The following is a 72,089-nucleotide window of genomic DNA, read 5'->3' on the forward strand; positions in this document are numbered from 1 at the left end:
GGTTCAAAAACTCATCATGCGTGCATTTTAATATTGGAAAAGATCACTGACACCACTGGGACTTATTCCATGTAAAAGGACAGGTGATTTGCCAAAATAAATAAATACATTTGGAAACGTAATATTAGGCACTAACAACTCTGGTAGCAGAATTTGGGAAGTAAGAGTAATATTTTATTTTTATTTATTTTTGTACGTACCTACAATGGAAGTCTATGAGGCCAGACATTGCAAGGCTTTTGAAAAGGCTGCATTTATTTGATTAAATAAAAAATAAAAACCAATATTGTGTGAGTATTAAAATGTAAAATAACTGTTTTTGGTTTAAATGTAAAGTACGTAAAAATGTAATTTATTCCTGTGATGTAAATCTATATTTTCAGCATCATTACTCCGGTCTTCAGTGTCACATGATCTTCAGAAATCATTATAATATATATTATCAGTTGAAAACAGTTGTGCTGTTTCAGATTTTTGTGGAAACTATATGATAAATATTTTTTTTCAGGATGCTTTGATGAATAGAAAGTTCAAAAGAACAGTATTTATTTGAAACAGATTTTTTTTTTAAAGTGTAAAGGAAAAGTCATTACTGTCACTTGATTACTTTATTGCATTCTTGCTGAATAAAACCATTCTCAAAAATATAAAATAAGAAACAAAATACAAACTTCAAAATCAGTTCAATCTATTGATTGTGCATGTAAATGTGACTTGTTACAAATTATTCTCTAAGGTAAAAATAAAAATAAAAATCAGTTACAGTTTGATTAAACCGTATTACCTATTATATATTTGAAATAAAAAATACATTAAATATTTCTGTGTGAGGTAATGTTACAACATCAATAGAGCTTGGATACATATATAGCAAGGGAAACATAAACATTGTAGTAAACAATAGTATTTTTATTATTATTATTATTATTAATATTATCATTTTCTTAGAAATGATTCCGCGAATGGACTTGAAAAGAGATGCCTAATTGGTGAATCTGTATGAAACAGTTAATTGACGTAAACTGTCCGAACGAACCGATTCTGTAAAATGATTCAGTTAAATCACATGACCGCTGCACAGCCCGCCATCACGTGACTCCTAGACTAGAGTATTCAAACAAGATTCAAACAACAGGGGTATGAAACAAAAAGAGCTCATAACGTTACATCACATGTAGATTTGTCTCCGAATCATGCACAGTTCAAAGCTTAGAGAATAAATCTGCATATGTGATATCGGCATATCTAATCTTTTGAATCAAACATGGGTTTGCTGATACTGTCCATTTTACTGCTTAATAAGACTCCCCTGTAATTACGTGATCTACCCGATTATGATCTTTAAACATGAATTAATTGATTCCTTCTTTTAAGAATTTCAATTTAGTTTTAATTTGATCTTCCTCCCTAAGTGTCCTCAAGTGAACAGTGCTGCGCACGTTAAACGCAGCATGTGGCTTCTAAAGATGAAGAACCCGAACAGCGCTGGCAAGTCTACAGCTTCCTCGAGAATATAAATAATACCGCATACATAAATACATTCATTTATTAGATGTGCTTTACTGTAGCTACTACTAACAAAGAGCGCGAGTAGATTTTGCGCATTTTAGTAGCAATGTTGATGATAATGACGCACCTTCGCGCCGCCTTCTTCCGTGCAGCTTCCCAAGCGATTTCATTGGACTAGACCTCACCATTTGTGGGAGCCGATTGGTTGCCTCAGGCGTGACGTCACCTCGCGTCAGCGTCCGTCACTTTTCATGTGTGCCATGCCGTGTGTCCGAACGAAGTGTGTTTAATGTCTTTTGCGATCTCAGGCAGCCTGTTACTTTTAGACAGTCACTTGTGGTCAGGTCACGATGTCTTTCATAAGAGTTATTTTAAAAACGGTGGTGGTTCTTGGTTTTCTGGTGTTGTCTGTTCAGTTTATAAGATACTGGATGGCAAATAAACAGTATGTCTTTACAAAAGAAGACGTTGCCAGGTTAGCCAAACAGTATGCAGGTGAGGAAACACACATATACCCTGTTTCTATTCTGAAGTAACATCTGCTGCTAAGATATTGCGATAACTGGTCTCTATAGAAATTATTTACAAGTATTTACAATTTGAAGCAACGAAGAGCTTCAAAGTCATGGTCTTATTGTCTATATAAAAGAGTTGTTTAAAATGTTTTGAGCAGATACCACAGTGGTAACATAATGACTCATATAATAGCTTGTCACTCGTCTGATAAATAAAGCTGGATGGATGTTTTTGTTTGTGTGTTTGTGTGTGTGTGTGTGTGTGTGTGTGTGTGTGTGTGTGTGTGTGTGTGTGTGTGTGTGCGCCTCAGGCCAGGACCACGAGCAAGCCTTCTCTAAGGTGGTGCTGGAGCTGAGGAAGAGGTACCCGGGTCACATCCTGCCCGATGAGGACCTGCAGTGGGTGTTTGTGAACGCGGGCGGCTGGATGGGCTCCATGTGTCTGCTGCACGCCTCTCTCACGGAGTATGTGCTGCTGTTTGGGACAGCCGTGGACACAGGCGGACACTCAGGTGGGTCAAGAACATCCCCAGGCCCTATTTGTCCTCTAAAAGTGAAGAAAGACATAAAAAGATATATTTTGCTTCCAGAACATGAAGGGTACTGTAAGATCATTATGATTTATATTTATATATTTATTTTGCACTGTGAGGTTATTACTTTAAATTAAGCACTACAATCTGTAAACATACAAAAAAGTTGTATGGCAATATTTTTTTCTTTATTACCATAAAAATACTGTATTACTATATTGATAATCTAATGGGAATCACCATTAACAGTAACTGAAACTAAAATAAAATAAATTGAAGTATTACAATTAATAAAACTACAGAAAAACTGAAAAATAAAATAAATATTTTTGTAATATTGTTTTATTATTACTATATATATATATATATATATATATATATATATATATATATATATATATATATATATATATAATTGATAATTAAATCAAAATCTTAATAAATACTATAATGGTATATAAATTATACTAAAATAGCACTGTTTATATATATATATATATATATATATATATATATATATATATATATATATATAACAGTGCTGTTTTAGTATAATAAATACAGTATATATATAGACACACTTTATATATATACTTATTTATTTATTCATGCTTCTACAGTAAATGCAACATTGACTCCAAATACGAGTGTTTCTGTTTATTTTTTTTCCCGTATTAGGATTTCTTATATTTTTACATTGCTTTCATATTTTAATCTCCTTTAGGTCGCTACTGGGCAGAAATATCCGACACTATAATTTCTGGGACGTTCAGGCAGTGGAAAGAAGGAAGCACTAAAAGTGAGACTTACTATCCAGGTACTACAGCCATACCTCACACACACACACAGTTCAGTCTAACAGTGCTTTGAGATCTGAGGCTTGAAGCTTGTCTGTGTTTGTGGTGGCAGGAGACACGATCGTGCACGCGGCGGGAGAAGCCACGTCAGTGCAGTGGAGCGCCGGGACCTGGATGGTGGAGTACGGCCGAGGATTCATCCCCTCCACGCTGGGCTTCGCTCTGGCCGACACCGTCTTCAGCACACAGGACTTTCTCACTCTGTTTTATACTGTACGTGTTTATGTGAAGGGTATGATCCTGGAGGCTAGCACTTTCCTCACTGAGACCGGTGTCCTCTGAAACACACGCGCTATTCTGATAATTGATCACAACATCAGGTGTTCGTTTGCTAATGGAGAAATGCTGAATTGTCCGTATAGAAAGCACTTAATGTAATTACTTTTCCAATGATTAAAGTTTTATTTTCCATACTGTACAAAGAGTTTATCAAATGTCTTTTCTAAAAGTGAAACATATTTGTCGGTCAACAAACAGTTTGTGATCCAGTGTCTGTGTCTGAACATGGCAAGATGTTTCAGCAGCTCAATATTGTCCAGAAACGGTTAATACGAGGTATAGATAAAAATCAGAAGATAGTTTTCCGTATTTCCAGATCAGACTCTTCAGTAGACATTGAATGTTAATTGTTGCTTAATTTTTTATGAAATACAATTACTGTTCAAAACTGATGTGTCTTTGTTCAGACAGAATAAAACCATTAATCAGTATTGTTGAATAAGTTTTCTATTGTATTTTTTCGGTTATTAAAGTATTTGCTCAATTATTTAGAAATTAATTTATTTTGTGTTCTGTTATGTATCCGCAAAAGTATATATATATATATATATATTCTATAATGTACAAAGAGTTTATTTTTTAAAACCAAAAAAACTTTTTTGAAAATGTTGAAAACAAGTTTTTGCTGCTTATGTTTTTGTGAAAACTGATGCATTACAATACCACTCAAAAGTTCTGGATGAGTAAAAAGAGAGAGAAGAAAAATAATGTAGAGGCTAAGGATCATGTGACACTGAAGACTGGAGTAATGATGCTGAAACTGCAGCTTTGATCACAGAAATAAACAGTATATTCACATAGAAAACAGTTATTCTAAATTGTACAAATATTTCAAAATATTACTAATTTTAAAGGATTTAAAGTTATTTTTATCTCATATATATGATATATATACATAATGCATATGTAGTCTTTTCTGCTGGGGATCAGTGGCAGTGCCGGTGTCCTATTTTATCCTACCCGTCAGATTTTCCTACCAATGTTTACTGCGCATGCGCACATCAATATTTCTCATGCTAAACAACGATATTTAATGTATCACTGCAATTCCCTTACTGTAATATTTGGCGCCATCTACCAGCGGAGATTATTTGAAAGAAAAAAAAAATTAAGTAGATTCCCAAAGATTCCCTACAAAATACCGCGGATCCTTCAAGTAGATTTACCATAGGAAAGCCTTGACACATTTAGTCGTTGATGTAATTTTAAATAAATATATTGAACTGAGAAAAGAAACGCAGAAATTTGCTGGTTTTGGTGTAATTATTACAGTGATACAGTACAGAAAATCAATCTGTATTGTCCAAAGTACTGCTTGAAACTTACTTACTGTCCACACACTGAATTCAAAGTACAATTTCTAGTAGAAAATAAATTATATACACACACATTTGCAAAATTAACAAAGTAGTCAATTTTAAAAACTGCACTTTGCAAATGTAAAAAAATAAATAAAAATAGTTATATATTTAATATAAATTGGATTGATAAATCATATTTTAAAATTACTGCTTGAATCTGAATTACTGCTTACATACTGAATAAAGATTCAGAGTAAAGTAGAAAATAAATTGTATAAAATAATGTCACAATGCAAAATATCTTAAAAAAGCTTTATCTTCATACATTTGATTTTGATGTTTCACCAATATATACCATATTTTACATGCAAAGATAAAAATAGGACAATCAGATATATTTCTAATAAAAAATATATATTTTGCGTAATTCCAACATTGATTCAACACTAGAGAGCAGCATACAGTCTGTTTTATAATATAGTGTGACACATCCCAATATCATTGTGTGTGTGTGTGTGTGTGTGTGTGTGTGTGTGTGTGTGTGTGCAGATACATTCAGAAGGTGAAACATGTATTAGTGAAGTGCTCTATTTCCTTTTTCTCTCCTGTCTCTCCATAAAGGATATCTATTTACACAACCCCATCGTGCGCTGGGACGACATTATAGTCCTGGAGGCTGCCAAGCGATTAGTCAAAGAAGCTGTCGTCTACCCATTAAGGTGCTCGGCCGCTAAACACTTTGGTATTTCTCAAGCTGCCGCCTGCCTTCGATTCTGAATACATCTCCACTAAAGGCTAGAGGAAAGCCGGGCTCTGGGTTATTTCTTAAGATGACATGAAATCTATACCTGAATACCATCCAATCTGACCGCTCACATCTCGGCCTCATCTCTGGCCTCTCTGCTGATGTCTACAAATCCACAGCACGCTCCCGACAAACAGGAAATACAAACATTATTTGTCTTCCCCGACTCAATCATGTGGGGAAGGAGTTTGTTGTCGCACAGAAGTATCTGGACATTCTGCTTGCACGGCTTATTTCTGCTTGTAGCACATAAAAGTAAGAATTGTATGAAGAACACGATTCACATTATACTGAAAGACATTTTGAGGCTCAGTTGTGTCAATACTTGAACCTTTTCATTGGATGAAGTGGAGCCTGACAGTTAATTGGTCGATGAAAATATTAGATTTTGTTATTCACCTTAGTGTGAACTCAATAAACACTATTGATTTTGGTTGTTTTAGTGATGTCTGGTAAGGCATCTTCCAGAAACGTGGTGTGTGCATGATCACATTATCATCATCACTGGCTGCCTCCGGTTAGTAACACAGGTGGGGTGAAGCTACGATTGGAGCTGAACTATGACTCGCTGGCACAGGTGAAAGAAACCATGTGACTGGGGTACATCCACTAGATCAGGACTCTCCAAACTAGGTCTTGGAGGACCGGTGTCCAGCAGAGTTTAGCTCCAACCATTAAGGTCTTCCTAGGCATGCTAGAAGCATCTAGGCAGGTGTGTTGAGGCAAGTTAGAGCTAAACTCTGCAGGACACCGGGCCTCCAGGAATGAATTTGGATACCTCTGCACTAGATAGATAGATAGACAGACAGACAGACACAGACTGACTGTACTACTGAGACAATTATACAAATATGTTTACAGGTGCTGGTCATATAATTATAATATCATCAAAAAGTTGATTTATTTCACTAATTCCATTCATAGAGTGAAACTTGTATGTTATATTCATTGATTACACACAGACTGATATATTTAAAATGTTTTTTTTTTTTTTTTTTTGATGTTTATAACTGACAACTAAGGAAAATCCCAAATTCAGTATCTCAGAAAATTAGAATATAACTTAAGACCAATGCAAAGAAAGGATTTTAAGAAATCTTGTCCAACTGTAAAGTATAAAAATGAAAAGTATGAGCATGCACAGCACTCAATACTTAGTTGTGGCTCCTTTTGCCTGAATTACTGCAGCATGCGGCGTGTCATGGAGTCGATCAGTCTGTGGCACTGCTCAGGTATTATGAGAGCCCAGGTTGCTCTGATAGTGGCCTTCAGCTCTTCTGCATTCTTGGGTCTGTCATATCGCATCTTCCTCTTCACAATACCCCACAGATTTTCTATGGGGTTAAGGTCAGGCGAGTTTGCTGGCCAATTAAGAACAGGGATACCATGGTGCTTAAACCAGGTACTGGTAGCTTTGGCACTGTGTGCTGGGGCCAAGTCCTGTTGGAAAATGAAATCTGCACCAGGAAGCATGAAGTGCTCTAAAACGTCCTGGTATACGGCTGTGTTGACCTTTGACCTCAGAAAACACAGTGGACCAACACCAGCAGATGACATGGCACCACAAACCATCAAAAAAAAATGATGATGCCCTTGAAAATCACATTGAAGGTAAGAAATATGCCACGTCCTGCTCTGAACGACATTAAACTGCTGTTTCATCACGAAATCCTGTTTTGCCCACAACTCACAGTCTCCATTACACCATGCATTTTCACAGGTCAGTCCAATATGACGGTTACTGAACTAGAAACTGTGACCACAGCAGATTTCCTGTAGGTGATTGCTCACACCAAACCGTCAGCCAGATGTCTGATGGACAGATACTCAGTCTGGGAGAAAGAGTATGAGTCTGTCTGACACATGATCTCAGCATAACATATGGTCTGCTATTACAGCAACCAACAAATATTTTTATGGCACTACTACATGCTGTGTTTTATTAGCAGTCTCACTATAAAAACATTTTAAAGGAAATAAGACTGTAATCGACTGAAGGCGATATGGTTTCATCGCTCACTTTTTGATTTTGTTTTATTTATTGCTCATGAGCTAGACTGATTGATAGGATATGTACATGAGAATAAATGCATATGGAGTGCAGCAATGTTACAATGGACATTTAAACAATAATTAAACTAAACCGTACCAATATTGCTTTTTTTCCTTTTTTATTTAGATCCTAAGAGATGTTGAAGTATATGATTAAAAAAAAAAAAACTATCACACGTCAGGTGAGGAGACGGGTTAATTTTACCCTCATTACCAGGTCTGTATTTGCCTGCAAAAAATGTCAATATGATTACTATTATGCAGCAAAAAAAAAAAAAAAAAAAACATTATGGAAACACAATTAATTGTGTTTTAATTAATTGCATATTAAGAATGACTGCACTCTGTGCTCCACCGACATCATCTCTGGCATCCTGTGCAATAACAGTTTGATCTGTGTTTTGTTTGTTTGTTTGTTTGTTTCTTAGCAGGTTAAAATGATAAACTAATTCAGTCATACATTCCATCTTGAATTTCATAAATATTTAAACAATAATAAACAATAAAAAACAAACAAACATTGCATTTCATGATGATTAAGAAAAGATCCCAACAGAAATTATCATTGTCGCAATGCATCTGGGTCATGCTTAATTGTCTATAATAATAAATAACTAATTGTCATAAATAATAAAATATCTTAAAATATGCCTAATTTTTATTGTGCAAAATTTTTTTATTTTATTTTTTACTTTATTTTACGGTGAAATATGACCCAGAGCTTAGTAAAAGCAAATCTTAAAAGATTATATCATGATGTATATGGATCCTTAACTCTTTCCCAGCCAGCGTTTTTTTTTTTTTTTTTTTTTTTTTTTAGTTGCCAGCTACCACCAGTGATTTTGATGGTTTTCACTACAATTTGATGGCCTACAGTATAATTTGCTTTATGAATATAAAAATACACCAAAATAAAGATTAAAGCCTCTTTTTTTTTTTTTTTTTTTTATTCTAACTTAATGCATTATTTTTTAATCAAAACTAGAATATAGGTAGGTTTCATAAAAATGTTTGAGCAAATAAAATTGTTATCAAATACTACATCTGGACAATATTCAGTATGATTAAAAAAGAAAAGTATAAATCCAGTAAATCGCTTTTATCAACACATCAAAGGTGCTGGATCATCATTTTCAACATTATGCAGTTTTCATGCAGTTTTTTTATGCAGTTGGGCTGAATGGCAAAAATAAATTAAAATAAATCCATGCAGATAAACCTGACTGACGATTTAGTATTTTGCGTATCATACTGTGCGTTTCCGAGTGTGCAATAAATGCTCTTAATCACATGAACTCTGGATTAAACACAATGACTTGCCTTCAGAACAACACACAATCTCATCATCTGTGTTTGACATAATTTTAAGGATTTGGAAACCCTACATTTATTTAAAACGAGCTGCCAAACAACGAGAGCTTTGGATAAGGTAAAGAAGATTGCCTCAAATCATTCAGTAATACAGAGAGCATGTAAATAGAGGATTGTGTGTGAGGGCAGTGCTGAGAGATTTGAGTTTAGGTTTTTAATAACATTTAAACTAATACAAGAGGATGAAACAACGACTGTTAAAGCATAAAACACATTTGACCAACATAAGTTATTGTACACATTTCTATGAACTACATTCCTGCGAGGGTCCTTCTCTGGTGCAGTCTCACATTTAGTAGTCTTGAGTAATGCCTGTCGAAAATGCATTTAATTGTTTTCTATTGAGTTTAGTATTTTATATAAACTTCTAACATATTATGTGTAGCTGTATTTCATTGTTTATGTATTTACTTGTCTAAAGCACACTGGCTTTTCTCCACCCTGGCAGTTTATAATCATTTAAGAGGGTTGTATATGGCAGATTATTCACTCAATGAATAAAAAAACATACGCTGGATATTTTAATAGCAGATTAAAAAGCACTGAGAACATCATATCTTTCTTATACAGATATTGGAAATGTGTTGCTGTTGTTGTTTTACTATTCATGATTAATGCACAAAAATAAGTCATAAACACACACACAAATACGTTTACCTTAATATATAAGCTATAACTTTGCTGCAAAAATATTTTTCTCTGCGATAATATAAATCCTGGGATTGGAGAAGTATAAAGACACATCATCTTTGGTAATAACTATTAAGCATAGATTATAAAAGGGTCAGGCTTTAATCGCTGCTCTGAACATATGGTTGTAATTCAGCGTTTTATCCTGTGGTCTGGGCTACTGTTAATAAAAAGGTAGTTTAATCCTAATGGACTAATCTAGTGTTGTTAATGGACTCCATATGCTTCTAATCACATAACCTACTCAAAAAAATAACATTAAACCATCTGATTTAATACATGCTGACTGATCCTCGGCAGCAAAATTATTAGAAGTGTAATGCACTTATTCTAAAACAAAAAAGGCACAACATTGACACATTAATAACAGATGGAAAGACACAATCACTCCATCAAAACCTGAAATGTGTAATGACTGGCTCTTAAAGCTAGAGGCTACTTTGGTCAAACATTTCAGACACGTCTGACCAAAGATGTTGTATTTTAAATCCTTAGAAACACTACATCTCAGTATAGTGAGCACATCTTTATTAAAATTCAGACTTTATCAATAGGCCTTTAAATATATTAAACACAACATTTATTTTCCAAGCTGTCTTTGAAATGGAAGATTAGTTATGGAGAACTTAACATTCATATATATATATATATATATATATATATATATATATATATATATATATATAAGAAGAAAAAAAAAAAATCAGGTGCCAGAAACAATCTGAATGGCTTCGGCAGACCCATCTGACTGATTTCATTGTTGCTTGTTCTAAGAAACACATGAATGCCTGAGGAATCGACACTTTACCGCACCTTAAATGTTACAAAAACAGCATGTACAGACACAGGAGCTTCTGTAAAGTTACAAAATTAAAAAAAGGAAAAATGTTTACTGGTATTTGTTTCGTAAAAAACTACCAGAGTACTGACATCAAATCATTCTGGGTACAGACATAGGAGAGCAACATTGAGAACCACGGATACAAAAACGGTCCATTTTCCTTTGCCAGATTGACTGTGTTCCACAACAGATCCTGATCCACCGCAATCCATCGGTTCTTTCTTCATCCAAACAGTAATAATAAGACGATACACACTGCATTTACTGCTATCAGAGGAACTGCAAGAGGAGAAGAGAAACCATGTTAATATTAAATGATTTCTGGAACACATGGACATAAAAACACAGAAACAACTTATGGACCCAATTTTCCCTAGAACATGATTAAGATTAATGCAAATCTAAAAACTATTACAGGTCATTTAGTATCTCTATAAATTATTCTTGCTAGTAATAGATTAACCATGATCTAAACATGATGGGAATTAGTAAACATCAGTATTGACACTATACAAATGACCAAACCTCTCATCACAGTCCTGACGGAGCGAATAAGGTTCAGAAGTTGTGCTTTAATGCCGGGTTCATCTCCAAAACCTCCAATACTCTGCTCTGCTCCCCAGCCGACTGGAAAATGATGCATTTGTTAATTACAGAGCATTCTTATCATGCTATAATTACTATATGCATGCATATAAAGATGTATATCTTATCTTTATCATCAAGGGCTGAAGGATTATATAGTTTTTTGGCTGTATGCTATTATTCACTTGAAAAAGAGAATAGTTAATCCCTAAAAATATTTAATCTCTAACAAAATAACAGAAGTACAAATGAAGATCATGCATAATATCTATCCAACTAGCTTGCAAAATGCTATTTTTGCTTATATTCCCAGTTGATCTGTATTCTGTAAGCTTTGCTTCACTTATTTTATCAATGTCTTCAGATGTATTCGCAAGATTTTATTTACAAGAACAAGTTTCATTTAAATATGTATAAGTCTTTCTTGCTGTTCTTATTCTCTTTACTGTAAAATCTCTTAAACTTATAAATGATAACACATTTCTTATATGATTGTATTGTTCCTGCTGATTTCCTTCGTACACATTTGCATGCATGTATATTGCTTTCATGTTATTTTATTTTAAAGTAAATGTTTAGACCCACTGTAATCATTAATATTTGTAAACAGTAATGTCATTGGCGTTATTAAATAACATGTAGAATTATGTAGTGATAAAAAAAAAACTAAGTTGTACTTTCACGAGGGGCTGATCAATTTCAAAACATTTTTTTTCCGTATATTACTGTTTCCTATGTCAGCACATTTACAGTTTATGATACTGGTGAACGGATGCAGACTAGCCAGCTAAAACAACATCAATTCGTTCTTAAATTAATAACTATTAGATCCATTCAGGCGATGTCAAAAACTAACATGGTAATTAAAAAAGCATGTTATAATCGCTTGTGTAAACATTTACCATTCTCATGTTTACATCATTTCCTGTACATTTCGTAGACGTAAACTTGAGGCTAGCAAACCAGGTGGCAATACACACACACCTCAACACGACAAAGCAAACCTATCATCATACTGAAGGATAAAATCCATTCATAAGCACTTACTTTTACTGAGAAACCTCTCTTCGTGGAGCACCGCAATGGCATTAGTTAATAATATCGCTGTTTGAATCAGCGCGTACAGAGTGAACGCCATGCTGGCACTTCTGCGCTGACGCAAACGCGCTAGCGTGCGTCGCGCGGGATTACGTCACAGACGCGCCGCCAGAGAGTCACAAAAGCATTAAACATCATGTTGCTTCTGTGTTTTTAGATTTTTTTTCTTCAGATGTTGGTATATTATGATTTCAAGCATTTCATAAGTGTCAAAGGCTTTTATTGACTATTACATTAAGTTCATGCAAAGAGTCAGTATTGGCAGTGTTGATCCTTATTTTTCAAGACCTCTGCAAGCCACCCTGGGCGTCCTGTCAATCAACTTCTGGGCCACATCCGGACTGATGGAAGTCCATTCTTGCATAATCAATGCTTGATGTTTGTCAGAATTTGTGTTTTTTTTTTTTTTTTTTTTTGTATCAATCTGCCTTTTAAGGATTGAGCACAAATTCTCAATAGGATTAAGATCTGGGGAGTTTCCTGGCCAATGATTTAATATACCCAGAGCCACTTATCACTTTAGCCTCGAGGCAAGGTGCTCCAGCATGCTGGAAAATACATTGTTCACCACCAAACTGTTCTTGGATAATTGAGAGAAGTTGCTCTCCAAGGATGTTTTTGTACCATTATTTATTCATGGATGTGTTCTTAGGCAAAATTGTAAGTGAGCCCACTCCATTGGCTGAGAAGCAACCCCACACATGAATGGTTTCAGGATGCTTTACTGTTGGCATGACACAGGACTGCAGGACTGATGGTAGCGCTCAACTTTTCTTCTCCAGACAAGCTTTATTCCAGATGCTCCCAACAATCAGAAAGGAGATTCATTGGAGAAAATGACTTTACCCCTGTCCTAAGCAGTCCAATCCTTTGCAGAATGTCAGTTTTATCTTGGAGAGAAATGGCTTCTTTGCTGCCCTTCTTGACACCCGATTCTGGCATTCTTCACAGCAACTTAACCTCTCTCTTAGAACTTCTTGATGATCCAATAAATGGTTCATTTAGATGCAACATTAATCCTTGCCTGTCAATCCCATTTTGTGCAAAGCAATGATAACGGCACCTGTTTCCTTGTAAACCATGGTTAACAGAGAATAATGATTTCAAGCACGACCCTTCTTTAAAGCTTCCAGTTTGGTCCTCGTCAACACTCTCACCCGAGACACTGACATGATGTCAGCTGGTCCTTTTGTGGCAGGGCTGAATTGCAGTGGAAATGTTTTTTGGAGTGTTAGTACATTTTTTTATCTTTGCAATTAATTGCAATTAATCTGATCACTCTTCATAACATTCTGGAGTGTATCAAATTGCTTTCACAAAAACTGAGGCAGCAGACTTTGTGAAAATTAACATTTGTGTCATTCTGAAAACTTTTGGCCACGGCTGTACACTACTTTAACCGCTAAATAGTATTTTCCGAATTTAGACATGTACTGATCGCACCAAACAGATGAATCACATGCTCACTGTATTTGTACTCATTATACTCACTGAATCATATGAAGACACATATTTTCATACCTTATTTTTGAACCTTATTTTTAACCCATTTTATTTATTCATTTATTTATTTTTGCTGTTTTACAACAAAATTATTCTCTTTATTATTGCAGCATTTAAGTATATTATGTAGAAAATAATTCGTAAAATGGATGCAGTTATTAATGTAAACCCTAGAAATGCACACAAATATTGTTTTACAGCCTATTTTCGTACTATCACTCATTTTCTTTGTGTCAAGTGCCACTAGTAAAAACAAATAAATCAATAAAATAAAATAAAACATTGAAATGAGTGGTCTTTTTCATATGATAGACTTTTAATTATCCACATAAATAGTAGAGAAACTACAAGAACATATTTAAATACATTTGCATCAACGGTTAATAATAACAGTTTTAAACTTGTGTTTATGTCAATGTTGTATTTAAACAGGCAAAACAAGAAAGGTTTACACACTTTCAGATCGCTCATCAGCCACAGTACAGAGCAACCCGTTCCCTCCACAGCCTCCTTTTGTACATTTACAAGCTATAGCTAATATCATTGTACAGATTGCTGTTATCAATAAACAAGTGAATGCATGGGTAATAAATAAACTTAAATAAGTTCATAAATAATCAAAGTGGGGCTACTGTACAGGAAAATGTCAAATGAACTCTAAATCATTGGTAGATGCATTTAATGGTACTGTGTGTCAGTCAGTCCACGGATGCCTTTTGGTTTGATTGGAGAGATGGTCTGTCAAAGGCAGCGTTCAACATTTTGATCTGGACAAGAGGTTGCTTTCGTTGTGTTGAGATGTTTCAAACAAACTGACCTACAACATATAACAAGTGATACAGTCACAAAGACTTCTCAAAATAATCAAGAACATCAAAAACGTGATGATATATTTGTGATATTTACTATGGCCAATTAGTTATAACTACCAAATATTGCTACAAGTGTGATTGCATCTTATAATAATTGCTGTTAATAGTGTTCATCGTCTGGTTGACTATGTCTTGTATTCATTTTTCTGAAAGTTTCTGTCATGTGCACATAAACTGACAGTCAGCACTGATAAGCTACTACTAAATATTGTAGAAATTTAATTTTCTGTAAAGTTGCTTTGCAATGATTTGTATCGTAAAAAGTGCTATACAAATAAATGTAAACATGTGTTTACATTACTTTAACTCATCAAAATAAGTGAAGCAATTTTCAACTTGACAAATAAGGAAGTCTGTATTAAATAGAAATAGATTTGAGTGAATGCACACATCTATTTTTTTTTTTTTTTTGATGAAATGACTTTGATACTTACCATTTAGCTTTTGTTTAGATGTGTCCCGACCTTTTCTTTTCTAATGATGTTTGCATAGGGAATCTACGAAAAAACAAAACAAAAAAACACTATGGAATCAGTTAATACTTGGACTGCCCATCAACAATACAATATTTCTCTTATCTGCTTTTTTAGTGGCTATATTATCTATCTACAGAAGGGATGGCACAAAAAAAATTAATTAATGTTTTTAATGTGCTTAAATTTGACTGTTATAAAATCTGAGCTCAATATTTTTTTAGTCTCTTCTGCTCACAAAAGCTACATTTATTTGAAAAAAAAAAATACAGTAAAAACAGAAAAATTCTTAAATAGTTTTATAATTCAAAAGAACTGGTTTCTATTTCAATATATGCAAAAATGTAATTTATTCCTGTGATGTAAAGCTGAATTTTCAGCATCATTTCTCCAGTCTCCATGATGCTTCTAATATGCCGACCTGCTGCTCAGGTAACATTTCTAATTATATATGTTGAAAACAGTTTTTGCTGATTTGTATTTTGTATGGAAATTGTTAAACATTTTTTTTCTCATGATTCTCTGATGAACAGAGAGTTCAAAAGAACAGCATTTATTTGAAACATACATCTTCTGTAACATTATAAATGTCTTTACTTTCACTTTTATGAATATAATGCATTCTTACTGAATAAAAGTATTACTTTCAAAAAACACAAGCGCAATAGGTCACTTAAAGCTGCGGTAGATAACTTTTGACGCTCTAGTGGTTAATAAACAGAACTGCTTGCGTCTTGCGGAAGAACATCGTAGCCGGAACTACTTCTCTCTGTTTATGTCTATGAAGAATCACAAAGGTACTGGGTTACTCCGCCGCGGTACCCCTGAAGCAATCTAAAATAGTCCGAATATAAACACTTATTATAGGTGCACCCTAGTGATTCAGGACAAGCTAAAAACACAGTTTGGAAAATGGATTCATGGTGTACTCGCTTATTATATACATTTTTCTACATTTTGAACACAAACAAAGTTAGGGACCGCATCTCTGATTGGTTGTTTCTTACCGGGAGCGGTCTGCAACTGCAAATGGCAATAGGACACTGGGAGGAGCCAGAGGAGCTTGATTTTTTCACAGATTATCTGTCTCATATTCTACTGTCAGGACATAATGGCAGGTTTAACAAATATGTAAAAAAAAAAATATATATACAAAAGTTACCTACTGCAGCTTTAAAGCCGTTCTGTCTTTAAATGAAAAATACCCTTTCGCCGTGTGACTACATTTGCATATTCCCTTATATGTGCTGATGCAACACTAAAAGGAAGCTTCCATCTTCCAAACTTCATAATGCATTCATCTCTATAGTTTTGTGCGATACAGAAGTTCAGCTTTCAATGTGTCTTGCTGTAATCTCTCATATCTGCTCTCCCCTGGCTTGACGGATGATGTTGAACTGAGAGAACACACAGTGGCAGTCTGCCAGCATCATCCATGTGTTAAAACACAGATGCCCCAGTGATTGATGCCGCAGCGCTGTGCAATGTTGAACCAGCTCTAGACAACAAAAGATTGCCAGACACCAGACACTGCTGCTTGTCTTATATTTCTTCTTTAACATAGATTTAGCCTGCTTCAGCAGATTACTAATATAACAGAGCTGTATGTGGGATATTTATATGATTCAAAAGCTAATTAATCTTATGGGAAATTATGAACTTAGTGTCCAAGAAAACTCCTTACCATCTGTAACTGCTGCACCATTTCTTCCCTGTAAGCCAGTTCTCTCTTCATTTGGTCCTGAAAGTTATCTGTAGGATGGCCAAATATGGAATTAAACACAGTGGCATCTTATGGTGACCTGTATTCATATATAATCCCCTTTAAAATTATGTAATGGTCTAAAAGTGCTTTTTAAAAATTTTTTGAACGTTTTTGAATGTTTTTGGGCTTATTTTAGAAGTCGGTCATTATAGAGCTATACTTTGATTGACCAGAATTTTACATGCTAAATCGTGATGATAAAACTTGTGAAGTCAGGACACTTACGGAAAACTGGAAATGGAGAGCTGCCTTTCAGCGCGTGAAACTCCTGCTCCAGTCTCCTCCGTAAATCTATCTGTTCAAGGAGAACTTTCTGGAGTTCCTCTGAAGGACAGAATACACCATAAATCAAACGTTGGGTTCAGTAGGAGTTTTCAAAAGAAGTCTCTTCTGCTCACCAAGGCTTCATTTATTAGTATAAAAATACAATAAAATCAGTTAAATTGTGAAATATTATTACTATTTATAATACCTATTTCCTTTTTTAATATTTTGCAAAAAACAATTTATTCCTGTGATCAAAGCTGAATTTTCAGCATTATTACTCCAGTCAAATGATCATCAAATATACATTGCATACATTTCTTTTTATCATCAATGTTGAAAACAGTTGCACTGCTTTGATTACTACAAGGTTCAAAAGAAAAACATTTATTTAAACTCAAAAGCATTAATTCCCTTCAAATAAAAACCTTACTGACCTCAAACTTATCAATAGTCAAGTCTTTGCTTGCAATCTCACCTTTTTCCATGTTCTCAACATCCTTCTTGAGCGATACGGGGGAGTTCGAGTCTTGACTTTGGTCTGCTGAGCAGAAATAAGATGATTTTCAATATAAAACGCATTGCAGGCATCCACTCACGTCAGTTTCTATATTAAAGAATATAGAAGTTAGTCTGTTAGTTCATATTACAGACTGACACACATCATGCAGTTCTAACAGCGACCAGCAGATGTCACTCTAACAACAGGATATTTCAGACAAACATATTTGACTTACAAAGAATACAATGCTATTTTTCTGGGGTGAGGAAATGGCATTCATACATCATGAATATGGCATGGCTGCATATTTACTGTAAAGACATTATGCAATGAAAAAATATAATATATATCTGACTCCTCTAACAAAATATCTGATTAGTGCATTCAAATGCATTCATTGGAAAAGCCCTTACAATATTCCAATATCCTGAAATTGTGAAAACAGCTGAATTCATTAATGTTACTGCGCTACTGAATCAGGAAATTATTCGAAACAGTTTTGAATCGGTACGTCTGCACGGCATGTCCACCGCCGCCTGTGTTTTTGTGTCTAAATTGCAAATGGCTCAAATGAAGTGATCCAACACGTTGGTATAATCTTCCCTTCATTCTCCTCTCTCTCTCTCTCTCTCTCTCTCTCTCTCTCTCTCTCTCTCTCTCTCTCTCTCTCATTCCCCGTCTTGCCTCTTTAAGCCGAACCAGGCGTTCCTCATTTGGAAAGCGGTCTTGTTCTCGCTCTCCTCCTCTCTCTGTCTCATTTGACAAGCAAATTTGCAGACAGTGCCTGAGGATAACAACCTCGTTTGACAGTCAATTAACCGTGAATAGTCAAAGCCAAGGCAGTTTGCATTATATAAATGGAAAATTAGATTATTTTCCTCCCTCCCTCCCAAGAAACAGAACTATCTTTAAGACACTGCCGTTAGACTCTTCGGGAAAATCAGAAGTTTCTAATCACGTTTCCCAGCAGCCCCTCGGAGACGTTTAGCAATCAGGCAAAGGTGGTTTCATTTAATTTGTTTCATGTAATTTTTTTCAAATATATTGTATGAGGAGATCATTATCGGCTAGATGATATAAATGTTGCTATAGATGTCATAAAACACTTTTAATGTCTTTCTGACAGATAAAAGGCAATAAGCTATGATCTTTCTAATGGAAGATTTTTCCAAGCAAAAGGCAATTATTTCCGTCTGATATTGTTCAAATGGTGATTGTCACCTTCCTGGCGTTGAGCTGATTGTCTTGCTGAACTGTTATGGCTCCCTACAGAACACATTTTCCCAATGACATTCTGGAGAGAGCTGCTCCATTTTAAGAGTGAGGCGAGAGTATATTCCATCCCCTATCTTTTATATTTAGATTAATCCTAATATCCTTGCAGGGGTGGGCTGGCTGTGCTGCGCAAATGATTTCACTGCCCTCTTGCTGTAAGTGGTGGATGTAAAGCTGAGATAAAGTGGCGTGCGTTCTTACTTGGATTCTCACGCCAGTATTCAGGTGCCAATGTCTCCGTCTCTGGGACGAAAAAGCTGCTCTGCTCTTTGTTGTCATCTGAAAAAAAAAATAATAATTCAAATGTGAATGCATGTACACAAATGAGTTGTAAAGGTGTACAATTTTATTATTTTTTGTGAATTATCATTATTTTAAGAATTTATTTTCATTTAATTATTTAGTTAAAATATGTTTTAATGTGCATTTACTTTTACAATAATTATTGGTTTTAATATATATATATATATATATATATATATATATATATATATATATATACATACATACATATATATATATATATATATATACATACATATATATATATATATATATATATATATATATATATATATATATATATATATGTATATATATATATATATATATATATAGTAAACATTGTAAAAATAACTTCTATATAAAATCAAGTAATGCATGTAATTTTACAATAATAATTAGCTTCCATTGTCCTCATTTGTAAATCGCTTTGGATAAAAGCGTCTGCTAAATGACTAAATTTAAATGTAAATATATATATTGAAAACTAAATTAGTGCAAAAAACCTAAACAAAAGAAAATAATGCATGGAATAATCGAATTACAGTTTCCACATCTGCAAAGTTGCAACAGCATTAACTACATTCCTTTCTCACCTGAGATGGTGCTTTTGTTTTTGCTTGCGTATGCTGGCAGCCCATCGTCTCTGCTCTTGTGAGCCTGTGAGCATAAAACACCAGAGATGTCTGATTAGCACTGATTCATAACATCAGGCCAAAGGCTGAACATAGAGCAACCAAATATATCAGTCAGCCCACAGCAGAGACTGGATTAGCCTCGAAAATGACAACGCTGTTATGTTTTATATATGATCCTGATGTTTGTTCTGCTTTGTCATGCTACCGTGTTCCTTTATATAAATTAACGCACCAGCGACATGTCTGTGCTAAGCCTAATTGCTGAAGAATTCCCGTTTCGATTCCTGTCGCTCTTCCCGTTCTGTCTGTTAATGTAGTGTCAGAGGGTTAAAGATTAAAAGGGGCTAATAGGCAGAAGTGACAAAGGGGAGCAAACATAATGTCGCCATTAAACAAAACACGACTGGGCTTATTAGAAGGGATCAAAGAGCCCTGAATATTTCATTTCTGCAGGGAATACAGGCTATCAATCTTGTTATGCATATGGCCCCTGCCAACCAATGACACGCATTTAAATAATTAGTTAAAGTGCCTGGAGGGAATATTTACATTTCTGTATGCAGCGCTTTCCTCCAGCGAGTCGTGAACGGGGCTGGGGGCTTTGAGGATGGTGGGCGGACTGACAGCGAGGCCGGGTTTGTCCTCTGCTGAGGTCTCAGTGGGAACGGTTGGGAACGAGGGTTGTTCTTTGGCCTGATCCCCTGCACTGCTGTTGGGAAGCCCGCGCATGTGCAGGCCGCACGGCTGCTGTAGCGTCTGCGGAGGCGTCTGCGCCACACGGTTGGTGAAGTCCTCCTGTTCCTCGTCCTGTTTGGTCTCCACATCCACTTCCTGCTCCTCATCGCTCTCTCCGCTGTCGAAGCTGCAGCTGGTGCCAGGAGAGAGGTGCCTCTCCGGTCCGAAGTCCTCCAGGCTGCCGTGGAGCTTGGCGATGCTTTCCGTGTCTTTGACCACCGGCCGGAAGGCAGAGTGGTAACTGGCCTTTCTGGCTTGCAGCGAGGGAGCATCTAGCAGCTTTAACCAGCCCTCCGGGGTGGGTCGGAGGTCGGAGGTCACAGGCGGGCAGTCGCTCTCGAACAGCCCGGATCTAGGGTTCGTTTCCAAGCTGGCATCACCCTGTTCAGACAGATCCAAAAAGGCTTGTCTGAGGGACGGGCTCTCTGTGAGGGAAGAAAGGCCATTGGGTTGGGGTTGGAGGTAAGTGGGAACCGGAATACCCCCAGTTGCCCTCGGAGGCCAGAACATGCAGAAGGGCGGGTAAAAAGCGTCCTTGCGGCCGGGCCAAAGAAGCCCTGAGAGGCCGCTGTTTTTCTGTCCGTTTGTCGCCTCGCTGTCGTCCTTCTTCTGCGGGCACAGACCGAATGCTGGGAAGGTGTACGGGCTTGGGAATAGTGACGTAGTTGGAAACTTCTGCAACATCCCGAAACCTTTGCTTGGGACCGGAATGACCGGGTAACTGCGGGGGGCCTTTCGAGGCGAGAGGCTGGTGGTGTCCAACTCATCGTTGTCCTCGTACCGGCCTCTCTTCTGAGCCAGTTCTGGAGAAATCATGTGGGGCAGAACTGAGTTCATGGCCTTGACGGTGCCCATGGCCGAGCAGTTAGAGGACGGAAGTGCCCTCTTGCGACTTCCTCCGTTAAACATGGCTTTTACGTCCTCCCAGGCAAACAACAGGTCCTCCGCTGCCGTTTTGTCTGACAGTTTAAGGTGCCGACGCCAGGAGTTGAAGTTGGCAGCGTCTGGCTGTGTGTACTTGGCTTCGGGTGTGCGGTGCGAGTGGAAGATGAATTTGTTAGGGGAGAAGTACATATTACAGTAGGAGCACTTGATGCATTTGGCCCGGGAGCTGTTGTAGCGCGCCGGGATGAAATTTCCCCGGCAGCCCCAAGCGCATTCATGCGTCACGTCGAACGCAAAGTTGTCTGGCAGCTTGGGTGGTGAGTTCTCTCCCAGGAAAGACTTGCACAGTCGCTCTGCCTCTCGTTTGGTGATCATGCCGCAGCGGCGGGAGGAGATGGGCATGGCTCCCGCCCTCCGGAGGATCTCCAGCTGGACCGGGGTGCACTGCACACAGGTGATGCCCAGAGCCACTCGACGATTGTGGATCTCATTGTAGCTGTAGTTCTTTAACAGGGTGTTGGATATCTGAGCCAGGCATAACCGCTCTTGACTGTCAATCACCAGCGAGACAATAGGCACCCCATAGAGGATGACCTGTCCAACTTGGTTGGGCTTCAAGGAGGATCTTGGAGGCGTGAGCGGCTCCTGCTGAAATGAACTTGGTGGGGTAGCCATCACAATGTCGTTTGGTCCAGGCAGAAGACTCTTTTCCATTCTTTAGAGACCAGTGAATGGAGGTGTTTGTCTGTAAACACATTTAAAGTGTTAATTTAGCAATAAAAACAATGTAAAGGATTTAAAGAAGGAATTTAGTTGCATTATTGTATTTATGCACAGTATAAAGAATATTACTCTGATAATAGTTATTACCAGATGTGGCATAGTTATGGAATAGAAAACAGCAATCACCAACAATTGTACGTAACAACTTAGCACAATTACTGATAAGCTTTGTTCCCGTGTAAGACGCACATTGAGAGAAAATAAAGAATTCAAAATGATCGCAAATTGAAGAAGAGGAATATATATATAATTTAAAGAATATAATAAAATAAAATAAACAACTAAATCAGTGTGCCGGCAAAATGCTATTTATTTATTTGATCCCTTAAAGACTATGAAGCACGAACACGTTTTCCCTGTGTAAAAATGCAAAAAGAAAAGGCGTGTAATAATTATAATGCTGCGTAATTAATTAACAATATTTTTATAACTTTATGTGGGGAAATAACAATGTTGCGAAATTTGCAGACGGTACAAGCTGATTATTTTGTAGAATGTTCTTTTGGCCTCACCGTTATGTTACGAATATCTCATAAAGAATATAGAACCCCGCTTTTTATTTGTTTTGTTTAATGTAGCCTATATAGTAACCCAATATTAGACAAATAATAATTATAATAATAATAATAATAATAATAATAATAATAATAACAGGCTTATAATAATTGACAATAAAAATGTGTTCCCCCCTTTCACTTTTTTTTACTGTTTAAAGCCAGTCACTTTAAATGTCTAAAACCTAAACTAAAACAATATGTTTTAGACGGACTCGGAGACGATTAAAAGTTTGTATTTTTCTTACCTCCGCCCGCTGTCGGAGATGTCCAAACGCAACAGAATTCAGATCATGTCGCAGCCTATTCCACATACGACACTAAAAACTCGCCTTCAAAAACGATCAGCGCGAACTTTATAAATACACGCACGATAAATGCCCAATACAACACCAGGCTCGTTTCTCGGGTCCCGTATCAGTAGTAACAGTAGTGGAAGCGTCTCTTATTGCCGGAGCGCGCGCGCTGTGAGTGATTGGCGTGGCTCTGCCCCTCTGAAGAGCCAATGACGCTCCACTGACTGCCACTCAAACACACTAAAGAGAAGCCCGACAGCAGCCTGGAGTGCACATCTGAATTAGGGGAAAAAACACCCGAGAACCAGCCGTGTATAATAGCACATAGAAGAAGAGATATTGCTTCAGAAATACATTTCGTTACTTGAACATATAGGCTATAACGCGCCGAAAATATGTAGGCTAGCCTAAACTAAAACATTTACTCACATTTATAATAAAGATTAATCGCACGTTATTTTATAGGTTTTATTAAAACCCGAAACTAACGAAACTAATTCTAAACCGAATGTATAACACTGATATGATGATGTAAAATAAAAATAAGAAATGTAGCCTAAGGGTTTTTTTTTTTCCCAATATGTTTTCCTCCGCTTTGAGAATCCAATCCCACTAGTTTCACTATTTAAGTCGTAAAAGCAGCTCCGTCTGAACTATTTTAAAGGTGAAGAGCAGTCAGGTAGGCTAGATTTTATTAATGCGTTATAATTTCGTTATCAACAACACCTGCATCGTCACACACTGAAACTGTCCGAGCTGTCACCCCATATTGAGCCAATTTCCACGCGTTCATAAATCAAGCGAAAGGGGACAAATGTCGGCATGTCGTTTTTTTCATCATCATGAGGGATGTGCGTACTGAATCGACCTCAAGTGAGAATAAAACTAATCGTTTGATGCCGATGACGCGTTGTCCGACAAAGTGTCTCATCAATAACATTTTTATAATAGCAGGTGCATTATTGATCCGAATTTGAAAAATTACTATTAGGCTATGTTAAAAATGTCACCATATTTTATTTTTCTACAGTAGAAAAAAGGCATTTGCTGCAAAGACTGCTTGGTTTTTATTTTAAACGTCGGAGTTACGAGTTATCATAGAGATGTTGTAGACATTGCACGTAGGCTAATTATAGGAATATTGTGACGTTTTCATTTCGCCGTGATAATAGAATTAGTACAAAAGGTCAAGTGTTTGGAAAAGCCCAGTCAAATTGACAGGAAAGAGAGGGTCCCATCTGCAGCCCCCTAAACCTCATTTAGATCCCATCCCGCTGGCTTTTGTCTCCCAATAGGAGCAATACGACCCCTCATCCCATTAGGAATATGATAAAAAAAAAATATGATATGATACACACACTTTAAATTAATTGGTAGCACAGTAGAATAACACTCATAAAGTTTTCAAATTAAAAATAAATAAATAAAATTGAACACAGATCAGTTGAACTATTGAAAGGGTTTATGTTTATTAGACTGCTGATGATAACTATTCATGCTGATATAGGCCTTAAATCATAGCTCATATCTGCCTGATGCATTGAAATTCGTCTGTTAACCCTACTGTGAAATTAATCATGCATTTAAAAAATTACTTATGTGACCTGTCGGGGTCAATACAGAAGAAAGGGGGGGGGGGGGGGGGGCTAATAGCTACAAGAACAGGACATTACACACCAAATCCATCATCTAACCAAATATACCTCAGGCAAACTGTAGTGTTTTAAAAGCAAATGTCTTCACTTTCCAAAACAGGTTTACTTAAAATAATCTGTCTCTCTTTTCCTGGCTGTAAGGACTCCTTTCTGACCTATAATTGTCATGAACAGAAAGTCCCACAGTACACTGCGATCTAAATAGGCCTAGATACACTGTCCTACATTATAATCCTTATTTAATGCTGGAGGTCTATCAGAACATTGCAAGACTAAATGCCGGTGCGTCTGTTAAGACTTATCAAGCAATTCCATTTAAATACAATCTGATCAGATGTAAAGCATTCGTAGATGTTTCACCCTCGATCGTTTGGTCTTTGACTGCAGACATGCATGAAATGAAATATATGCAACTTGCATATAGTTCAATATGCTGGCTTCCAGTAGTCTATAATGGACACCGTATATATTATTACTGTAAGGTAATCAGACTCCTGGCATGGTTTGATTGAACACTGATACAGAAGACAGTATCAGACAGGTAAATAGGGCTAGAGGTCGATACAGTGTGGTGCCACCCACCCACTTCATGGTATTGTGGAATATGCACATAATAGATGCAAATAGGTGTTTTAATTAATTTAAACTTTCCTTTAACAATCTGGTATTAAATATGACTAAACAATAAATAAACAATCATTCTTTCAAACATCTTCGATATTTTGTGTCAGCGTATGTTGGTGCACATGTACCTTATCCAAAGCTCAGGAGAAATGTGTTTTCTAGCTGTTTTCAGCTCACCTTCTGCAACATCAGTCAATCCTGAAACGGTAAGAAACATATTTTAGCCTTTAACAGTCATAAATTACTGATTTGTTTAGTGTCCTTCACGCCTCACCAGAGCTTGATTGATAGCTTCATTCGAGTTCATTAAATTATAATAATCTTTTGTAACGCTAGTTACCTTACACCATATAGTAGCCTATAGTATAATATTTGCGATAATATTTAGGATTATTTCTGGTTGAAATCAACGAATGACATTAAAACAACGAACCACTTTAGAAAAGCCTTAAGCTCCTCCTATTCATTGAATACTAGATGTAGGTAAAATAAAATAAATAAATAAATCGGAATATTACCTGCCATCATAGTGCTTGTTTAAGATGTTTTATTTTTAATAAGAATTTTTCGTTTAAAAACTGATCCGACAAATAAATCCACGACAAATCAAAACAGCTGCCTTTATAGAAACCTGCTGATATTATTTTGTAGCATAATAGTAGTCAGTTGAACATCTGGCAATAGGTAATTGTCTACCCGTGATTGTCTACTAAAATTTAGAAATTAATTATGAATTACCGCTTTAAATGTTTAAGTAAAATTAAAGTTATTAAAATTTTTAATCTTTAATGATCTGCGCTTTTTTCGGCAACCTTATACTGAATTAGCTAGGCCTACTATCTGAAAAACGAAAAATAAATAAATCCGAGTAGAAACGACCGATTTATTATTACTTTTTTATCATTATTATTATTATCACTATTTTTCTGACAAGTTACGGACGATGTTGAAACATTTTAATGAAATCATTTTTAAAATGTAATTTGTTACAAAACGATAAAGGTTCTTGAACGAACACCTGAGCCCAAAAGTTCAGAACGAACCTTATGTTTTTATATGCTTTTTAAAACCAATATATAGATGGGTTTGACAGACATATACAAATGTTTTCAAGCATGAATAAACACCCAGAAGACAGAAAATAGTATAAACATGAAATACTATTAACTTATGTCGATGTTGTAGCCTACTTTTTTTCATATAACAAACAAATAAGAAATTAAACGTAGGCTTATATCACATTCAATCGCATCTATCCAGTCATTAAAGGCGTTATTGTGTACATGACACGATTTTGCAAACTTTAAAAAGGCATTCAGAAAGCTACAGCTCTTACCTGCACGCGCACCGTGCACGCGACAGCCGCGCTGCTGCTCGCTCGAGGTGACGCTCGCGCTGCTTGTCTTTTGTCAGATATTCCGAGTAAGAGCTTTAGCGGTCCAGCTCTGTGCTGACAGTGAACCGATGCTGCTGTGCTCTACTGAATCACTCTGCGTCATGGAAGCAAACATACAGGCATCTGCTGCGCGTTGCTCTCGTGCTCTGGAGACGAGCTTGAGAAATGTGCTCATCGCAGCCAGTGCTGTCACTGAACTTCACATCCCAAACAATCCCAAAGAGGTGGGGCTCTTTACAGCACGAGGACATGTTAGATCTTTCCTGTCTGAAAGTTGTGAAGGAAGGCATCTGAAAATTCTCGCTGTTCTCGATGAGATCTGAAAACTGTATTCCTTTGTCATGAAGAATGTTTCACAGGAAATAGAAAACAAAGGCATTTGTCATTTTTGCACACTCTGGGGAATTATACCTCTTTATGGAAATGTTTGCAATTAAGTTTTTCATATGCAGGCCATGCTAGTTGTCACACTTTCTGATGGCAAGTTTAGGTTTGAAAGTCAAATTATGACTTACCCTTTTAAAATATTAAAATATTATATTGAAAATTAGTGATCTTTTCTGATAACATGCTCTGAAACACAAAGACGGCCATCTGCATTCTATAATTAAATGTCAAAAAATAAATAAACGAAGCATGCAAAAATGATCTTAAATGCAACTTAATTTTTAACACAGAAAGCACGAATTCAGCAATTATTTTAATGTACAGATATACGTTATGTCTAAAACCAGCATACACAACATCTTTAGGAGAAAAAGACCAAATACTTCCATAACATGTGAATGATAATTAACATCTGTTCAAACAGGTTATCAGCTGGCCAGCTTCGTTTACTGGGTTTTTAATTGGTGTGAGTTTGCTCAGCCAAGCAGAGTAAGACACACCAGTGACTGTAATTCACACTGTCTGGTGAGCTTGAGCTCCTCCATCCCACGATTAAATCAATAAACTACATACTGTAGGCTACTCAGTTCTTCAAGACACACCAAAGAGAAACTATTTCATGAAATAAGACAGAGAAGAGACACTGTAGATAACTGATATACCTCATTTTAATGAGTAGAGTTACACTAGTTAGAAAGTGCATTTGCTACATTTATGATGTGTTTCTATTAGAAGTAAAGGTTCTTCATGGCATCTTCTGTTCAGTGAAGAATATTTAACATCCATGGAAACTTTATATTGCACAAAAGGTTCTGTATAGTGGAAAAGGGTTCTTTAGATTAAAGAAAGCTTGATTTTTAAGAGTGTGATAATAACCCTTAAACTTGACTTTTGTTGGTGTAATACAGTGTGGTCTTTATTTATTATTGTAAATTACCAGATTTTTAATGAAGTAATTTTTTTTAACCCTTAATCCATTTTTGTCCTGTACATCCCATTTCTAACACATCCACAGTTGTCATTTCTATCTGGGTAATTTGGCGGTGGTGTAACTCGCCTCGTGTCACATGCATGCCCTTCATTCCTCTCATGCGTGTTGTGGTCACAGCAGAATTTGAGACCTTTGAACTCAGAGCAACTTATATACATTCAAAATAATAATGTCAGTTATACAATTGTGTGTTGAATCAAATTGTGCAATTATCATCATTGAGCGCTGTCCGGACAGTGAGAGGATACAAAGGTCATAAAAATGGCACTGGTTGAATCAGTAAAGCAAAACATCCTAACCTCCACTTCCTTAATTACTCTGCCGGTTGAGAGCCAGGCCTTTTATTGCCTTCATCATTAGGTCTAGGACAGGCTTCCTTTAAGGACCTCATTGACTCATTGATCAGCTGGCATCACTCTCAGCCTGCAGCATGTGAATGGACCCGATCCCGGCCTGTCTCTCTCCGACTCGTTAAGTGCTCTTTTTTTTCTCTTCCTCTCACCACTGACTTGTAAAGAGCTTTTAATGTGCCTATTAGTGGAAGTGAACAGGAAGCGTGTTGAAAACACGGCCCTTCATTATTTATGAGGATGTTTAAACTGTTGCTTAATCACCATTGTTTGGACAAAGCAAGTTTGGCGTTAGTTGAGTTATCGGAGCAAAGTCGAGGCTGAGGAGACAGGATGGCCAGGAATTGGGTTTTCCTTTCATGAATTAGCATACTGACATAGTAACATTTGACTGGATGTCAGTTTTAATCATGAGGATGGTTATGTTTTATGTTTTTTTGTTGTTGTTTTTTTTTTATTAAAACCAGAGTTTATTTTATGATTCTTTTTTTTTTTTACTGCAGCACTTTAATGGATGCAAACTCAATCACACTACCATTCAAAATGAGTGTTTGATAGAAATGACTGCTTTTAATTAGCTTATTAGATTCAGCATATTATAAAATCATAAATCAATAGAAAACAGTTATTTAAAAATGAAATAATATTTCACATTAAAAAAAAATGCATAAATGGTAAGTATAATCTTTCCTTCCTCAAATGTTTGGTAGTATATTGATGTGCTGAAACTGTTTGTACTGAAGTTATTTAGTGATATTATTTGGGAAAAATGGCTTGTGTCAGAATGCCTTTGCTCTTTTGCCTCGTATTAATTGTGTTATCCTCTAATCTGGTTTTAATCCAGGGAAACATATAGTGGCAAATATGGGAGCATAGACTAGATCACAGCTCATCGTGCGCTGACAATAACAAACCAGAGACTCTGAAGAGAGAAAACAGGTTGTTTTTCACAACAGTAATGTGTTGTATCTGCCCCTCTCACTGCTTCCCACCTGTAATATCTGGAAAGCCAATGATTGATTTAAAATAAAAAAAGGTGAGAAAGAAAGAAAGGAAAAGATTTGCAATCATGTTGATGCATTTAACTAATTGATTTGACACTGTTTGATACTGATAGAGTTTTGGATAGATAGATAGATAGATAGATAGATAGATAGATAGATAGATAGATAGATAGATAGATAGATAGATAGATAGATAGATAGATAGATAGATAGATAGATAGATAGATAGATAGATAGATAGATAGATAGATAGATAGATAGAGATCATATTGTGGTTTTTAATAAAGCAGTGCAGTGTTTGGTAATCAAATGCAAACATCATTAGCACATCTAATTATTAACAGAACAAACATCAAAGCATCTCTCAGCTGTTTAAATAAACACTGTCATTAGCGGTAAACAGCAACAATAACAAACCCATGAAATTAATCTGGCTTTAATGTGATTTGATACACTGTCCTGCTCACGACATGTAAAACGTTCGGAGACTGAAGAAGAATAGAGACACACTGTACCAGCACAAAATACCCATCATGCCCTTCATCCACTGCTGAAACCGGCAGGATTAAAGCCAGGGCAGTCAGAAACACATTGTTGTTGTTTTTTTATATAACGCACAAACAAGTTGCCGTCATCTGTGGAGATAATCGATGCTAAATTGTTTTTCATCTTTCCTTGTCATTAAGGAGATTACATGTATGTCAGAAATAATACACCTAAATCTACATCTGTTATGTGTTTAATGATGATGTAAAAATTGTGTTTACATGGGCACATCACACGTAACATGCCTGTTATTTGATATTTGATATAGATTAACCATTACTATTCCAAATTTTGGGGTTAGTGTGTGTCTCTCTCTCTCTCACACACACACACACACACACACACACACACACACACACAGACACACACACTTGTATTTTTATTCAGCCAGGACACATTAAATTGTTTTAAAAAGACAGTAAAGACATGCATAATGTAAAAAAAAAATATTATACAGAATTGTGTCCTGATATGTCACAGAAACAAGAACACACACACACACACACACACACACACACACACACACACACACATACACATACACATACACATACGGGTTGTCCAGTGTCATATTTGCCTTTATGTACATATGTAATTGTTTTTGAACATCTCTGTGCTTGTTGCTGTGCACACTTCACGAGAAACTGCTAAATTGACAGCTGCTTTATATTTAAGTGCTTCTGGGCATTTTAATGTCATCACTAGTGCTTTGGTTAGCAGCTGACTGCAGTGATTTATCCATGCGGATTACTGAACTCTTGCTAAAGAGTGAAAAAGCTCAGTCTATCATTCTTAAGTGAAAGTATGGAGAAAGAAAAAAAAAACATGTTTACACATAAACAGTGAAAAACATATGTAGCCCATTATGGTCCTCCAGATGTTGCTGTGGTAATCTAATGCCGCGCGCTCTGATTGGTCAGAAAGTTGTAATCATGAAGATGGTTCTGTAAACTGTTAATAAAAATGCTTTCACTCTGATAGGGAATGACGAGGTCAGACTTCTTAATAGGTTAAAGCGCTTTGGTTTTCAACGCGACAATCTGTCTTAACATCCAGCAGAATTACTTTTAAAAGCATAGTTTAAAAGTTATGAGGTAAATACGTTTTTCACTTATGAGTGTCCTTGTGGCTCTTTATGGGACGAGAATATAAATATGCCATTCACATCAACTCTATACTTACTGGATAAAGTAATGCTTAAAGAAATCTCACTTAAAGAATCATTTCACGTAAAGAATAATTAATAAATTTATTAAAACATTACATTTTATTACATCTCTAATGAGGTTATAGCTTCTCACAAGCTTTGTAATAATGGTTTGTGTTTGGTTTAATTCAGCACCAAGGACAGCGACGCATTGAGACACATACAGCAGTCTGAGTCAAATCAGGTTCAAAACCACACAATAAAGGCCGTATTTTAAGTGTTCTGATGATTATAGATCAACACAGTGATGCTCCTCAATCGGGCTCTGTTTGAGTCATCAATGACATAAGAGCTGTCAAATGGACGGCCATAGAGAATTAAACACATTAGACACAGATTACAGTATGTCCTTGATCAATAATGCCACCAGGGCAATTGTTAGAGTGATTGACGTGATTGGAAGACCAACCCTTTTAGTGTCGTTGTTTCTGTCCATCTGCTGAGCATTAATAAAAAATAATAAAATAAAAAAATAAATAATATTTTTTTTTAAAATAAAAATAAATAAAATAAAATAAAAATAAGAATTAGAATACAATATGAAAATCTTTATGAAATAAAGTAGGGAGAAAAAAATATCTGTATAACAATTGGAGCAACAACATTTCTCAGTATTTGATGTGTCCTCCTTTTCTTTAATGACATCATTACTCCAGATGACATGAATAAAGGTGATTATTGATTTAGAAATGTGCATAAACTGTGGTCAGGTGCACAAATGCAGCATTTATGTTTAGGGAATAGTTTTCCAATTTTTCTTTTTTTTTATTACATTTTTTTTAAATGACAGTTTGCTAAAAAGATGCAAGATGTAGATGAGTATGTTTCTTCATCAGAACAGATCTGAAGAAATGTATCATTAAATCGCTTACCAATGGATCCCCTGCAGTGAATAAGATTTGTTTCTTACAAACAGCTTTTTAATTTATAAGACATTAACTGATGGACTGGAGTCATGTGGATTACTTGTGGATTATTGTGATGTTTTTATCAGCTGTTTGGACTCTGTTTCTGACGGCACCCATTCACTGCAGAGGATCTATTGGTAAGAAAGTGATGGAAAGCTACATCTGATGGAGAAACAAATTCATCTACATCTTGGATGGCCCGAGGGTGAGTACATTTTCTTTTCTGGGTGAACTATTCTTTTATTAATGAGGCTGATCAATTATTGTTGTTCTAAGTTCAAAAAATGTATTTAACATATTAGAAGCAATGAACAATCAAAAGATGATTTTACATAATTCTTTCTTTCTTTCCTTTTTTCAAAAATCTTTATAAATGTGGCTTAATTAAAAAACAAAACAAATCATATGCACTATTTTTTTCTTCCTTAAAAACGCTAAAATGTTGTTGATAATTGCTGATAAAGTTCATTTGAAAAAGTTTTGTCTTTTGTTATCTACCTACAAAAAACAGACCATCACTGACTTCAGGTTTATTATACAACTATATTAGGAAGCAAGCTAGAGAAGAGGAGAAATGCAGAGAAGATTGACTGACTGACTGATTGATTGATTGATTGATTGATTGATTGATTGATTGATTGATTGATTGATTGATTGATTGATTGATTGATTGATTGATTGATTGTGTGACCTGAGGTGCTGTTCTAGTGACAATCCTGAAATGTCAAAACCTTCAAATTGATCCTAACTTCAATCCCAGTAATGTCACAAGTACACAGAGTACACAGTTATGTTGGTTTGAATCTCAGATTTCAAAATGGTTAAAATAGAATACATTAAAATTAATTCTATCATCCAAACTAATATCTCAACATCATAATTTTTTTTGTGTGTGTGGTTGACTGCCATTGGGGCATGTTGTCACAAAAAGTCAAATGAGCTGTATTTTTATTAATTTTTTTTAACTTAGGCAATAATGGTGGAAAAGTTTGTAGACTTTTTTTTACAGAAACAACAACAACAACAACAATAATAATAATAAAACAGTCTATCTTGAAAAATGCTCACTGGTGTAAAGTGTGACAACTAGCCCCGGTCTCCTCTGCTGAAGCAGTGTCTTACGATCAGGACGCCACCATAGAGAAGAGATTGTTTCGATCATTTCCCAATTTCATTCTCTCTCTGGCTCTTGTTATTGGGCCTGATTTGTCAGGGCCCCCGGTGAGAGAGTGTGCTATCACCGTACGCTTTTCTTTTGGCATTGTTAAAACTAAATGAAACAAGGTAATTAGCTTGTTACAATTAAAGTGACTCGACTGGATAAATTGTAATCACCCGAAATGAAGTTAGGCTTCCCTGCAGGATCAGCCAGCCAGCTGAGCAGCCTCATTTGCATAATTAAAATATACAAATGATAATGGATTTTGTGCTCAATATCCAGCGGCTGTAAATCTGGAGAAATATGAATATTACAATAACAACGCAGCTGCCTTGAGGTAAACCTGTTCCTGACGTTTGCATTTTCTCCTGCGCTCATCCATAGGGCCGTGAGATGAGTCTGGATGTGTGAGCGGATCTACCAATTGAAAAGCCAAGTGATAAAACAGATGAAAAACGTTCAAAAGGTATATTAGTTAATAATGCCTGTGGTGGAACCAGGGGGTGGAGAAAGAGAGATATACGTGGACCAATTACATTTGCAAATATTCAGCGGTGGGTCCTTGTAGCGTCGCTCTACCTCGGGGGAAGCCTTTTGCCTGATTACATAAAATTGGGATTGAATCAAACGTCTAAAAGGGTTGTCCTAAGACAAACCCGAATGAAATTAGGCCCACTCGTTTTCGCTGCGAGCGCGAGGAAGCTGGCACACGGAGAGCGAGTAAGAACCAGAGAAATTTTCTCAATTAGGAGAGGGACAATGTCACAAAATTAGGCCTTTGAGGTTTTCCCTGTGCTTTGCATTTGTCATTAAAGTGAGCGACGCTGGCCTTCAGACAGCTGGGTTCCTGTCAACTCTCTCCGTGTGTCTCTTTCCATGGACTGGACTGAGTCCTGGTGAGATGTGTAGGAATGCCAAGCGAAATGGAGTGGCTAAATAATAATGACAACATTCATTCACATTAAGAAATACTGGGTTTGGAACTCTTCTTTAAACACTGTAAAAAAATATATTTTGATGTTTGATGAAAATACTTTTACATTTACTCACTATTTTGTTATGTCATTTTCATTCATTTTAGTCAAACGTAGGGTTGTAATACACTGATCCAACAATATGATATAACATACATAAAAAGGTAAATGTGCCATTTTTTCAGAACTGCAAGATATAACCTTAGTATAACAATATATCAACTCTCAATTCTGAGACAAGAAGTCTGAAATGCGAGAAGTAAACTTTCAAATGGGAGCAAAAAAGATTGCTTTTTTATTTTATCTTTTTATTAGTTCAATGGAGAGAACTGAGAGATGTAAACTCAGAATTGTGAGAAAGTCGAGAGTTTATATCTTTTTGATATATATATATATATATATATATATATATGTGTGTGTGTGTGTGTGTGTGTGTGTGTGTGTGTGTTTTCAGAACTCTGAAAAGACATAAAAAAAGTCAAAATTTATTGGATTAAAGCAGTCATTGATCTTTTTTATTGTTTTTATACCTTGGTGGAAATGGGCTTCCATAATTTGCATACTGTCAAATCTGCCACATCTGCAAGAAAAAACTCTGAAAAGAGGCAAATAGTTTTTATTTTTTTTAAGTCAATATATTGCAGGCCCCTGAATCGAATCAAATCATAACTGTATCGCGACATGTTTTGAGATTTTTTTTTTTTGAGATATTGATAAATATCATATCGCTAGATAAGACAATCAATTTACACCCCAAGTCAATTGTATTCTAACAAAATCTGACTATTTTAATCAATGAAAATAATAACAACAACATAAGAACACGTTTTTGATGTTATGTTTAAAGATTAAGCAATTTAGCATCACCATTTTTTTTTTTTTATCAAACAGGCAGTCAGCACTCCCCGTCTCTCATTGGTTGCGTGTTGCTACACATCACGATACACATGCAATACATTGGCTACAATACAAAAGCATTCACGTCTGAGTTTTCATTTCCAGCCTCAAAGGTGAAACACATACAACAATTTCATAACGGTATGCTCAGACATATTATAATGTTATAACATGCCATTTTTAAAACCCCTGTTTGGACGTCCAGTACAATGATGGATGAACTGACACATATAGACACAATCTTCCAGAAATTCAAACCTTTTCTTCACCCAATCAGTTTTTCCCCTTTTAAATAACCTGTATGTGTGAGTCCATTGCCTAACTGTATAGTGTAAACATGTCGATGTATTGAGTAAGTGTGTGTGTGTGTGTGTGTGTGTGTGTGTGTGTGTGTGTGTGTGTGAAGTGTTAAATGACTTTTCGATGGCACATCAGAGCAATATGGACCAGAGCTGTAAGTAAATAATTTGCAGTAATCAAAGTTAATGGAGCCCAATGGGAGAGACTTATGCTATTGCAATAATCTCATTTAGCAGACAGCAGATACAGTGGATAATTGGGCATAAGTAAAATTGAATTCCCCTGCTCAGTTACTGAAGTATTACGCTTCATATCAGCAAACGCAGGTCAGCTGGGTCTCTGACACAGTGAAAACATTCATGGTGAATGAGTGTTAAACATCTCGTTGCTTGGTCAAAACAGAGCAAAGTCTGTGCAATCTGGATATGAAAGAAAAAAAAAAAAGATATCAGTAAATTAGTGGAGTAAAGCAAATGGATCGAAGCAATCACATCCCAGAAATCATCTGGGTAAACTACATGATTATATTTTGCCGTTTTCTTCTAATCACAATAGATTAAGCACAGAACAATTACAGCACTTGAAAAAAAATGTGATAAAAATTTAAGGGGTAACAAACAAATACTCTTTTTGCAAGGGATTTTTAACTCTAAGATACATGATTTGACATATTATAAATGTCAATTATTAGTTCTGAATAATTAAATTAATAAAAATGTTAATTTTCATATTTGCCTTTATGTACATATGTAATTGTTTTTGAGCATCTCAGTGCTTGTTGCTGTGCACACTTCATGAGAAACTGCTAAATTGACAGCTGCTTTATATTGAAGTGCTTCTGGGCATTTTAATGCCATCACATCACAACAAAATGTTATATGTATAGCCATTTCTTTAAACTCATGTGGAGTTTATTTTAAGTTTTTTGTTTAATAAATGAATCAGCTGACTGAATAGTTCATCAAAACTCATATATGTCATACGTGATGCAACCAGAGCATATGAACCGACACAATCAGACGTCTGATAAGAGCTGTACTGTGAGAACCTGAGCCCATCCACAGGGTTCACAGAGTTCATTTCTTTGCTCACTGTCACTTTTGAAATAAGCGACTGCTAAATGAATAAATGTAAATGTACAGCTAAAGGCTAAACATGACCTGCAAGTTAATTCAGTATGTGGTTTTTCTCCGGGTTTGTGGAGCCTCATAATGGGCTTTAATAATATGGACTTTAATGTCAATTTCACTTATGTTGTACAACAGATTTTCTTTTCTTTTGAAATAATACATTTGGATGTATCATGTACACAAACTGCATATTAATAATAATACTAACAATAATGTTTTCCCCAGTCCACCTGGAGCATTGTTTTTATCTGTAAAAAAATTCAGAAATCTTCATTTCTGTAAGATATCTGTATTTATGAGTTATGCTCTGTTTAAATATTAATATTGTCTTCTTAGATGTTTTTTCCTTACATTTGAACAATCTTGGAAGTATGTGATGAGAACTGAGATCTCTGGTGTTCTGTCAAATCTGGGAACAGCTTGAAACTGTTGAGATTTCCTCTGAACTCTAAAGGAGAAATGTGAGATTGTGAGGTCTTCATATCAAGAGAAACATCTGAGAAATAGTAAACAATCAAAATTACGCTGAGCGCATAAATTTTTGTGGATTATTGTGACGTTATTAACAACTGTTTGGACTCTCGTTCTGACGGCACCCATTCACTGTAGAGCATCCACTGATGACCAAGTGATGCAATGATACATATCTCCAAATCTGATGAAGAAACTCTTCCTAATTTTGGATGGCCTGAGGGTGAAAACATATTCAGGAGATTTTCATTTTTGGGTGAACTATTCTTTTAATTCTAAGAGCCAGAAAGAAGGTGAAAACAGTTTAGTTTTATTTTTTATTTTATTTTTCTTTAACTAACCAATATTATAAGTGGACTTAATATATATATAAATAATATATATAAAATATGACCCCTGAACATACATATAAAAAAAATGTGCCATACTTAAATCCATCTGTCAAACCCCTCCTCCGCCATAAACAAAATGAAAAAGAAGCAATCAAATGCATCAAAGTCTTTTTTCCAGTCTTTACCTTTGATTTAGCCTCATATGCCCCTGTATCTATGCCCTCTGCACTTTTCTGTCAATTGCATGATGAAATTCTCCTTAAACCCCAAAACTGTAAGTGTACGCACTTCACCAAATCCATGCCATCCAATAACCAAATGTATTTAAATCATCATTGAAAGTAACGCTGCTGTGCTCCCTTCACCCAAGACTTCAGAAAAATCAGACGGGACGGAGAGGGACATGAGCTTAAGGCAGCTTAGAGTCCTCCGAAAAGATGTATTTAATCTTAAGATATTAGGCCGGTTATTTTTACTTACCATCGGCCAGCATTAAAAACATTTGCTTGAAGATTTTAGTGAATGAAACGAATGAAATGGAAGTGAGTGGTACATTTTAATCAAGTAGAGCAGCAGTAGAGGGTTTAACAGATGTCAAACAAGTCTCGCGGAGCTCCATTAGTAATATGAAGGGTGCGTGAGATGATGATTAAATGTTATTTAAAGACAGGACAAGAGAAGATAAAGTCCTGTCGGAGGGGGGCCTGCTGCTCCTTTCAGCGGCGTTTAAGCAGAAGGAGAAGAGATGTTTGTTTCACATCGTCTCATTGCTTGGACCTCTCTCATTAACATTGGGAGAGTACACTGTTGATGTTGAGTCACAGCCGCCCTCTTTTCACACACCAAGAGCTTCATTTAAATAACTTACAGGTCCAATTAGATGAGAAATTAAATTGTCATTATTGAAGAGGGTGACAAGCAGAGGAAGTGACAGGATGGAGGCAGGAGTGGTTTGTGTCCCTAGAGGCCTGCTGTAGTTACACTTGTAAATTCGGAGGGAAGCGGCGCTGATAATGACACACGAGTCATGGTGTCTGGAAACTCGGCTAGATGCAGATTAAATTCAAATGACACAAAACCATTAGATTCAAACGTCCTCATTCATTTGCTTATTTTGATATTTAATTGTAATTTGTGACAACTTATTTAGCATTCATTAACAATATTAAAAAAGCCTATTGTATTAATAATGACTATGATTCGGGATTTTTTTATTTATTTATTTATTTATTTATTTTTTACAACCCCTAATAACATCTGTCATTTATTTATTTATTAATTGTATAATTGTTAAATACTTTGCTGGCATATTTTATTATAAAGGCCTAGTTTATAATACATTTTAAATACAAGTTTGTTGTGAAAGATGGCTTTTTTAAGATGACCTAAAATAAAGAGTCTTAATAAACAGCAGTCAATTTACACCATATAATTTACAATATATATATATATATATATATATATATATATATATATATATATATATATACAAAACTGTGATGACAACTAGACCAAGTTTCCCATGTATATTTATTTCTGATATTTTGAAACGCACATTTTAGTGCAAAAATGTGTTAAATGTGATATAATTACGTGCATTATTTTACAAAATATGCATTTGAAAAATGCAGCATTCATTTGATCGAAAATACAGTAAAAACAGTAATATTGTGAAATTTTACTGCAATATACAACTGTGTTATCTGTTGCAATGTATTTTAAAAAGTAAGTCATTTTTGTGATCAAAGCTGAAATTTCAAATCTTTTGAAATATTTATTTATATAATTACTTAAAAATATTTTTTCCTGCTTAATATTAATGTTAAAACTGTGATCGTTTTGATATTTTTGTTTAATCAATATTTTTTATATATTTAATCCGTTTAATATAATCAAATTAATGCAATAAGTATAGTTTCTGAATGAAAGTGCTTATTTTGACCTCATACTTCTGAACAGTAATATTTATCTGAAGTCATTTAAATCCATTATTTATTTCCTGCTTCGTTCTCTGAGCAGCAGAGTCCGATCACATCAGCGTATCATCCGAAAGCTGAAGGATGGAGTGAAATCATGAATTCATCTCTGACCCCGAGCGAGAGCAGATGGATCTGAGCATCTGTGCTGCTGCGCTGCTGTCTGTGGTCAACACTCACTTCTGACCTCTGACCTCAGTCACCAGGGCCACAGTCTCATCAGGGGCCAGCTTTTGCCTTCGCTGGGCAATGTATGGCCACTTAGATCATAAAGAAACAATCTTATATCTTACATATACCGATATATTCATATTTACTGAAGGGTCAATCCAAATGTTGTACCAATTAATAAACAAATGACTATTTATGATGCATAATAATAATAATAATAATAATAATAATAATAATAATAATAATAATAATTAAAAGCATTTAGGATTTAAGTTAATAAAATACAATTTATAAAATGATCTATAATGTGATTATAAACTACAATTCAAAGGTTTTCAGGTGAAGAAGTTTCCCAAACTTAACAAGGGTGCATTTATTTGATCAAAAATACATTAAAATCTGAAAAATTATTATATATTGTTTAATATTTATACAATTTTTAAAGCATATTTATTACTTTTTTGTTTTTCCATTTGAACATTTTGTAAAGTGTTATTTTTTCCTGTGATGCTGAAATTACTAGCCTCTATTTCTTATTATCAATGTTGAAAGCAGTTGTGCTGCTTAATAATTTTTAGAAACCTTTAACAATTGTAATAATAATTGTTGGACAAGAATGGAGTTTATTGGTGGAAATTATAAATGTCTTTATTGTCAATAATAAATGCATCCTTGCTGAATAAAAAATATTAATATTAAAATAAAGATATTCCCAAACAGCTTCATTTTTTTCCAGATTTACTTCAGTTTAACTCATTTAAAATATTAGAAATTTGTAATAAAAGAATCTAGAGCTTCACAGCTTCCTAATGATTTCTCCAGCAAAATAAGTGGCCTTCAGATAAATTACATTTTGAAGGTGAAAAACTTTTTAGACTGTGATATAAACCTTGATCGTGGAGAGTAAAAAATAAACAGGACAAGAACTTTTCCACTTTGTCACTGCCTCCGTTTGTCTCTCTCAGAGTGATTTTTTGACATCGACCCTAAGAAAAAAGAGGGGGGCCCACAACCGGCAAATTGAAAATCCATTTGTTGAACAAGTACCTCTCACTTACAAAAAAGAGCAGGGGATGTGTTTGGAGGAATAATATGACATGTGTGCTAATAGTGCGGTTTCTCCGGTGCCATCTGTCTGAGGGAAAGGTCAGGAGAAGACGGCAGGTGATGGAGAGAGCGAGAGAGGACGAGAAGATGGGGAGGAGGGGGAGAGAAACGAGTCAGAAGTACAGCGACAGGCGAGGAGCGCCGTCATATGAATCTCATAATTGAGCGGCACTAAATCGAGAGGGCCACTTTCAATGTGTCAATAAACAAGTTCAAGGTGACACGGCGGATCAATACAGCGCGACAAGACCCATCCGACAAATTTACTGCGGTGTAATTGGGTGCAAAATGACTCAACTCAACCTTCACGCCGCAGAAAAAAGAAAGAAATAAATAAATAAAAAATCTCTCGCCCTTCCGGCAATAGTTTGTACATGTCACATATGCCTTCAGGTGGCAATGGCAGACAATAATGGATTTTGTTTTGGTGTTTTTGTTGTGTGTATGTGTGTGTGTGTGTGTGTATGTGTGTAAAAGACAATAGAAAAAAAGGTAGAAAGAGCAAGACAAAGTGTGTGTGTGTGTGTGTGTGTGTGTGTGTGTGTGTGTGTGTGTGTAAAGAAGATGGTTAGCATTACAGGAATAATTCACCAAAAAAATAACATTTCTGTCATTATTTACCCACTTGCATGTCAATAACAAACAATATTCTGTAAAGCACAAAGAAATCATAATGAATAAAGGTTAATGGAGTTATTTGAAATAAAATAAAATAAAATAAAATAAAATAAAATAAAATAAAATAAAACAGCACATGGGTTGGAATGACATGAGAGTGAGTGAATGTAATTTATGGTGACTTATGTGGTTTTTTTAAGTGCCTTAAAAATCCTAATTTTGTTTTCCATAAAAAAAAAAGGATTCAAATAAATAAAATATAAAATACAGTACAACAACAACAACAAAAAAATAAAATAAAATAAAATAATAACAATTAAACAACAAATAAAAATTAAAGATTATGAAATAAAAAATAAAATAAACAATGTTACATTTTAATAGTATAATAGTAAGTTATTTAAAATAGTTTGTTAAACATTCTCATTTTGATTTAATTTATAAATAAATAAATAAATAAATAAATAAATAAATAAATAAAACAAAACAAAATAAAATAAAATTTGTGTTTGAAATGACGTGATTTAGTAAATTTAATTGTTGGGTGAGCTAGTGTGAGCTATGCCTGTCACACACACACACACACATGATTTTCTATTCTTTTTCTTTTTCCTCAGAACTGCACAAACCTTTAGTTGAGTTCTGTTAAAGAACAATACGGAAGATACAGATTAAAAAGGAATAGTTAAGATATAGGAGATACAGGATTATCTCACAAAAGAAGTAATTGCAAAATGAAAAGACTGTATCAAAACACATCCATATTGGCATTGACAAAAGGCTGCCATCTTGTATGAAGTAATCATAACTTCTCATTCACTCATTCTGCTATCGTCTGGAGCAGGTATATTGTTGGGCCGCTAACGAGATGACTGTAATTGATTTTTGGGGAATAGAGTCATTAACCTCAAATGTCAGCACCTCCTCCTCAAGAGCTGAGATATTGATCCACTGATGCAGCTTCAGTACAAGCTGATGTTTAAACAGAGATATAAACATGACTTTGACTCACCAATGAATAGATCACCTGCTTCTATTGTATCCCAAAAAAAAAAAAAAAAAAAAAAATTAAAGTCAGGGACGAAAAACTACACTGTTTTCTTTCTAATTTTTTATTTTTTTTGTGTGCTTTTTTTTTAGGAAGTTATAAAGTCTTTTGAGGGCATTTACTTGAGCATTCTTGATGGTTATTAAAGGAATTCAATTAAGAGTTCAATACTCAATTGACAGCATTTGATTACATTTTTTTATTTTATTCTTTTAAGGAAAATCTTAAAATTAACAAAAATATTTAAATTGACTTTTATGTTAAAACTTTTATATTATTTTAGCTTATAAGGTTTTGGTTTTAGACATTTTGTTGCATGTCATAGGTGATATCGTCGGTGTTATTTAAATATCATTGGTAATACAATTTTTTCTTAATATTTTGTATTAAATTTTTATATTTGTCTGTTTAAATAAAATTTTTTGTTTTTTAGTTTTGTTGTGTGTCTGTCATTTTTATTTGTATTTTTAACATCTATATGTTTAGTTTTTTTGTTCAATTAAAGTTCATTTTATTTCAAGTAATGAATATGTTATGGTTTTAGTTTTAAATTAAATGAAATATAATAACCCTGGTTATTATGGCTAAACAAACTGAATTCACTGTAACTATAGATAATACTGTAACTATATAATCATTCTGTTATTTTTCTGTCATTTCAACCCCATATTACACATTTTTTTCCATAAACCACAAAAAGAGAAAGTTTGAAGAATTTTAATGCTGCTCTTTCCATAGTTTTCCATAGACTTCAGTTGACTCTGAATATACACTACAACACATTTACAAATATGCAGATTTCAGATATAGGAATAAAGGGTTTTCGATTTTCAATATTTATTCTTACAGAATCCTGTTAAATGGCTTCAGAAGACGTGTAATTTTGCATATTGTGTCATTTCTTTCAGTTCAAAAGCCTCAATTGCCTTCATTTCAGTTGAAGAAAGAAAGCCATATATATAGATTTGGAACGGCATGAGGGTGATTAAATGATGACAGAATTATCCTTTTGGTATGAACCATCCCTTTACTGAAACGTTATATCCTTGTTTGCTTATGGAGCATAATGGCTAATCTGTGACATTTGCAATTTTCCGTATCAAATGATCAAAACAAGCTGTATAGAAGTATAGTTTGTCAGGTTGGACTAAAGCCACGGATCTCATCAGCAGCTACGCTAATAATTCGCTACATGTAAACATCCTCTGCCAATGTGGGGTGAGGATATGAACTCTCAGCGTTTGATGGATTAGTGACATTTCCAAAGTAAAGCACATCTGAGGCTGCCCTCACCATGTGGTCTATGTGGGTTTAAACCCAAGCTGGGAGAAACGTGTAACTGATATCTTTGTGTCATGGAGCATATCCGGCATGCGGCGCGCTGACAGCCAGCGAGTGATGGCTGATGCTTGGCTGTCTGTCGGTGTCTGTGTGTGTGTGTGTGTGTGTGTGTTTTCTTCTGTATGTTCCATTGTCTCAGTGGCATTTGCTCTTGATGATGGCTGGAAGGAGCCCGGGGCGACCCGGAGGTGCAGACTACAATCAAAGGTCCTCTGACACCGCTGAGAATCATCACAGCTTGATGATAACCTGACTACCTTCAGGTAATCCCACGGAAGAGATAGCGGCGCAAAACTTTCTCGCCGTCTAGGTGGGTTAAATACGATAACCTTCTGATTGATGGGCACATTTGAGCTTTGGAAGGGGCCTTTATGACTTCGGTGGCGTCCTGTGGGGGTATTTTAAGAGAGAAGGTGAATGATTTAGCATCTGTGTGTTTGCTATGCAGCTCTCTGCCATGAATAAACAGCATTTAGTCATGTTTACAATAAATAAGTCCTATCGGTGCCACCAATCCCCGAAGATGAGGCGAAAACCAGTAGGAACCTGATCCATATGGAAAGATGAACAGAACGTTTATATAAATATTTTGATGCAGATACCAACAATACTGTAGTATGATCATGTCTACAATTAAAGAAAAGGTTTTTAGACCAGTTTTAATTCTTATATTCTCTATTGTCATTTAAATTTTTAGTTAAAGTTAGTATTTATTTTATTATTATTAATAATAATAATAATAATTTTAGTTATTTTAGTACATTGTTAAAATGAATAAAAATGAGAATTGGTGCCTTGGCAGCTAGCTGAAATTAAATATTTTATTAATTTATTTATAAATTTATATATTTATTTATTTTGTTCACTATAATAACCCTAGTTTATTGTCCAAAATGTCACGAGATGTAACCTACAAGTCAAAAGTAATAAAATATTTCCTTACATCTTGAATACATGTAAACATACCTATCTTTATCATTATTTTCAAAAAATGTTTTACATTTATTTTTCACAATAAAACATTTTATTCATATCACACAACCTTACCTTGTTATAAAAAAGTCTTATTGATGATATAATTATATCTATGATATAATTTACTGTTTGTTTATAAAAATGTATATATATATATATATATATATATATATATATATATATATATATATATATATATATATATATATATATAAAGATTATGACAAATACTTTTCCTTTTCAATGTTATACTTTTAATGAGGCATTTTCTTCATAATCAAAGTGTCAATCAAATCAGTGCATCAAATAGAAAAAAAAAAAAGTCAAGATTCTGACTGGGCCTAGTAAGAAACAGCTAGTCAAAAATTCCTTCTTTTTTTGGCACTCTGTATATATTTAAAGGCCTGATGTCGATAGTGAAATAGAAGAGGAAATGGAAAACTATTGACAGGTTTCCAACAGTAGTGTAACACTTGGGAACTGTATGCAATATTTATGGCGGTTTGTATTGGGGCCTCCAATGATGGCTTTGGTTAAGATGCCAGGTATTGTTGGGGGGTTGGATGAACCCTGCTGAGGGCAAGCATTGTAAATGTAACATCTTGGAATGCACAGACCATATCTCTCCCCCCTCCCCGAGCAACTCCCCCATACCCCCTCCCTTCTCCCACTAACCCCCCTCTCCTCCAAAACTACTGGTGTGTGAAATATGAAAGAGACATGTTGTCTTTCAATTTGTCCAATATACCTCACAGGTGGGCTCCAGGTACGTGGCCCCTCAGTGGCTGAAAAATGACTGGTGAAGTGCGAGGTGACTTTGATGAACCTCGCCACTCCCGGCCCTATCATTCTTTTCCATCTGGCTTCCTCAGCTGCCGCATGGACAACGCTCTGGAAATTTGTCTTATTGAAGTGAAGCCGCGCACCGATTCCTGCCGACTCCGAGCCAACCAATAAACAGGCGCTTAGAGTTCACTTACCTGCTCCTCATGCTGCCAAAGCTGGGCATGATGGCACCCCATTCGTCCTCCTGGTTGCTGGTGCGTGGTGTGTCCCACAGGGCTATGTCATAGGGCCACTCTGTTTCTTAAAGCCTCAGGATTGGGTAGGGATATCTTAATAATTTTATATTTTAACAATCTAATTAAGAGCAGTTGTCTTAATTAAAGTTCAGCAAGTTCTGTTTAAATGTGTAACACTTTCAATGTGTATTTATAGGTTTTAAGTAATAATTGAGAAGGCCTAAACCCCTTCATATAATTCATACTCTCATTCATATATTTAATTGAAAGTCTGCATAATTACCTTGATTTCCTATGCACAGAAGCATGTGTTGCATTAAAATTATATTAATATTAATAATAATAATAACAATAATAATAATAATAATAAAACTCTTAGCTTGTCTGACAATGAAAGACCATTAGCATCTTGCACGGGTTAGACTTGATCCTGCTGGTCTGTTTAATCCTCTCCTTGTAAACCCCGGTGAGCAGACAGTGGGACACAGAGGATGTGATTAAGTTGGAGTGATCTCCAGCAGGGACCGGATTAAACTCAATAAGAGTCTCTTAATCCAGCTAAGCTAAGTGGTTGACCCAGCTAAGCTCTCTGCTCTTTTGCCAGCTCAGTCAGTGAAAGTCTTCACCTCGCTCAAGAAATCATTACAGTTCACACCTGATAAATGCACTGTCAGCAAAACGTAATGTTGAAATATTGCATTGTTGTAAAATAAAAGGACAGGAAGCAAAGTCAGTGTCAAACACTGTGTCACAAATGACATATTATATTCTATGCATTTAGCAACCCAGCTCCATTGGAAAAACTTCACTGTGTTGGCAAAATGATATTACATTATATGATATTACATTACATTATACTGTAAAGTTCTCAACACGTCCAAACTAATACATCCAGTGAGTAATGCTACATGCGTATTCAGATTTATCAGATGAACGTGAATCAACATTTTTATGATTGTTGTTGGTTGTTGTATGTATTGCATGTTGTATGTATGTAACTTAATTTACTTAATTTAATTGATAGCATAAACAAAAGCAACTGTGAGTTTGTTTGTTTTTTTAAGCAACGATGCCATTTAAGTTTGCTTCTTTTTGATAAGGTGCAATGGTGTATCAGGTGCACTAGTGAGCAAGTTTACTATGTCATAAAGGCCGTTCATATGGAGTTGGTTTTGTAATGCTATCATCAAAATGTATAAGTTTATAAATAATTAATAAATCATGGTTTTTGAAGACCTAACATAGTTTTGTCATCTACTATCGGTTTCTGATGGATCTGATAGATATCTACTATGTAAAGAAAGCTGTGACAGTTGAGTGTATTGATTGTCCAACATTCCACCTTTCTGGTTTTGCTTATTTAAATGCATCATCCAAGTATTAGAAGTGCACTTCTTTTTAATGGATGCTTCAATGTGAGCACACTGTGTACGCTATTTATACTACTTTACTATTTATACAAAAAATGGCATAAATTAGTGCATAAGAATGCAAATTGGGATGCTATTGACTGACTTAAAGCAATGCCAGGAGTTATTTGACTAGATTTGAACAATATATTATCAACAAGCTAATTTAAAAGGAGTTAACTATATTATAGCTATAAGGGGACAAAACCTTTTAAACTGAATAGTTATTATATTAAATGACTGCCTTAAAATGACATCTATTTCTAAATACATGATTCATCCACGCATATTTTGATCAATCTAGAAGAATAAATCTGTCACAGCTACCATTTCATCAGGATTTTAAAACAACCCCTTTTTTTCCAGTAAGAGAGAATGTCAATTCAAGTGACAACATTAAACTCATTCATATAAATGTACACAAACACTAAAATAAACAACATCCATATACAGGTAAATGAGTGTTTCCCTTTCATCTTTTTTTTTTTTTTTTTTTTATCATTATTATTAGTCATGTGGGATCAGGCGCAGCTGAGAGCATCCTTTAGGATCTTATTGCTCTCTATACGACTAAACTGAAGGAGTTTCTCCATTAATACCCAAGACCTTCTTGAAAAGAAGCCAGTGCATTACACAAATGAAAAAAGCGACAGTAACCAAGGGAAGAGGGAGGGTGGGGTGTGTACTGGATATTATTTAAGTGTTCTTGTAAGCCATCTAAGATATTAATGTTGCAAAGCTACTTATGAATATTTAAGAACATAAAAGCGAGATAGACTGGTGCAACCCAGATGACCACAACTCAATGGGGAGAACATCTCCTGAACATTTATGATGTATTTTAAACACAATAAAACAATCAAGGAGGCTTGAAAAAGAAGGGAAGGCTTACAAGTCTTAAAAGCTTGTGGCTCTAAGTAATGCTGGTTTGTGTAAATAAATCTCAATATGATACTGACCACTGAACACTAAGCAGAGGTATTGATATTTTACCAATTGAATGTCATAAACAAAAATAAAAGTTTGGAAAAAGTGACCCAGCCAGTAGTCTGATAAATATGTAATTGCGAAAAAATAAATTTAAAATAGATGTACAAATCGAATTATGATATACATGAATACATTTAGGAAATTAAAAACATTGAATTTACTGTTTTGATAATATATATATATACATATATATATATATGTATAAAAGTAAAATCTACAGCCACATATTGTATAATAAACACAAACGAAATGACATTATCATATGGTTATACTGCACATGTATACTGTACATATTTAACAAAGCTAAAAAAAAAATATGCAAACGTAATTACTTGAAATTAAACATTGCCAAAAAAAAATATTGGTCTATATTGCATATAGTTTAGGTCGAAATATTAAAATAAATAAAAACTACAACTAAAAACTAAAACTTGAAAAATAATAAAACCTGATAACATTGATGCATATAAATGTACACCATTTTTATTTTTTGGATTCTTTCCCCCACTTTATTTTGTTTTATTGTTTGATAATATTCATGTCAGTTAGCATTAGGTCATTATCACAGAAGTCCAGTTCTTTGATTTATGGGATTAATTAAACTAAACATCCTCAGCAAAACCAGCATGCATTTCCTGGAGTTTTAACTCTTTGCATCCTCATTCTGTTGAACCATACACTAAAGAACCGCATTACCTTTCTTCAAAATATAAAAAGCAGCATAAAGTCTAAAAGGCTCTTAGGCTTGTGACCTTATCGACATCACTGCCTAAAAACTTGCCCTGATGTTGCCCAGAGTTTAACTTGCTGGATTACTCTTAGACCCTGAAATGTAAAGTATTTCCCCTACATTAAGTTGTATTAGTGATAAAGAGCTGCACTTTTAATCCATCCTCGATGAAGAAGCAATAATACCATACTGTCATGTACACGAACAGACCGCATTAATGATAATAATACATCCATATACTTCCAGGGATGTACATGACAAAGAACCAGATTACAGTTTTCATTTAAGAAAATTGTTTGTGTGTGTGTCTCTCCGTGTGTTATATAGGTCAACCTATCATTTCTTTTCATTCAATCATTTACATGAATAAGACAGCATCTAATCAGACCACCATCACATTCATGAAATGAGACGTCAGCTCAAATCATCTAGCTTAAACTAATAACATCTCTGCAATTCAGCCCTGAATGGTAAAATAACACATTGCTCGTTAATATTAGTATGTAAGTCTTAGAGTCTAAGAGATTTGGCTTCCACTATGGATAATTAACCCTTTGGACAATAGCAAACAGCACCAAGAGGCCCTGGCTAATGGCCTGATGAATTTTTAAGCACAGACGAACAGGATAATGCAGCTCTAATCCATTAGGGCCTTTCGGGTTTTGTGTGTGTGTGTGTGTGTGTTGTGTATTTAGTGATTGTTATGTGGAGTGCATAAGGAGTGGTAAGTCTCTAAATGGATGGTGAGTTCTTATGTGTGTTAGAGTCACAACCGTAGAGGAATAACTGGTGCATATGAAGACTTTTAATAAAAAGACATGCATGTCTAAACGACCAGATCTGTTACACATCCCAAAAAAAGTCAGGATGTTTTTGCTAAAGCATATTCATCACCAAGGGAATACAGTAAACAGTGTATGAAGCATTGAAATACACGATGGTTAACTCCAGATGGGCGTTCTGTATAGTGTTTCACATGTTTTACAGCACACACACATCAGTCTGTCCACAAGTCGCCAATTTAGCCACTTTAAATACACTTTGCAAATGGAATAAACCATCGCTTTCCTGTAAACATCCATTTACTTCTGTAATTAAACAGACAGATTTTTTTCTCCATTGCCATTACGTGAGAAGCACCGTATTGTTTTGTCCTTGAATTCCTCACAGTTTTCCACTAAAAACTGAATTTGAATGCGATTTGGCCATTCGTGTACACGACAGGAGCTTTTTTTGGGAGCCTGAAAACATAAACTTTTGAAAACAATATCATTATTGCATCCATGTAAACTACAAAAACATAGAATTTGTGAAAATGGTGATGTCATGTGCATATGTATTATGTGTTTAGTCTATTGGTTTGTGCACAGGAGTGTAGTGGTTTTTTTGTGTGAATTTTTTTCTTTTTTTCTTTTTTCTTTTTTTTTTACAAAGTGACATCATTTACTGGCTTGGCATGAATAATAAGCAACAAAATGTTTAGTTGTTTTCATGGATCTGAGTGAACGGGGATTGTTTTGACTGTTGTCATCTGCACACAAAACTATGGAAGCCCATTTGCGCCACATCTTGCAAATTTATTTTCTCAGAATTGTGATATAAACTCACAATTATAAGTTAAGCAATCCAATTTTGAGGGGAAAAACCTGACTATTTTATGATTATCTGACTAACAGAGTGTTAACCAGAAAGATGAGCATGACACTCTTGTGAATGGAGTCTCAATCATGGCATCACAATACTGCCATAAAGAACACAGCACAACAAATCCAAAACTTCAAACATTAGCTCTCATCATGTGAAGACTGATCTAAACAGTGGGTAACAAACTATGTTACCTTCAATGATACCATGATTTTGGCCAAATAAAACAGCATCACATGTGTCCATCAGATACTGAATGACTGAAATCAGGGGGAAAAAATCCAAGATGGCAGATGATAAATATACAGTTTGTTAATTGAAAGATATGAATTCTATTTAATTACAAAATCACTAATTGTTTTCCAGTTGTCATGTGTGCTGTGGATTTTCTACGCTATTTAGTTGTTAGCAACATGCTCTCAAGCCAATTTACCCCATATTTGTGTGCTAAATATTATGCAGTTAAAGCATAATTAGCTTAGAAACATGCAAAAGTCAAGACTATTAATCCAACTGTGTAATGTTATGCTTAGAGTATGGTGTCATTAGATTATAGTTTATAGGGAGAGCGTAATTTCACTGAGAACAACATGTTCCTGGATCAAGATCCTTGTTGATCCTGGAACAACATTCCAATCAACCAATCAATATTTGGATATAACTTTTCAGAAAATATCTGTTTTGGTCTTACTATCAGGATTAGGTGTTTCTACACCCTTGTTAATCAGCTCCCACTGATTTTAGGAAAAAATATGGGTGGGGTTAGGTTTAGGGGGAGGGATTAGGTAAAGTCCATATTTTTGGACAATAATGTTGATCCAGGAACAGGATCCAAGAAACAACAGGGTACTTTTTCACTGGATGAAGCGTTATTATGACTTAGACGTTATGGTTTATAGTCTAAATGTCTTAATGATAGTGTTTCTTATGAAACACACAGATTTTCATTTTACAAGACATTAACTGATGGTCTGAAATGGTGTGGGTTGCTTGTGGATTATTGTGATGTTTTTATCAGCTGTTTTGACTCTCATTCTGACGGCACCCATTCACTTCAGAGGATCCATTGGTGAGCAAGTGATTTAATGATACATTTCTTCACATTTAATGAATAAACAAATTTTTCTACATCTTGGATGACCTGAGGATGAGTAAACTGATGAACTATTGTTTTTATGTCATTTGAGCCTTTTGAAGATTTTAGTGAATTATTTGAGGGTCAATGCTTCAAAAAATCATAAAGAAATTCTTTGCAGAAAAAAAGACTGTTGCATAGCCAATCACAGACCCACTGCATCCTGCCACCTGAAACGCGTTGCAAAAACGTACAGCAAATAAATCTCTCCGTAGCTATCTGAGCACATCACACTCCTGGCTACAGGTTTGTCTTTCTGTTGTATATGTGTGTGACGGGCCGGCTAGTGTTACACGTCCGAAACACACTCGGAACAGGACTCAGTAAATGATGGCTGTGGGCGAACAGGGCAACTGTAAACTCGCTCTCTGGAGATGACCTAAAGCAGCGGGTGATATATGTGTGTTTTGATCTGCCTCTGGGAAAGCGAACACGCTTATTTACACAGAGGACCTCTGGGTGTAGGGCGAAGATACACACAAACACTATCGCTCTATCATCAAACACACACAAACACACACACACAGAGTATAAGTGCAAATACGAACAGACAAACAATCTCCCTCATGACCAAAGTGCAGGAAACAGGAAATATAATATATAATACATACATATTGACCATCATATATTTCAGCATTAGAAAATACATTCATATATGTCTAATTTAAAGAAAAACTGTATTTGTTGTCTATAACAAGTGGGAACATTTAGCATACTTGAATAACAATGCAATATTCCAAGAGAATACAATGTTACCATTTTTAAACTAACATGCAGTTAAGTAGAACACTAGTATCCATTCTGAACATACTCAGACATTCAGACCACAATAAATAATCACTCTCATGCTAATGGTCAGTAATAATTTATCTTAAGTAGTCACAATATGTTGATCACTAGCCTTGCTGTCAATGATCTGCTTGGCTTTGTGATTTTATGTGCAGTAATGTAAACCACACTCTGGACATAAACTTTTATTTTGAGGCTCTCATTGTTCTGTATTTATTTAAGAGTGGCTAGGATGGTGTGCAAGGAAAACCTTTTGTTCAAGAAACCTCTCAACTAATTTTTAACTGTATTGATTTTTGTATTGTTTTTATTAATTTATTTTTGTGGACTGCTTTATTTGCATAGATAAATCTTTATTTGCTCTTTAATTCTATGCCTTTCAAATTTTATACAAAATGCATGCAAAATCCAAAGCAGATATAACTTCATCTTAACAATACTCTAAAGCACTGAATAATCATACCATTTCAGATTGGTAAAGCCATCTCCAGAGAGCAATAGATCTAATATTGTTTTATTTAGATCTAATGTCACTTATATTTTGCCGGACTGCCATATTTCAAGTCACTTTGATGGGAGTAATTTTATTGGGGAAAATCTATGATCATATTCATAACTAGCAGCTTCTGTAGTAAAATGGAAGTGATCAATTTATCTGCTTGTAGAATAATCCATATTTCACCTCAGCAGTGCTAACATAAATCTGTTTTTATTGACATGCTAAACATACAGTATTGTTTGAATGTGTGGCTACAGTTTAATGTAACTTAATTTTATTTTTGTATTTTATGTACATAAAAATAGAGGCATTACAAACATATTTACATTTTTAAGTGTGATAGTAGCTAATCTGTTATAAAAAAAAAAAACTGTTTTTGCCTTTTGATTCTCATGTTTGATAACTTTTGATTAGCAACTTTTAGTATAAATAATATCTTGGTTATGTACGTAACCCTTGTTCCCTGATGGAGGGAATGGAGACGTTATATCATGATGACATATTGGAGGTCTAACTTGGGAGCCCAACCGTTTAAGAGAAAAAGGCAAAGAAATTTGGCTAGAGCATTTTTCATGCTGAGCCACTCCCCATGCATATGAATATATATGGTGAGAGCGCACATTCACTCATTAGGTTTTACACTTTCCCACCATCAGGCAACAAGGGTTACATTCATAACCGAGGTGTTCTCTACTGTATATCTGTCAGTCACTATCGTGACGACATATTGGGGTATACATCCTGAACCTCATCGCATCCCTATGGTGCTGCAAATGTTGACAAGCCATAGCATGTCACAAACGTTATGCTAAGGTCATAATCAATCCAAAGCCCCAGTGCAATTTCACTGACATTTGTACTTAATGGGACCAATGGTGGGTATATCGCTGCTAGAGAAGGCCATGTTGCTGTTCTGTCCTCAAAAAGATTCAGTGAAAGATTGCAGGCAGCACTCAGAGTGGAGTGGGCTCTCCCCCCCAGGTGGCACGAATCGCCTTGGGATTGGTACACGGCATCCACTATCCATTGGGCCAACCTCTGCTTTGAGACAGCCTTCCATTTCTGCTGACCTTCAAAGCAGACAAGGAGCTGCTCAGAGCTTCTGAAGCTCTGGGTGCAGTCCACGTGTATGCCTAATGCTCTTATGGGACACAGGGACACAGCAATGCCAAGGCTGGATTGCAGGTTCACCACCATTGTCTTAAGAGACAGAAACTTCAGCTCAACTGAATAAAGTGGCTCAAAGTGACCCCTCTGAAGTCCAGCCAGGACAACAGAGAGATCCCAGTAGGGTATCAGGGGTGTCCTAGAAGGATCCAACTGTCTGGCACCCTTCAGGAACCTAACGATCAGGTCTGGAGGGTCTGACTGGATTGCATCCTTCGCTGACAGAACAGCAGTCTCCTTTCGAAAGACAGTCTCCCATATCTCTCTGTACATGTGGCACCAAAGGGACAGTCGATGTAACCACAGTGGTTCAGCGATGGATGGGGAGTTGTGCTGGTTGGCCCAGAAGGCATCATGTTCTGAGGCATCACAGCAAAACTCCCTGTGTTCCCGGAGGGACTGGCCAGAGAGGCGTGGAGAGGGGCTGTGTCTGTCAACCCAAGAGCCTTTCAACCCAGAGGAAAATGAAACTGTTGAGCCAGCGGCGTAACAAAAAGAAAAGGAAACAAAAGATTCTCCTCCCGGCCCTCCTCTGGGGGAAAGAGTGGAGCTGACCTTGCCACCTCCTGAAGAGCAGTCTCCCACATCTCCGGGTTGTCTGTGTCATGGACTCTTCATTGTCTTCATTGAGGACCAAGCGGCTGCGTGCGACATGGGGGGCGCCGCTCTCCTGCATGGGTCTCGACACGCAGGCCTCGACTGTGTCTCAGTGCAGGGTGGAGCTGGAGTAGAGCAGCTGAAGGATCACGTTGGGGCAAGATGTTATGAATGATCCCAGTAAGCTTATGTACTGCCAAGAACTGCTGGGCAAAGTCCTCGACAGTATCGCCAAACAGGGCAAACTATGAGCGTCAAGAAAGCATATTTTGTCAGCATCTTTCATCTCGGCCAGGTTGACCAAGAGATGATGCTCCTGGACCACTAGATCGGACAATGCCTTCCTGAGGGACTGCGAAGTGACTTTCATTACCCAGAGGTCGAAGTCAGTCACTGTGTGCAGCTCCTGCATCAACCTCGGGTCAGAACTACCTCTGCATTTCTTTTAGTGCCTTGGCTTGGTCTACCTGCAGGATAGACATGGCATGCAGGGCAGAGACAGCTTGGGCTGCAGCACTATAAGCTTTAGCAGCGAGAGCCACCAACAGCTTACAGGCTTTTGATGGAGACGCAGACTATTCCTCCAAGTGTTTTGCGGGCACAGGTGCACCGCAAATGCTCTCTTCACCTGGGGAATATATACATACTCCATAGCTGCCCAGCTATTGAGGCTAGTGAGGATGGAAGAGGGATATTGAAAGCTTCTGGCCGTAAAAGAGACCATCCATGATTTCGTCACCTATTCATGCACCTTTAGGAAGAACGGAACCGGAGTTAAACCAATAATCCAGCTGCGAGTGCTCAGGGGTGGCCAGTGTATTCCCACCCAGTGCTCCCACCCAGTGCTCACGGCTGTCCAGGCCAGCATGGCTGACAACTCTGGGTCTGATTCAGCAGTGGCGACAACACCCGAGGGGTGCAGCCCCACCGAAGGTTCTTCCTCAGAGGCCGATAGCCAATCCCCCAATGCTGCAATCAACATCTGATTCTCTGACCACCCACCAAATGACAGGCTGGACCACCGTGAGACGGCACAGCAGAATCAACCGGCAGACACACAGGACATGTGAGAGGTCCGTGGGACGTGGTTCAGCAGAGAAGCTCTCACTGTCACCCTCAAATCTCCCAGAGCGCTAGCTAGTGGTCCTCTGCTGATGGGAGAGAACCATGATGGGTAGAGGCAGAGAGGCTGTACTCCACTCCCTTTGAGGAGGGAGAGACACAATCGCTGCAATGCCATGGACATGCAGAAGACACATGACTCATCCACAAATGTGGCTTAAGTGTGCTGAAGGCCCAGACACTGAAGGCAGCGATCATGGCCATCAACAGAGGACAGGGAACGACCATATCCAGAAGAACACGGACAAAAGTATGTATCCAGACCAGATGGTGGATCAGCACCTAGGAAGGACCTCTACAGCCCTGAAAGACAGCGGAGACCAGGAAAACTAAAGCCCCAGATACAGATCCCCTGTAAAGACCTTGTCTAAGATGACCACCAGGACAAGACCACAGGAAACAGATGATTCTCCTGTACAATCTGACTTTGCTGCAGCCTGGAATTGAACTACTGGTTTCGCCTGTTCAGAGGAGAACTGACCCCCAACTGAGCCTGGTTTCTCCCAAGGTTTTTTTTTCCATTCTGTCACCGATGGAGTTTCGGTTCCTTGCCGCTGTTGCCTCTGGCTTGCTTAGTTGGAGTCACTTCATCAACAGCAATATCGTTGACTTGATTGCAAATAAATGCACAGACACTATTTAACTGAATGTTGTTCAGTTGCTTTGACACAATGTATTTTGTTTAAAGCGCTACATAAATATAGGTGACTTGACTTGCAAAATGGCATCTTGGAAAAGATGCATATTTTCTGTGATTTCTCTTTTAGAGGAAACTGCTCTTTTAGTCGAATCGCCCAGGAGAATCTCTGCAAACAGGGAAATCACTGTAATGACTGGATGTGTGCTGTCTCCTTATTGTATGCTAGTGATGGGAAGTTCGATTATTTTACGCTCGATGTAATGACGTCATTGGGGATGACGTAATGGCGTCACGTCTATCAAACATTAAAATATATAAAGTCAGTAATCATAACTTTAGTCAGTTAAAAACCTCATTATCATGAAAAGTTTACATTTGAATTTTGCAACAACACCCAAATACAGTAACAGCAATAATGTGCATATGAGGATTTAAGTCTTGAAGATATAAAGTAAATAAATTAAGTGTCATCAGCGCAGAAACCATGATCCACTTACTAAACATAATCCATTGCGATGTATTTGTTATTAAATGAACTTACGTTTCGCCAGATTGCCCTTCATCCAAGACCTCGAAATACCCGCGCTCATAACATTACTAGTACAGAATCAGAATCAATCACCAAAAGAATCACTTCGGTTCAGACATGCGTCAGTTGGCTTCATGCTGAATCGTGCATGCGCAGTATCATCAGTTCATCGGTTCTCAATTCGGAGGCGTCCGACAGAAAAGATTCTCGGTTGAGTGTACTAATGATCCGAAAACCGATGCAACCGGTTCTTGACTCGAGAACGAGAATCGCTCTAACCGGCACATGCTGCAGTTCAGTGTCATCAGCTGCTCTACTCGTGTTCATGTTCTGTTTACTACAAACTCAATTTGTGAATGTGTCATCATTAACTATAAATACAGTACAGATATCTCATAAATCATCCCTGATTCCTATTAAACATAAGAGTCGTTAGAGTCTTAATTATTGTCCAACTTCCCTGAAAACCCATTTGGCCTATACATTTTATACAATATACAGATTGGAAACATTAATCTAAAAAAAAAAAATCAAAATAAAATATAGTTATTTTATCACACTTTCCGATGTTTAACAAAATACTTAAAAAATTACAGGCATGCGCAGTATCATCAGTTCATCGGCTCTCAATTCGGACGCGTCCAACAGAAACGATCTCGGTTGAGTGTACTGGTGATCCGAAAACCGAAGCAACCGGTTAAATTGAATGATTCATTCACGAATCGGCCATCACTATTGTATGCATGGAGAGTGGCTCAGCATGTGAATCTACTAGCCAATTTTCATTGGCATTTTCTCTTAAATTCAGAGATGACTGGGCTCCCAAGTTAGACTCCCAATATGTCCTCACGAGACAATTTGTAGTGACCGACAATAGGGAACTTAAAAAAATAAATAAATAAATAAATACATATATAAATGCTTGAAAGTAGTTTTGCATGTCATTTACTAAGGTTTATTATTGTTTTTAAAAATAAATTGTATACATACATTAATATATATATATATATATATATATATATATATATATATATATATATATATATATATTTATATGGGCTTTATAGCCCAATAGCTGGCCAGAGCCTTCAGCTTGTTAGGTATAGATGGGATAAGGAGGAGAAGAGACATCCGCAACACTGGTGAAGCAGCAGAGAAAGCCTCAAGATGGCTATGGCTAAAGAGAGGAGATCCATGGAGGAAGGGTAGCTAGATTTGCCAACTGGACACAAGCTGTGGTCTGATCAACCACACCTGGGTCGCCTGGATGAGGGTGTATGATGTTGAAAGACCCGAAACACTCAATGAGTCCAGGAACATCACTGAAGATGTGTCCAGTAGCATCAGTAGATGTATTTGCACAACATATATATATATATATATGCACTTCTGCCTCCATAAAAACAACTAATGGATTGAACCAATTATTTTCTTTTTGATAATATATTTCATGTACTGTATATACATCACAATACAGAAGAAAACATATTTTGTAACTTACAGCATATTGTGGCTTTAAATTATTTCCCCAACACTTGTAGGAATAGTTCACCTTAAACAAAAAATTTGCTGAAAATGTACTTATCCTCAGACCATCCAAGATGTAGATGAGTTAGTTTCTTCATCAAATTTGGAGAAATGTAGCACTACATCACCTGCTCACCATTGGATCCTCTGCAGTGAATGGGTGCCGTCAGAATGAGAGTCCAAACAGCTGATAAAAACATCACAATAATCCACAAGCATTCCACACCACTCCAGTCTATCAATTAATGTCTCATTAAGCTGCATGTTTGTAAGAAACAAATCCATCAAGACGTTATTCTGTAACTTCAAGTTGTTGTTTCCAGATAAAATTCAAGTCCGTAATATTGCTGACGTAATGATGGCACCCATTCACTGGAGAGGATCTTTTGGTGAGCAAGTATAATGCTGATTTTTCCAAATCTGTTCCCATAAAGATAGAAAGGATGGCCTGAGAGTGAGAACATTTTCATTTTTGGGTCAATTATTGCTTCAATACAGCTTTACAAGAACCTTCTCAAAAATGTGATATTACTAAAAGTACCCTAATTTATTATTTCTATTGAATAGCATGTGTATTACCACAGCTACTGTCACTGAAAATATAGGACAGAGACTTTAAAGGAAAGCTGCGTCCTTTGGGAAAAGAAAGGGTCTGTTATTCTACACAGAACTCTCTGTTGTGTGTTTGCCAAGTGCAAACTGTATAACTACCTATTTAACCTTTCAGCCATCGACTGTATCTGACACTTCTCATGCTCAAGTATAACAACGTAACAATGTGTGACAGCCACTGAGTCAATGACTGCACTTGGCAGTTCTTCATGGACATACAGGTCTGTCATTGGTTCTGTCACACTTATGTGCATTTACTAGACTGACACAAAAGCTTGGACAACTCACTCTACATTTCATTTTGCCTTTTGTTCCGACATGTTCGACTCATCAGTGTATGTAAAACAAGTCTGGGTTTAGTTATTGAAACAATCAGAGTTTTTTTATTTTTCTTCTTTTTAAAGATCCACTTGGTCTCTTCCCAAACCTTTCTTGACATTAAATCCCTTGTGATTGTATAACGGTGTTCCCCAAGTATCTGTCCTGGGGCCACTATCGATCAGCTGCAATTACAAACAAATCGAAACATGATTTATTTGGACGGGAATCATTTCAATATCAGAAAAAGCCAGGGCAAATGAAGACCCCATCAATAAACCACTGCCCTCCCCACTTTCACCTCTTTTGTTTCTCTATGTACATTCCCCACAGTGGCAATCATTCTGCAAGATGTCAATACAATCAGTCAAGCTCAAAAAAAAAAAAAAGACAAGGTGATTGAGATATTTTGATTTTTTTCACCCACCCTTCCCAACTCCACCTTATTTTTTTCTTCTTGGGCACTTAATTAAGTCACCAAAAGGCTGTCAAGGATCATTTTCAAAGCACAGAACCAGGTCGCACTTGACATTTGATAATATTACGCACCATGCTGATTGAAATTGATTTTGGACACTCACTATAGACGGCTCATTTTGACAACTCCGAGCCTATAAACCCAAGGACAAGGGCCCCCAGTTGCTGTTGCAACTCATATCCATACGAGTGATGGGCAGCTGAGAGCTTTAGTCAGGGAGGGGCAGCCAGGGGCCAGCAGGCGGAATCCCCCCTAGGGGTCATGGATCTGCCAACTCACAGTGTCTAATAAATCAGCACCCCTAACAGCAAGCTGGCCTTACTTTCACTTTCTCTCTCTCTCTCTCTCTCTCTCTATCTGTCTGAGACTGGAAAGATCCAAATATCTATCAGTTCTGGGGGATCTACTTTAAAACTGTAGCTGTAGACTAAGACTAGTGACTGTTACTGTAGTTTAAAAAGTACTACAATACTACAACACTACAAATAAACAGTAGTACACTAAAGGGGACAATGCCTTTAAAAATATATGGCTATTCATATCCGGAGTATTCAACTGGGACTAGAAAAAAAAATTATGATGATAACTTTAAATTCTGAAAGCACAAATTTGTATAAATTGTATTCATTTTACAGTTGGCTAAATATAATTAATATTCATAATTAATAAAAATGCACAAAGTGTCCTGTGTGGGTTAGGGTTATGTGTAGGGTTGGTGAAGGGCGATAGAATATACAGTTTGTACAGAATAAAAACCATTACGCCTGTGGGATGAACCCCCACTTTTCACAAAAACAAACATGTGTGTGTGTGTGTGTGTGTGTGTGTGTGTGTGTGTGTGTGTGTGTCTGTGTGTGTGTGTGCGTGCGTGTGTGTGTGTGTTTTCTTTCAAAAATCAGATATTGTGTTTTGTTAAAATATACAGCTTGTTTCTGGAAGTAACTTGGAAAACACTTAGTTCTCCATCTACTTTCACTGTAAAGCAGAATTTAAGGGGTCATATAATGTTGCTAAAAATAACATTATTTTTGTGTATTTGGTGTAATGCAATATGTTAATGCAGTTTAAGGTAAAAGAAACAAACATAATTTTCCAAACACTGTTCATTATTGTTGCTCCTCTGTGCCCCGCCTTTCTGAAACACATCGATTTTACAAAGCTCTTTTTTCTCAAAAGCGAGGTGTGGTGAGTGGCAAGCGTGTGACGGAAATATTACGCACCTTATGCGTGATCAGACAAAACCAGTAAAATTATAAACGAGGCCTTTGCTGCATCCAGTGGGGACATAATTACTGATTATAATGACTAATGCTGTGTTCACAACAAATGCGAATAGAGCGTCAAATTCGCATCTACCGCGTCTAGTTTGCCGCTTGACCATTTTGAGATCATTCGCTTCATTCGCGCTTGGAATTAACTTCACAACAGACGCGAATTCGCGTCATGGGGGGGCTTCTGCCAGCTGAGTTCACGCAGCATTTTCAACCGCCATTTTTATTCGGATAATTTTCTAAATATTACTGTTATCGTGTCATGAAATGTAGTTTTAAAAGTATTTCAGGCAAGAATGTAGATGTTTTAAACTCAAATATGCGGTTTATTTATAATGACAGCGTCTATTTTAAAAAAATGTGTTTCGCCGATCTCGGAGATGAGCTCCATGCGACCAGCGGGAGCTCCGTCATCATGTATCCGCCGAGAGCAGCCTCGGCTCGGATAGATCTTCTGACATTTGCCGCTGGCTCTAATGTCTCTTTAGTGGTTCAAGATAAAATATAATTCGTTTGGGGTAAAATGAAACATTTCTTATCAATTGGCCTTTATTCAATTTATCTATTAATATGTTTTTATATACATGTCCTTTTTATTCCTGTCTCTATAGAAATATGAACTTTTGTCATATAGCTCCGGTTGACTGCTCACTGACAACATCAGTCGTTCCTCCTTGTTGAATGAGTGACTCCTAGCAGGCTCCTGATTGGTTAACGCGGCGCGAATTGACGCCAAAGTTCAAATTTTTCAACTCGGGCGGCAGACGCGAATTCGCGTCAAACGCTAAATGCACAAAAAGCACCTTCGCGCTTAGAGTCTTGGAGCGAGACCTCCAGACGCGCATAAACGCGCCTTTGCATTGACTTAACATTGAAATAATTCGCGCCAGACGCTCTATTCGCGTTTGGTGTGAACACAGCATTATACTGTTTTTTTATGTGTTGAGTTTCGTATAGCGCCACATAAACATAAAACCATGTCTGCATTTGTGATCAGAGAAATGACAAACAACAAGCGCTACTCTCCATTGCTCAAAACTTGCATTTTAATCGTCAGTGGCAAATCCTTGTGACTGTGAGTCAGAATCACCGCACTGTCCTTGCAAAGTTGGAACTGCCCCACTTTATAGAAACAAACACCGGCATTGTAGGCTACTTTCTCTGGAAACAGTCCTCCATAAAATGCACTGCACACATCTGAATATTTGGGTTGAACTGTTCTGGAACAGTGTTGTAAATTCAACCACTGATTTCCAGTTGTGTCCTCTTTTTGGAAGGCCAAACAAAGCCTTCTTTCTTTGCGTCAACATTTGGGTGGTGCTGTGCTAATCTTCCCACATTGTAACGTAGACATGGTGTAACACGTAGGCATGTTAGAACGAGCCGTTTTGAGGGTGGTGGATGACTCTTAACCGTTATAAAGAATATCTCTTTGGATCGGAGACTTTATTCTTTGCAATTTACAGCACCAAGAGCTAGTAACAGTCCAAAGAGATTGCATCAAAATTGCATCATATGACCCTTTAATACTCTTCATAATCTTCATTTTGCTCTCCATGTAGGAAAGAAAGTCATTCAAGCAACACTATAACTCAAATAAACAGAATAACTAAACAGGTTGTGCTGCTACTGTACTTTAACATCTGAAACTGTCCTAATTTTGAGGCCTAACTTTACAACACTTATTTCTAGACATCTTCACATCTGTTGTTGAATGTTTTGTGACTTATTAACATCTTGTTTCCTTCATTGGGAACTCCCTTATGACAACGCCTGGCACACATTATCTGGGGCATCTATGTTTGTTCAATTATAACGCCAGTATTTTCTCCTCTTTTAGGGTTCTAACCCGCTTTTGCTAATCGCATTTTGCCACCCCAGGCTGTCGAAAAACTGTAACGTTTAGGATCGGGAAAATTTGCTTCATTATTTGTCTTCCTCTGTGGTATTCAAAAAGTAAAGTCTATCAGCTCCCTATCTTGCAGTATATTAGTATGGACTGCTTAAAACGATATACACTGATCTCATCTTAGATGTTTTAAATCCAGAGTGCACTGGATTATGTGGAGTTATGCAGGTTAATATAGATGCATATTCTATAGTATTGCAAGTATAAAAATAAAAAACATACAAATGTTAGAAATATTAAGAATGGTTTGCTATTTGATGTAGAGTTCAATATTTTAGTCATTACCTGCACATTTTGATTGCATTTGTCCTCATTTTACCTCCTTCCTCTAACTTGACAGAAGACGACACGTTCACTTCAACAGAGATAACTTCAGAGGGAACGTCCCATTCATGATTTGAGCTGTTTCTATCATTAACTAAAATACAATGAGGTGCGGCACTTTTTATACTTAACCGCACAACTGACAAGTAGAGTTATCAATAGGCAGTTAGGCCAACAGCAAACGCATAAAAATGAAGTATGGCTGAGAAAAAGGTAATGAAAGAGTATTGTGTTCCTGCATTTAATAATCCTGAGCATATTACAGCTTCATAACTTACCATTTTATTGACTTCAGCTCCATGTTGACCATTTCTGTTCCAAATTAATAAGCCAATTGCAGGACACGTTTTTAAATTTCTCAGGTGTGTTATGTGTTAGGGAAACTATTTCAAAAAACTGTAAGCTCATAACATTAAATATTTTCAGAACGATTTTTCCCAACTGATAAACAATAAGAACAGCGACAGCCAATCAGAATCCACCCGAATTTAAAGAGCTTGAGCATTTGAACCAGCAGACAACAAAACTCTAGCAAGCGCTTATAATAAACAGAATGTTATTTTGCATTGGTTTAACACTAATATAGTCATCTGTATAGTTATTCTGAATGTAAACAGGCCTTGTAAACAGCTGACCTGTAAAGTAGTTACCCTTTCGTCTGTACTGGTGTTGCGACCAAGCGATTATATTCGAAGCTTAAATTACGTGAGGTAAATGTTTACCAGCAAAACAACAGGATTTATTGCAGTTAGCTTATTGAATTTGTCCAAGCTAATCAAACTATTTACATTATGTCTAAGTAAAGGAAATAAAATGGCAATAAAATCCAGCTGTCAATCACCGGGAGCCAAACCAGTTGTGTTCTAATTGATCAGGTCTGAACCATGGCATTGACAGGCGCCACGACTGCTATCGACAGCAATCTGGTGCACTAGAGAGAGAGAGAGCAAGAGAGCTGTCCAGCACTATTAACCTCTGGCCCTGGCGTCCTTCTAGACATCACCGCTGCAGTAATTAGGGAGTCAATGCAATCGCATGTATCACTTAGCCTGTCGTGTCAGTCAGAGCGGCCCGTGACAGATTCATTAAGCTCCTGCCCTGCAGGTCCCCCAGTCAAACGGACCTATAAACTACTTTTAACAGGACCTCACAAATTGGAGGGGCCAAGAACAAGGGGAGGGTGCTTTAACAGCCCAGAATAAATGCTCAGATGACAATTAGCATTGATCAGTGGGAGGAAAACGAACACTCAATGACAAGAGATCGCAGGTGAGACTGCCTTCTGGGTTAAAGCAGCGCACGGGTGAACGCACACGTGCTCCAGACTTTGTACGGCTGGGATGTCAGTCTGAGGCCAGAAACATACTCTACACAAGGACGCTAAAGCAAATGATGTCGAGGGTCCAAATATCTGCTAGTGAAATTTATTTTTATTTTATTTTATTCTTTTCTAATTCTTTTTCATTGCAAATTCAGTTCAGCTCAATTCAGATTAGTTTGTATAGCGCTTTTCACAACACACATTGTTTCAAAGCAGCTTTACAGAAAATGCATGTGTCTACATTACAAAGCAGAAGTGAATGTGTTCAAGTAATGTTCATTTCACAGATGAACATTCAAGATAATAGAATCATACAGTTAGCTAACATGATCTGCAGAAGCCAATTAAAGTGATTATTACAAGTGTGATCACAATGATTATGAATGAAATTGATAATAATAATGATAATTACTATTTCATCCTTTAAAACTATTTCATCCTCATTTTACATATACATTTTCTTCACTTTAAAATACTCACAAATCCTAAGTTTTCATTTTTACTTTAAATAAAAAATAGTTTCCATGGTTTCTGTGGTCTCACAGTCTTTTTGTACAGTACATGCATTATAATGTTTAGTACAGTTGCCTTTTGTCTTTGTCATGTTTATTGAGGTTTCTGGCTATTTAACTTAAATAACTAGTAACATCAATCTTAAAGGTCCCGTTCTTCGTGATCCCATGTTTTAAACTTTAGTTAGTGTGTAATGTTGTTGTTAGAGTATAAATAATATCTGTACAATTCTAAAGCTCAAAGTTCAATGCCAAGAGAGATATCTGATTTAACAGAATTCGCCTACAAAAAACGACCCGTTGGACTACATCCCTCTAGTTCCTGCAGTGATGACGTCACTAAAACAGTTTTTGACTAACCTCCGCCCACATGAATACACAAACAGGGGGCGTGGTCTTGTTGCGCTCCGACGGAGAAGCGGAAGAGCTACGTTTGTGTGTGTTGCCATGTCGTCGAAACGCTGTTATTTTCATCTCTGAGTCCAATCATCTTTGTTTGGGCTTCCCAGGGACGCTGTACTTGGAGATCAATGGTTACAATTTATGTTTAACTCGGTTCCCAAAAATTATAATGCACATGTAAAACTATGTGCAGCACATTTTGCTGAGGACAGCTTTCTCAATCTCAATCAGTTTAATGCCAGATTCACACAAAGATTATTCCTGAAAGATGGAGCAGTTCCCTCTTTGTCTGGAGAAGGCGTTGTTTATGGACCACAACCGGTAAGTGTATTTTATTATTTAAGTTGGTGCGTTTAACAGTTTCTGTTACTAATTACACAAAGAGAAATGCTGTTTAGCTTTGTTAACTAGATGTTAGGGCTGTGCAAAAAAACGAATGCGATTTTCATGGGCATCTCGTCAGCAAAAACGCTCCTGTGATTATAAGTACATCTCCAGCACATGCTCCTGCCCACTTGCTTCTCAAAACTACTCCAAAACGAGTCCAATTGCGTTACCAGGAGGTCAGCCTGCTCTAAGCTGCTGTCGAAACACAACACAGGAACAGCTGGCACAATCAGAACTCGTTACGCATTTCTGAAGGAGAGGCTTCATAGAACAAGGAAGTCATCAGCCCTTTCTTATGACAGTGAAAACAGCAGTATACAGATAGGTGAACTGTGTGAAAAATACTGTGTTTTTTTACATGTGAAACATGAACACATTATATTGCACACTGTAAACACAATCAAAGCTTCAAAAAAGCACAAAAAACGGGACCTTTAAGTAACTTGCTTAACAAGAAGCTTGTCGGACTATGTAGGTAATCCCTAAACATAACCATACATGGGGCATAAGAAGATTGTTTGAAACATATGAATGAATTTTTCAAATGCATACGAATTGGGCTGTGCGATAATGACAAAAAAAAATCTATCTTTATATTTGTGGGATTTTTTTTTCTTTCTTCCTTTCTTTAAATCAATACCACATTGTGATGTCCTTCATGTGCTAATATTCTGGAAAATGGTACTCAAGCTTGAGTGATATTACAACTAATTCCTTCATATTTTGGGCCAAAATTCAGAACAATACTGTATATAAAATGCACAGACTTCACTGGCTCAAAGTACTGTAATAAATGGTATTTTTAATGGTAAAACACTACAAAATGCCACTATAAAAATCTTTTGGTTAATGAAAATTTCCCTTAAAATGGTGGAAACTGTAGATCTAATGCCATGGTTCATGTAATTTTACTGTAAAATACTGTTAAATGTAACATTTTTGGAAGTTACAATTTTACAAAGGTAAAAAACATAATTTATAACTTTCGTAGGTCGGTCTATTGAAATTATATCAGATTAATGAAATGCAGAGATTTTTTAATGTGAATTTAAATTAAAAATTCAGATGCATAAAATGTACATTGTTCATTTTTTTACGGAAAAGTGCTGGCAGCTGCCATTTTATTTGTACCTTCAAGTTTATGTGCCATTTATCAGTAGCTACTACACCAAATATGAACTAATTTTAATTTTAGTTCAACTAACATCCTTAGTAGGATGCCCTGCAAACTTTGCAGTGCCATGACAATAGCTTAAGAAAAAAAATCTGGCAGTACAAGAACAGTTTCTGTTCATGATTGCTATCACACCTGAAAGTGCAATATAAACATGTGCTGTTTTATGCATTGCAACATATTTTAAAAAACACTATGCATGAAATTGTGTGGCTGTGTGTTTGCTTTCATGTATTTTTAGGTTTCTGGGCTTTATTAGCTCTTTGCGCTTGTTTACACACTCACTATCTTGCTTAATTTCACTCAACACTGATGCATTCCTGCTTTAATTATTGATGGGCTTTTCCTAGTGCCGCTGCACTGATTACTTCTTCTTAATTAGTCAATTCTTTACTTCATACACAAAGTGCAATTAAACACAACAAGATATTACCTCTGTCAGACAGACCATTAGTAGCGTGTGCACGGATGTACACACATGCGTGAGTTTCGGCAGCCTATGGTTCAGTCTCATTGGAGATATATGACAAAAACAAACTCCATTTTACTACACACACACACACACACACACACACACACAGAGCCACTTCCAAATAAACAACCCGTGTCATCTCAAATGCATGGCAATTACTGTACGACCGTCCTCTGCAGGGCTGGGAAAGCACACACATGTAGACGTAGCTTGCGGTTCAGTTGTGAATATCCCCTATATCCCCTGCAATTCATTTGAGAGTGAAACAGAGACATTAAGCTCAGCTGCGAGCGTAAAAGCACATAAACGGCTTTAAAATTAAAATTGAGCTTGGAATCAGCTGTGGTGATGCGTTCTTGGCAAACGTTGCTGCAGCGTTTTAGAAACAGAGCAGGGCATATCGTCCACCAGGAACCTCTCAATTGCTATTATAATTATTCACCACCTTTTAGTTGATTAACTTCTAATTGCTCCTCTGGATTGTAATGGTCCCACTCGGATCATTACAGTTATTGCCTGCCATAATTACCGGTAATGTTCTTTTCGACACACTTGTGATTATTGCCTGTAGAGAAAAGTTGTTGTTGTTGTTGTTGTTGTTTTTGGAGGTTGCCATTGTTCGTGGAATTCAGACATGAAAACTGATGGAAAACAAGATTAGAGGTCAAAAATAACTAGTCTTTGACGTACAGTAACATACAATAACTCTCCTTTCCTGACTTGATTAAACATCTTTGTCTTATCAAATTGTAATTTCAGCTGCGCAAATATGCATGAAATGCATTTTTAATATAAAAATCTGATTTTCTAAATTATCTTTCATATAATATTACATGAGAACACTTTAATGCTAATAAACTAAGCGTGCTTAATGTATAGTATAATGATTGTGTGAAGGTACTTTAGTTAAACATTGTTATTACAATGCTATTGAGTATAATTACAATGTAATAACATTTTCATTGTGTGCTGTTGTTTTCAGCACAACAAATAATGAAATTTATCAATTCTGTTTTAGTATGTTGAATGTCTTGGTGCATATTCACTGAAATAAGACATTGGTAATTAATACTAATGTCACTGTAAAAATATATATATAAAAATGTACAAAAAAAATGCACTGAAAAAACGTGCTAATTTCTTTTTACAAGAAAATAATTTCAGTCTTTCTACTTCAGAATTTAAGGTTTATTTCAATGTGTTATTTACTAGCATTTTTTATTTATTTATTTTGTGAAAATTGTTTCAAAGTCAATTTTGGTCAGTCTACATTCGTAATGTAACTTAAAATACCATGCACTGTTAACCTGGATAATCAGTTGTACATTTTAGAAAAGAAAGAAAGAGAAGAAACTTTAATCTGTAAATGCTTTTTCCAAATTAAGACTTTCTACTTGTTGTGGCACAAATAAATCATGCATAATAAATTCATAATACATTGAGTCACTATTTCCTTATATTTTACTTGATTATTATCGAACAGCATATCATTCAGTTTTCAAAGATCTGCTGCACTTGTATAGACTGTAATGTTTTCGGGCCTGTTAAAAGCTTTTTACAGACCCAAGGCTGACTTAATCATAATACTATTAGCCTTTGAGAAAGCAAAGAGAGCACATTTTAAAGTTCTTAACAACTACCCCTCAGTCCTCCCCCATCCACACACACACACACACACACAAATAACCCTGGATAATGTTCCTTGCACAAGGCTGACCAAAGCTTTCCTATCGCTTCCCTCTCTCTCCTGTTTTTCCAGCCCATTAGAGATATTGCCGAGCCTGGGAACTCTGCATGTTAAATCACTTAATCAAAAGCAATGGGTCGAAAATCTTGTTTCTCTTCTTTTATTTGATTCATTCCTCCAGATAAAAGGAGAGTAGGGAATGCAGAAAGCACATTATCACTTTGGCCCAATAGCTCATGCATTATGTTGTAAGCAGCCACAGAGAGACTATCATTGGGTCTGATCCCTCTGGGTATGGGGCGACTGTTTTCACCGATCATCCATTCAAACACCCTACAAGCGCTCTGCTGTCTGCCTGTACGGCGTCGGTCCTCACACGGCCCCTGTGGTCCTCCTTGTCATTTGGTTTGGCGTGAACGAATAGACCCTTTTAAGTTGAAACACCTGTGCTGTAATTCTAAAGTGTCAAACAGAGATGCATAACGCCGCTCGCTTGCCTTAATAAAGCTCTTGCAGAGGCAGCATTCAAGAGGGAAGTCATGCTTGCTGGGATGCCCAGGAGCAGGACATTGGCTTTGACTCTTCACGTGAACGCTTCTTCCATATTAACTTCTAGCCAGCAAACGCTCAAAGTCTGTCTGTGACGTCCACCTTTGTGGGCCAAATCGGGGTTTACCCATCTTTTGATAGCACACTGAACAAAATTTGGTGTAGACTCAGTGTGCATTCAGAAATTGCTACAGTTCACAAACTTCGAAAAATAGTTGTTGTTTTTTTCCAGTGTAGATATTTATGGTCTGGTGCGAAATCAGATGAGCTGCCTGCATAATGAAAAAATGCGTCATACTGTAAATGTGTAGGCAATTCATTTAGTGAGCTTCAGCAGCACAGTTGCTGAACATTTTATCAGTTAATTCCATTGTGTTCGGTCCACTTAAATGTGCAACATAATTCATTTGGTGGTTCTACATGATTCATTTTCGATGCATTGACTGAAAATGCATGGGTGAGAGTTTTAGTTCCCTCTTTGCTTCGCATGGGACTGAATTAGGAGAGTAAATGTTGAAATTGTGTGTTGTTTTTTGTTAAAAGACCAGTGTTTAGTGTTCAGTTATGTTGGACACTTAAAAGATTTCAGTTACTGTTGTGCTAAAATGTAGTGCTTGGTCAGGTTTTAGGATGGTTATTGTAACTACGCACTGACATTTTGAAGAAAGACTGAAAGAGTATTTTGTTGTAAAACCTCTAATAATTTTTTAGAGGTAATAAAACAATTCAGTGTAATAAAAATAAAAAATAAAACTGCTGTGATAATATCAGTGCAGTGACAAGTAATCCATCCATCCATCCATCATCTGCCGCTTATCCGGGGCCGGGTCGCGGGGGCAACAGTCTAAGCAAAGACGCCCAGACTTCCCTCTCCCTAGCCACTTCTTCCAGCTCTTCCGGGGGGACCCCGAGACGTTCCCAGGCCAGCCGGGAGACATAGTCCCTCCAGCGTGTCCTAGGTCTTCCCCGGGGCCTCCTCCCGGTGAGACGTGCCTGGAACACCTCCCTGGGAAGGCGTCCAGGAGGCATCCGAAATAGATGCCCGAGCCACCTCAGCTGGCTCCTCTCGATGTGGAGGAGCAACGGCTCTACTCTGAGCTCCTCCCGAGTGACCGAGCTTCTCACCCTATCTCTAAGGGAGCGCCCAGCCACCCTACGGAGAAAGCTCATTTCGGCCGCCTGTATCCGGGATCTTGTCCTTTCGGTCATGACCCACAGCTCATGACCATAGGTGAGAGTAGGAACGTAGATTGACCGGTAAATCGAGAGCTTTGCCTTACAGCTCAGCTCCTTCTTCACCACGACAGACCGGTACAGCGACCGCATTACTGCAGAAGCTGCACCGATCCGTCTGTCAATCTCACGTTCCATCCTTCCCTCACTCGTGAACAAGACCCCTGGGTGACAAGTAATGACAAACTAAAACTATATATATAAAACTCAGATCAATTGATTTTTATGTAAATTGGACGTAAAATATTGAGTAAAAACAAAAAGTATGGACATATTCACTTTGTTCATTTTACTTGTGTAACATCTGATTAATACATTATTTGTCAACATTAACAAACATTTTTTTGCCAGCAAATGATGAGATTAGACTAAAAATAATTCTGTCCCGTTAAAAATTTTAATTTTCCCTGATATTTTTATGCTTATTATCATGCCATTAGCTGTGCAGTGGCCTCAAAAAGTATTGAATTCGGATTTTAAAATATTATTATTAATGTCATTAATTTTAGTAATTTTTGTAATTATAGGGTCTGATTGGTCTGATTGGTTACATTTTTGAATGCATAGAAAGTGTATTTAAAAGCATCAAATGCATTACATCAAAAAAAAAAAAAAAATTAAGATGAAATCATCAGACTCAAAACATGTAAAGCATTAATTTGTTTAAAGAGTACACTTTTTATTATTATTTTATTTTTTAATGAACTTGTCAGCAAAATTCATAATTATTTAATTTTGAGTGTTTGGCTAGACACTTCTAAAATTAATATATGCTTAATTTACGCTGGTGGTCAAAAGTTTGGAATAATT

General features: G+C 36.4%; 3 protein-coding genes across 5 annotated transcripts; 1 reads left to right on the forward strand and 2 right to left on the reverse strand.

The window, feature by feature from the left end:
• Positions 1–1,719: 1,719 nt before the first annotated feature.
• LOC113054037 (sigma non-opioid intracellular receptor 1) lies at positions 1,720–4,132 on the forward strand. The gene is made up of 4 exons (XM_026219315.1): positions 1,720–2,004; positions 2,336–2,536; positions 3,282–3,374; positions 3,467–4,132. Exons 1-4 carry the CDS (start codon positions 1,860–1,862, stop codon positions 3,694–3,696), a joined length of 669 nt encoding a protein of 222 aa, XP_026075100.1. The 5' UTR covers positions 1,720–1,859; the 3' UTR covers positions 3,697–4,132.
• A 6,781-nt stretch (positions 4,133–10,913) lies between these two features.
• LOC113054038 (immediate early response 3-interacting protein 1-like) lies at positions 10,914–12,534 on the reverse strand. The gene is made up of 3 exons (XM_026219316.1): positions 12,386–12,534; positions 11,279–11,380; positions 10,914–11,032 (listed from the first exon to the last, which is right to left on the reverse strand). The coding sequence occupies exons 1-3, from the start codon at positions 12,474–12,476 to the stop codon at positions 10,977–10,979; spliced, it is 249 nt and encodes an 82-aa protein (XP_026075101.1). The 5' UTR covers positions 12,477–12,534; the 3' UTR covers positions 10,914–10,976.
• A 1,697-nt stretch (positions 12,535–14,231) lies between these two features.
• Positions 14,232–27,196, reverse strand: LOC113054039 (SKI family transcriptional corepressor 2-like). Of its 3 annotated transcripts, none has more exons than XM_026219319.1 (10): positions 26,879–27,196; positions 25,671–25,740; positions 20,560–22,375; positions 19,969–20,032; positions 19,292–19,369; positions 17,792–17,854; positions 17,275–17,373; positions 16,969–17,036; positions 15,246–15,308; positions 14,232–14,756 (listed from the first exon to the last, which is right to left on the reverse strand). In XM_026219319.1, the coding sequence occupies exons 3-9, from the start codon at positions 22,342–22,344 to the stop codon at positions 15,249–15,251; spliced, it is 2,217 nt and encodes a 738-aa protein (XP_026075104.1). In that variant the 5' UTR covers positions 22,345–22,375; positions 25,671–25,740; positions 26,879–27,196; the 3' UTR covers positions 14,232–14,756; positions 15,246–15,248. The 3 variants fall into 3 exon arrangements, with proteins under 3 accessions (XP_026075104.1, XP_026075102.1, XP_026075103.1); XM_026219317.1 differs by having other exon boundaries at positions 17,792–17,857; positions 26,879–27,195; XM_026219318.1 differs by lacking the exons at positions 25,671–25,740; positions 26,879–27,196 and adding an exon at positions 23,216–23,390 and having other exon boundaries at positions 17,792–17,857.
• Positions 27,197–72,089: the final 44,893 nt, after the last annotated feature.

The sequence above is a fragment of the Carassius auratus genome, chromosome 35 (genome assembly GCF_003368295.1).
Source record: "Carassius auratus strain Wakin chromosome 35, ASM336829v1, whole genome shotgun sequence".
Lineage (NCBI taxonomy): Eukaryota > Metazoa > Chordata > Actinopteri > Cypriniformes > Cyprinidae > Carassius > Carassius auratus.

What these genes read in the sequence shown, in the direction of transcription:
- LOC113054037 (XM_026219315.1), top strand. Translation starts at nt 1,860, where the DNA reads ATGTCTTTCATAAGAGTTATTTTAAAAACGGTGGTGGTTCTTGGTTTT. An exon ending in GTTAGCCAAACAGTATGCAG is followed by an intron (nt 2,005 to 2,335) that starts GTGAGGAAACAC and finishes TGTGCGCCTCAG; the next exon opens with GCCAGGACCACGAGCAAGCC. An exon ending in AAGTGAGACTTACTATCCAG is followed by an intron (nt 3,375 to 3,466) that starts GTACTACAGCCA and finishes TTGTGGTGGCAG; the next exon opens with GAGACACGATCGTGCACGCG.
- LOC113054038 (XM_026219316.1), bottom strand. Translation starts at nt 12,476, where the DNA reads ATGGCGTTCACTCTGTACGCGCTGATTCAAACAGCGATATTATTAACT. An exon ending in AGAGAGGTTTCTCAGTAAAA is followed by an intron (nt 11,381 to 12,385) that starts GTAAGTGCTTAT and finishes ATCATTTTCCAG; the next exon opens with TCGGCTGGGGAGCAGAGCAG. An exon ending in CGTCAGGACTGTGATGAGAG is followed by an intron (nt 11,033 to 11,278) that starts GTTTGGTCATTT and finishes CTCCTCTTGCAG; the next exon opens with TTCCTCTGATAGCAGTAAAT.
- LOC113054039 (XM_026219317.1), bottom strand. Translation starts at nt 22,344, where the DNA reads ATGGAAAAGAGTCTTCTGCCTGGACCAAACGACATTGTGATGGCTACC. An exon ending in AAAGCGCTGCATACAGAAAT is followed by an intron (nt 20,033 to 20,559) that starts GTAAATATTCCC and finishes TTATGCTCACAG; the next exon opens with GCTCACAAGAGCAGAGACGA. An exon ending in ATACTGGCGTGAGAATCCAA is followed by an intron (nt 17,858 to 19,291) that starts GTAAGAACGCAC and finishes ATTTCTGCTCAG; the next exon opens with CAGACCAAAGTCAAGACTCG.